The 60856-nt window shown below is 41.6% G+C and overlaps 1 protein-coding gene across 1 annotated transcript; it reads left to right on the top strand.

Moving 5' to 3' along the window:
* Window positions 1-19791: 19791 nt before the first annotated feature.
* Window positions 19792-30314, top strand: LOC139312739 (vomeronasal type-2 receptor 26-like; the record flags this gene model as incomplete). The annotated part of the gene is made up of 4 exons (XM_070937780.1): window positions 19792-19918; window positions 22608-22729; window positions 28457-28586; window positions 29452-30314. Coding segments are annotated over exons 1-4 (1242 nt in total), but the record flags the coding sequence as incomplete, so codon positions are not given.
* Window positions 30315-60856: the final 30542 nt, after the last annotated feature.

The following is a 60856-nucleotide window of genomic DNA, read 5'->3' as shown; positions in this document are numbered from 1 at the left end:
AGGAAAAAGGGGGGTTGGGTTTTCCAGACTTGAAATTGTATTTTGAGGCATGTTGTCTGGCCTGGTTAAAAGAGTATGTGAACCTCCAGAATAAGAGGCTACTTGGATTAGGGGGCCAGGAATTAAGATTTGGTTATTTATGGTATGATAAAGTTAAACTTAATGTTGATTTTAATAATTACTTTGCTAGATGTGCCATACTTAAAGTTTGAAATAAATATAAAACAAGGTTCTATATGAAGTTGCCTCTTTGGGTGTCCCCTCAAGAAGCTTTTTTAAGAAAATAAATGGTGGCGAAGCCAGATGGCTAGACGTATGGTAAAATATTATTTTTCAACTCTGGTGAACCTACCTTAAAGTTGAGGGAAGAATTTGAATTAGAAGGGTATGTTTGCCATTGGTTTACATATCAAGAACTGAAAGATTGGCTTAAATCAAATAAAAAGAGTTGTGGGTTTGATTTTGCTAAAGAATGAATTGGAAATATTACTGTGTGGTAGTGATGAACATATTATTGCTAAGATTTATAAAATGTTATTGAAATTGAATTTGGAAAGTGAACATGTAAAGCACTGTATGATTCACTGGTTAAGGAATTCTGGATATAATGTGATGCTTGAACAATTAGAATATATGTGGATGAAAGGTTTAAAATTTACACTAAAGTATAATTTAAAAGAAAATTTTTATAAGATGATGTATCGCTGGCATTTAACACCAGATAAGTTATCCAGAATGTATAATGGTATTTCAAATGAATGTTGGAAGTGTAAAAGAAAAAAGGAAGTTTTCCCATTTATGGTGGACATGTGATAAAGCAAAGAAATTTTGGAGTAAGGTTCATATTATAATACAGAATATTCTTCAAATGAAAGTAAAAATGGAACCAGAAACTTTTCCTTTCGGTTTAATGGAAAAAGACTTAGAGAAAAAATTTGATCTTATAGATATTGACGGCAGCAAGAGTATTATATGCACAAAAACGGAATGACACTTAGATTCCCACTATGGATGAATGGCTACAGAAGCTGATGGAGTTGGAAGAAGTGGCAAAATTGATCATTTTGGTTAAAGGAAAGAATATAAGTACCTTTATTTCCACATGGAAACCGCTTCTGAACTTTGTGCTTGAGGTGGAAAAAAATGAAACTTTGATTTTGGGTTTTACCGATTAGATTGATATGTTTTTATAGAAATGGATAGTTTATATTACTATGGAAAAACAAAAAGTTGTGGTTTGAAGTTAATGCTTTTAGAGAGTTAGAAGTCAATGTTTCTTCTTTTCTTTTCCCCAATTTCTCCTGGTGTAGGGTTTCTTGCCTGGGCAGGGGGTTGGACTAGAAGACCTCCAAGGTCCCTTCCAACTCTATTATTCTATTCTATTCCTCGCTTTTCTCTCCCTGTTTTCCCCTCACACACACTGTGTCTTCCTATTTACTTTTGTATTTTGTATTTTATCTAATAACCTAATAAAAAACATTAAACTGCAAAAAGATATGTTTATTGTTTCAAAGAGGATGCCATGGAGGACTTTCAATGTGATAACCCAAACCTTGAGTTGGAAACGGATGCAAAGCAGAAATAAATGCAGCTTGTAAAACAGGGCTATGACATGTGACATTCTAGGGATAGATAACATTGTCCACCCTGCTTCAATCAGCACCAGCTGTAGCTTCCAAATGCTCTTCAAAGGTAGCCCTATGTAGAGCCCATTGTGTGAATTCAAATGCAAGAGGACCAGGGCATGAGTGACTGAGCCCAGGGAATCACGATCCAGGAAAAGGTCCAACTGGCACACTTTAAGAAGTTATGCAACTAGAAAGAGTTGTGAGTCCAGGAGGGCAGGAAGGCCCCATCCCCAAGAAGCAGCTGGGACTCCCCTCCTCACTCTTCCGCACATGAGCAAAGCTCCAGAGCTGACCCACACACACTGCTTGTATCTTGGGGCCCCACAGCCAGGCCACCCCGGTTTCCTTCCTGCCTTGCCTTGCAGCAGTGGCACCACCAGCAGCAGCAGCCAGGATCAGGAGGCAAGCAGGCCTGGGCATCCCCTCAGGGAAGTGGGGCTGGGCAGTAGAGTCCCGGTGCCCTGGGAACTCAAGGGTCGGGTACCTGCTGCCCAGGGCCTGCCCACATGGCCTGAGAGGATCAGTGAGAGTCCTCCAGTGGATCAGGGCCTGGCACCCACCCTGGTCCCACCCCCAACACAAGGGACATTGAACTGGCCACACCCACACTGGCCATGCCCACCCAGGCAGCTGCAACCACCCAGTCACCACCACCCCGGCCCCCCAAGGGCAACAACAATCCTGATCTGACCCTCAATGAAATGGAATTTGACACCCCTGATCTAGCTCATGTTCAGTCAGTTTCATCCCTCATGTTCCTTCAGCAGAGCTCTGGATGTCTCTTGATCCTTCTGAGCTCCCTCAATTGAATGATGGGGCATGTTGGGAACAATGGACCAAGAGAGGTTGCATGTGATTGATCCTTTCCAAGGCCTCAGTAGCTTTCCTATTCCAGGGTAGTGGCCAAGGCCTCAGAAGGACCATGGAGCAGAGCCTGTGGAACCCCATCAGTCACTAAGATTGGACTAGTCAAATAGATGTGGCCTCCCTGCAGACAGAGGCAGCATAAAACAACCTCAAAGCCATCAGGCCATGATCTGGCCAGGACAAAGGGGACCAGGTTAGCTCCTCCTCAGAACCCGTTGGAAGTGGTCTGCTTTGAATTGAGCCAAAACTGATGGTGGCCATTTTGAGATGCCTGTAAGGCCTGCCCCAGAGGTGGCATATTGACATTTCTCAAGACCATAAGTCTGGAGAACCCTACAGTCAACTGTGAAATGCCTCCAGAAGGTCAGACACGGAGGTTGCCCTGCAGCAGGAAGGCTTGTACAATGGCAACAATTCCAACTGATCCTGTGAACAAATCTTCAAGAAAAGAATTTCAGACCTGGAAATTTGGGGAGCAGCACCCCAAAAGACCAAAAGAGACACCCGGATGACAATTGCTACCCTTCGGCTACAGCATTTGGCCTCTGGAGCTGCTCTCTTGGCTTGTATTTTTTTCCTCAAATGCTACATTATTCTGCTGAGGCCCGATTTGAATTGTAGAGAAAATATAGTCAGAAACAAGAATGTCTAACTAATGCCGGGATCTGCTTTTTATATTTATATTTCTGTTTGTGGCATATTTAGAATATGATGATTTCTAAAAAAAAAATAATGTCTTCAAAGAGGAATTTCTCCATTAAAAAGTTCCTTATCAAATGCCACAGTAGGTTAGAATTTACCTGTGGTCAACAGCAATCACCCAGCCTTTTGTTTATCATGCCTTCAAAATATCCTCGTGTTGTCCAGTGCGTGATGTTAATGCAAACCTAGTTATTAAAGATGTATTCATTATTTCAAGGAGGACATTTTCTCATTCCATTCTTTTTAATTTAATTATTTTTTAAAATAGTATTTTAGAGTTGTTATCAGAGCTTTTAGGCCTATATGGTTGTTTCCTTAGATTCCTGAGGCTTTATAGAGTTCTCTACCAGTATTCAGTTCTTCTTAATAACATCTCCCTTTCCATAAAATGACCTCTCGTATGAGAAATAGAAAGAGTGGAGGAATGTGTGCAAATTGTCCCATAAAATAGCAAACTCAAATTCTCTGATTTTCAATAAGCTTTATCAAAATTTCTATGACAACGTAACTGACATACTTTTTTTTATTAAGAGAATATTTCTCTGTTGAAGATTATAACAATAGAAGAGTGGCAACATAATTGATAGTTTGTTAATTATGAATAGGTATGCTTACATCATCTATTCCTTATGCATAAATCATTTTCTCCTTCTTTCTCAAATGTATAAATATGAGTGCAGTCTTTGGCCTTCAAGAATTCCTCCCACTATTCTCTGGAGAAAATGTATCCTGGGCACACTCTTAACAAGCAACACTGCTGTGAGAATTGATTATTGATTTTTGGTCCTGTATTTGGAGCCTGAAGGCTTAAGCAGTTGTAATAGCTACATAAACATTACAGATAGTGCTTGTTTAGCAACAATGATGAAATAGTAACTGCACCCCATCACATTGATGGGAATGGGACAATTGCATGCAGTCACCTTGCCCTGGCCACCTCACCCCAGCCTCCTAATTTCAGCTAACCCACCATAGCCACCCCTCCCAAACAGTCTCTCCCTGGTAGCTCTTCCCCATCAGCCCCCCCCCCGCTAATTCTCTCTAGCCACCCCTCCCCAGCCACCCTCCCCCACCGCCTCACCCTGGGTGATGCATTGTAGTACAAATTGCTCTGGCAGATTTGCAACGTGGGACAATTAGCCCTGTGTGTCTCAACTGTTCCCAGAAAAAAAACATTCCCAGAAGGTCCTTCCCACTGCACCAACCTCCTCTTCCTCTATTGACTCCTGGAATTGGGGCCCATTCCCCATTTTTTTCATCACCTCCCACATGAGAATCACTCTCAGCAAAGAGGGATCGGGGCCATGTGGGTTGCAGACAGTGACAGGCTCTAGGTCAGATCTGCCATAAAGGATGAGAGGAGGGAGATAGGGAAGGGGGGAATGACAGGTAACAGAAGAGGCAACCAGAGACAATGACTGAATGATCCAAGGACAGAGGCATGGGAACAGAATGCAAAGGGCCACCAAACAGGCTTCAAACTTTAGAAACCAAAACAGCTCTTTTTAATCTTATTGGACACGAACAGGATGACATATGGGGGAAGGTCCTGGGAGAAGGGAAAATCATATAGTTTATACAGGAATCTTCAGATCTGGTTTTGCTTACGCAGTAACCACTTGACTTTTAGTAAAAGTATACCCAACTCTACAAATAGAGTCAAGGATTTTTCTTTCCTAAATGTCTAAACTGGGACAGGCCTGACATTCTGTCCACCAGCAAAGCCAGCAAAGGCATTATGCAACCGGTGGTCCCAACTGGAGAGCCATAGATGATGCTTCCTAAATTAGAGGCTGTCATTCTAGGAGAGATTGAATTTTTTTTCCTCCCAGATAATTATACAGAGAACACAGTCCTGCCCTGCATTGACAGCAGGCTACAGCTTGTGGGCCCCTCTTTGCAAACTGGAGACCCCAGGCCATAGAATTGGTCATCAAACTGAAGCGCTGGATTGGCTGCTGCATGGTGGGGGCAGAGCTGTCCGGCCTACATGCTCATTTTATGCACTTCCACCAAAGTTGGGCAGCTCACAGAGAGTCAAAAGGCAAACATGATCACTCCTGCCATGGCCTGGCTGGGTTGTCCACTTTGCAAAGAGGGTTGCATGAACCATAGCAGCTAGGGAGGGGTGAATGCCATGGGTCAGCTGGGGCGAGGGGGCTGGGATGAAGTGGATGTAGCCAATTGTCCTAGACTACACATTGACCATGTTCACAGGTGTATAAAGCATAAAAAATGATGTAATTCCATAAGTGCTGGGACAGATTCACTTAGCAAGAACTTCCAGCATGATTTTGGTAGCAGCCACCAGTGGCCTCATTCAGTTGTGGTCCCTTGGAATATGGTGGCCGCTTCTGTCATTGCACCAGGTGGCCTTGTGACAAAGTGATTCGTTCTGCTTCCCTCTGGCTGTTTGTGCAGCATTGCAGAAAACTCTGGAGCTCCAGCGAAGGTGAAGTTTCAGGTGGGGGTCAACAACAGTGATTTCATTTATTTATTTTATTTTCCGAGTGCAGAACATCTTACATTAAAAGGAGAAAATATGCTATTTAAAATTGGCCTAATGATCTAAATAAACTAAAACCCAAAAACTATACAATCAATATAAAAATTAAACGCAGAAGGAATTTAAAAACCGTATGTGACATTATACAGGCCATCCTCGTTCAAAGTTACAAAGGCACTGAAAAATGTGACTTATGAATGTTTTTCACACTTACGACCATTGCAGCATTCCCATGGGCATGTGGTCAAAATTTGGGCCCTTGGCAACTGGCTCATATTTATGACGGTTGCAGTGTCCCAGGGTCCTCTTTTCTGACCTTCCAACAAACCAGGTCAATGGGGAAGCCAGATTCATTTAACAACCATGTCATTAACAGGCAGGCATGGATCCAGTTCACAGGTGGTCACAACTACATCCCATGGACTCTGTCGACATCCTTGGGATCAGCCGGATCAAACTGTTCCTAAATTAGTGCAAAAGTCCTTTCCCCAGCCTTCTCCATAGGATCCACATCATGCTTGGCCTCCAACTGGGAAGAGATCCAAGCAATTTTATCAACCAGAATTCCTCTGTGAGTGTGAGAAAAAAAAAATCCCTCACAGTTGCTGTGCCTATTAATTGGCTTTGGCTTAGATAATTGAATAGGCCAATCAGAGTGCAGCTCCTGGTTTTGAATCTCCCGGGCTTTTTCTATGCCTTCCCCAACTGTCACTAACTGTCACTAACTGTCAGTATATAAGGAGCTGCTTGCCAGCAGGCTAACCCAGTTCGGGATCAGAGGCAGAGCTGAAGTCCCTAAAGCCTCTCCCTTCTGAGGAAGAAAGGCCCAAACTCCAATCGTACAGGGCGACTGTAGAAAGAGCTGACAAGATACTTAAGGAAGAGACTGACAACGGATATTCTGTTGAATAGGCTTTGTTTATTTTCGTAAATAAAACAGTTTAGTTTAAAAATCTTCGTGAGGCTCATTTATTTAATAGATTGTAAACATATAAAGTTACGGTCCACCATCTTTATAACATCCTGTGAGGCCTGAAGGAAAACCTACACATGACCCTTACCCAGAAGGTTCCAGATCATCTTCGAAAAGGCCACGGGTGTCACTCAGTGTTATAAGAAGTGCAAAAAGAATGCAGAAATATTGACATTTTGAGGCTTGTAGTGCCATGAGGTAGGCCTTAATAGAAGCTCTAGCTCAGATATGTCAAACACAAGGCCCCTCCCACCCCAGTCCACACACAGGAGGGGACGAGTGCATAGGGTCCAACAGCGTCTGGCAGTAGTCACAGCCCATGCTGGGCAGGTGGGTCCAAGCACTGGGAATGCTAGGCCGGCCCTCCAAGCAAAAGGGGGAGGCAGAGCCGTGGGGGGCGGCACGTGATCAGGCCTGCTGAATGCACCAGGTGGCTGCCCACTCACTCACCCACTCTGTCCCACCATTTGTTTTTGCTTGCCCACGGCCATCCCAGCTGGAACAGGGCAGGCAGATGCATGGCCCCCTTGCAGAACAAACCTCGTGCCTTCCCCCAGGCATCTGCTTCCACCTGCTCCTGTTGCTTCCACCATGAGGCTCAGCCTGTGCTGTCCAAACCTCTTCCTCCAGCTCCACCAGAAATGTGGGATGAGCCTCCCACCCACTTCCCCACCCACAATGGCCCCAGTATATGGGAAAGGCAGGGAGTCCCATCTCCAAGAGGTAGCCAGGACTCCCCTTCCTACTCTGCCTTGCCTGAGCCCAGCCCCAGAGCTGACCTACATACCCTACACCAGCGTACATTGGGACCCCTCAGACATACCACACAGCCTCACCCCCTGCCTCGCCTTCAAGCAGTGGCACCAGCAGTAGCAGAGCCCTCCAGCAGGAGCCCCACTGTCCCTCAGCCCCTCCCCACAGTCCAGGAAGCCCAGACTGGGCAAGGAGAGAGAGCCTGGAGCAGGAGGCAAGTGAGCCCAGGCAGCCCCTCAGGGAAGTGGGGCAGGGCTGTGGAGTCCTGGTGCCCTGGGAGCTCAAAGGTCAGATGACTCATGCTGCCACATGTACCCCCACATGGCCCAAGAGGGTCAGTGAGTCTCCTCTGGTGGATCAGCCTGGTCCCACCCCCCAACATGAGGGACATCTAGCTCGCCATGTCCACCCTGTCCACACCCACCCATCCACCCACAACCACACAGCCATGCCGCACCCAGCTCCCCTAAGGGCAACAAAAATCCTGATCTGGCCCTCAATGAAATGAAGTTTGACACCCCTGCTCCAGCTCATGTTCAGTCAGCTTCATCTGTCATGTTCCTTCAGCAGAGCTCTGGGTGTCCTTGATCCTTTTCAGGTCCGTCAATTGAATCATGGGGCATGTTGGGGACAATGGTCCAAGAGAGGTTGCATGTGTTTGATCCCATCCAAGACCTCAGTAGCTTTCTTATTCCAGGCAGTGGCCAAGGCCTCAGAGGGATCACACAGCAGAGCCTGGGGTATAATCCTCAGTTCCCTTTGGAATCCCATTAGACACAAAGAGTGGACTGGTCGAAGAGATCCAGCCTCCCTGCAGAGAGGGGTAGCAGAAAAGAATCTCAAAGTTATCAGGCCATGATCTGGCCAGGACAAAGGGGACCAGGATAGCTCCTCCCCAGATCCCATTGGAAGTGGTCTGTTTTGAATTGAGCCAAGAAGGATGGTGGCCATATTGAAATGCCTCTAAGGATTGCTCTAGAGATGGCAAATTGACATATCTCAAGACCTTAAGTCTAGGGAACCCCACAGTCAACCATGAAATGCCCTCCAGAGCCCCAGATATTGAGGTTGCTCTGCAGCAGGAAGGTTGGTACAGTGGCAATGATCCCAACTGGTCCTGTGACTGAATCTTCTAGAAAAGAATTTCAGACCTGGTAATTTGGGGAGCAGCACCCCAAAAGACCAAAAGAGACACCCGGATGACAATTCCTACCCTTAGCATACAGCAACAGAAATTTTCAAATCTTGCCAAAAAATTGCAGTTAATATCCTGAGATTCTTCCTCAAATTCCATTTATGCCTTGTGCCACTATTCCCAAGTAGCATTCCTATTATCTTCTCTGCAGGGGTCACTTTCACATAGGTCAACAACACAACTTTTCCATGACTCCATCTGCTCTGTGAATTACAAGAGACACAAACATGTTTTCCATTCTCCTGCATGAAGAGCAGCTGTTGCTAAAAGGATAGGATAATGGCTCTTCCCTGCAATTATCAGAAGAACAGATACATGCTTCATCTATCCCCTGTGGATTTCTAGGCACAAAAATCTTCCAAGATAAAATTTGCTTTAAAAATATCTCTGAATTCACCAGATGGGGTGGGCAGATCGTGTCACCTTAGCCAGCCTTGCAAAGAGCTCACTCCTGGGTTGGAAGAGACTCACATGCCTTTGTTTCCTCTATGGTCACAGCCTAAACACAGGTAAGAGAAAGCATAGTTGCTATAAATTTGTCCTGGGGACATCCAGGAGGCACAGGTGGTGTCTGATCTGCTAAAAGTCCAGTGAGATTTCAGGAGAAACCTTCAAATCAGTTTCTGCATAAACCTTGATTTCTCTTCTAGGAGGGAAGGAGACGAGACTGACAGTCATGCTACTGCTGTTGCTGATGCTTTTCTGGCTCCTGGCTCCAACTACAGCAAAGAGTCTGAAAACCATCTGTGTTTTCAGGGGTTATATCGACTTAAAGGAAAGCTACTATAGGCCTGGTGATCTCATTATTGGTGGGAATTTGCCCTTGGGAACCATTGTAATGTCTGTTCTCCCAGCCTTTGATACAATGAATTTTCCTATAGATAGTGCGTAAGTTTCAACTGGAGGAGAAATATGCAGATAATTGTTTTCTTTGCTTTAAATTCAGGAAATTTTTTCAGAAATACTTCTAGAGTCTGTACTGTCTTGATGCAGTGCACATTTTATGCTTTTCTCAATAAAATAGCAAGCTGTTGAAATATGCTGGAATTCTCAATCTCTTCATCAAGAAGATGATAAACAACAAAAATGAAGAGGGAAGCTGTGCTGGCCTAGTGAAGAAGTTGAATTATAATATTAATCTCACCAGTAACTTCTGGTAGAAAATTCAAATAAAAGTTCAGCACTCTTCATGTGTCCAGGATACAAAAATCCCTCTCAGTGTTGGAATCAGCATTACTCATGAATAATAGCCTTCAGTAAACCTGTGAGGTGACCCCCACTGTAGTCCTGTGCTCAGCAATCCTTACCACACCTGAAGAAGCTGCTCCAAGAGAGACCTGAAAGAATTACATTGAAATGGGAGCAGTTGGAAAGGATTTCAGCTACCGAAGCAAAGTGAATATGGCAGGGATGATAGAGAGTATAAAACAGTCCATGATATTGATGGAAAGGCTTGTCTCCTTTTTCACAAAGTCATCCAAGTTTAGCCAAGGGAAATCCTTTGAAAAAACCCAAACCCAATGAAATTTGCGAATTGTTGCCCCCAAAAGTCCCCCCAAACAGTGAAGCAAGTTCTACAGCCAAGCACAAGCTTTCCTGTCATGTTCTCCAATGTTTTTCTTACTACAGTCTCCTACCCAGTAACTGTCTCCCAGATCAATAAGGATTTTCTTCTGCTCCCCAACATCACTCTTGGCTTCCACATCTATGGCCACTTCCAGAGGGAGAGGTCTATCTCCTTAAACAGCCTCTCCATGCTCTCCTCACGAGGCCAACTGGTTCCAGGGTACAATTGCGACATGAAGGACACTCTGTTCTCCATCATTGGTGGTCTCAGTGCCAAATCCTCGAGGCAGATGGCCTCCATCTTCAGCATCTTTAAGGTGCCACAGGTAAGGGAGCTCTCTTGGACACAGTATGGAGTAGACAAACTCTCAACTTTCCAATCCACATCTATGTGAACGCTGAAACAATCAAATCCAGTTCACTGTGTTTGGATGATCAGTGTTTGGTTTAATTCACTATACACGGGAATCAGGAAAAGACGAGAATGCTCCATACAAAGTCGGCGCTGAGAGCAAACACCTCTCAGCACAATTTAAACAAGCCGCGCCGCCTGCACCCCACCCTCGTAATGCGTCTCAGGTGTTTGGCAGCCACTTCCTGCTCACTCTAACCAGGATATGGGATCATGACGTTCCCGAAGCTACAATGATGTTGATTCATCGGCCACATATCCCCTCATCTCGCTTCCGTTCTACCATCCCCAGTAGTCCATTAGTGCCTCCACCACAACCGAAACCTAGCCACCCGGTGCACATCCCCTCCTGGAATCATTGCAGGAGCGTTGTGTGTGTGAACGTTCTTGTGACAAGCCATGGCTGGGCTTGACATAAACATCAGAAGCATACTCAGAAGTGAAAGAGGTAGTTTTTTCTGGGAGGGGGCATATAACAAAGATGTGACATCAAAATGTGTTGCTGGGAGATCTTCCTAAAAAGGGAAGGAGATTAAGCTTGCCACTCAAAATGAGACAACCTGACTGCTGGGGCCACAAACCACACAATGGTGACCCCTAAATATCTAACTTTACTTTGTTTTTGAAAAAAGAATCTCTTTTTCTCCAGCTCGGTGTTGGCTTTGAGTTCTCTCAGGGAGAGAGAAGAGTTTATCCTTCCTTCTTCCAGATTAATCCCAAGGAATCTCCTCAGTATGTGGGTTTAGTGCAGCTGCTCCTGTATTTCCAGTGGAACTGGGTTGGTCTTATGGCCCCTGAAGATGACAGGGGAGAACATTTCATTTCAATTCTGATGCCAATGCTCCAGGAGAAGGAGATCTGCCTGGCCTTCACTGAAAGGTTGAAATTAGATAATATTCAGATTATAATGGAAAAATTACTTCTCAATTTAAAGACTTGGTCAAAAACTGAAGTGATTATTCTGTTTGGAGACTTCGATTGTACTATTGGTGTACAGGCATTTTTGTCTGTCCAGGAAAAATTGATCAAGACAACATTGCAGAATGTTTGGATCTTAACCTCCCATTGGAAACTTAGTTTGCATGAATCTGAAGACACCTTGCTATTTCTAAAGCCTTTCCATGGAGTCTTGCATTTCAGGGACCACACCGGGGATATCTCAGAATTCAATCATTTTGTTCTGTCTTTAGACCCCTTGAACCCACAAGGGGATGTATTTCTCCCTCCGTGGTGGGAAATAGTCTTTGGCTGCAAGATTCACCAGCCAGGCAAGATCCTTCCAAAGAGGGAAAAACAATGTACAGGAAAGGAGAATCTGAAGAATCTGCCAAATTACATTTTTGAAACAAGCATGACAGGTGAAAGTTACAATATCTACAATGCCATTTTTGCTGTGGCACACACTTTACATGCAATGTATGGACCCAGAGCCCAACCAAACATTATGAGGCATGGAAAGAGGATCTCCAATGTCCAGTCATGGCAGGTAATTTCTGTGGCTTCCTTGGAAAGGAAAATGTATTAAAAGCAATTATTAGAAAGAGATGAAATAAGAATAATGTTTTGTTGGAAGAGTTTGCGGGGGTGGGGGAAGAAGAGAAGTAAACCAAATGAGCTGTCCATAAGATCCATAAAGTCCTGAAAGGCTTCAATGGTTGCCAGAGTTTTAGGAGGTAACCATGACAGGGAGTAGATGTCAGCTGAGAGCAAAAGAACAATCTGGCTGTGTTTGAGAAAGAAGCTTCCAGAAGTCAGTAGAAGTCCTACTTGAGACAGTTGCAGAACAACCTCCGTTTCCCTCAGCATATAACCCAAATCCAACTTGTAGAAAGACACTCAATTCCTCTTACCCCTGGTTTATGTTTCTATCATTTAACATCCTGTTTGACCCCACCCAATTTGTCCAGTTTTACATTTATCGTACTGCTCAGGTTGTAGTGTGAATGCAGCAAATCTTGGTTCACCTGAGCACATAAAGCAGGACTCAAAATAGTCTTAATGGGTTGTTTGTCTCAAACGCATCAGACTTTTCTGCATTAATGGATAGACGTTGAACTTCTCTGAACAGTGAAGAGAAAAACCAGGGCAAGCCTTTCCTTTTCCTTGATGTCCATTTCATCAGACATTGTTCTTGCTCTGTTCAATTCTCAGGCAGAGACAATCAGAGGAATTGTACTCTGTTCTCATACAAATTATTTAATTGTTGCTAAAGTGAATTTATCGGTTACAAGACCCCAGGACAAAGTAAATATTTAAAACTACATGTAATCAAGTATTACAGGAGGAAAACCATATACGACCTCGTAGACGACCCTCACTCTGTCAAGGATGTTGGAGTACTCATCTCAAATGATCTAAGTGCCAGAGCTCACTGCAACAACATTGCCACAAAAGCATTAAGAGTTATTAATCTAATCTTGCAAAGCTTCATTTCTGGTAATATTATATTGCAAACTAGGACATACAAAACCTTTGCTAGACCAATTCTTGAATACAGCTCATCTGCCTTGACTCTGCACTGTGTTTCAGACATTAATACAATTTAGCAAGTCCACAGATATTTCACGAGAAGAGTCCTCCACTCCTCTGCTCACAACAGAATACCTTATGCTACCAGGCTCGAAATCTTGGGATTAGACAATTTAGAACTACACCGCCTTCAGTCTGACCTAAGTGTAGTATACAAAATTATCTGCTACAATGTCTTACCTGTCAATGACTACTTCAGCTTCAACCACAATAATACACGAGGACACAATAGATACAAACTCAAGGTAAACCGCTCCAAACTCTATTGCAGAAAATACGACTTCAGCAACAGAGTGCTGACTCTGTGGTTACTTCCCCAAACCCCCAAAACTTTAACCTTAGATTTTCTACTGTTGACCTCACCCCATTCCCAAGACGTCTGTAAGTGGCGTGCATAAGCATACCAACAAGCCTAATGTCCCTGTCCTAATATTCCTTTTTTTTTAATCTTTTCATGTATCCAAATTCTGTTTATACTTTTACCTGTTATCTTATATATGATTGACAAATAAATAAATTTAATTAATTAATTAATTAAAAAATATGATTAATTTTGGAATGTGGCACTAAAATCTTTCAGTGTACTTATTCTGATAAAGCTGGATTTGAAGAAACCATGATACAAAGGACCAAAGAAAAACCATTTGTAGTTTCAGAGTTAAATATTTGGTGTTACTGCAGATTCCTCAGTTCTCCACCAAGAGAACTCCTCTAGCTTTTCAGACATGAACTCATCTTCTCAAGATGGTCACCATGTTCTGACAGAAGCCATAACCATAGCTCTAGCCCAAATACTCCTATTTCTGAAGGTCTCCTTTCTTTCAGATTCTTCCCTATTTGAGGAATGTGCAGTTCAACAACAGTGCTGGAGAGGAAGTCTCCTTCTCAGAAGATGGACTGGGATCTGCTCGTTATGATCTTCTTAACTGGGTTTTCCTCCCCAATCAATCTTTTCTCCCCAAGAAGGTTGGGCAAGTAAATCCTGAGGCTCCCCCAGGACAAGATTTCACATTAAATCTGATGGAATCGTCTGGGGCACAAAGGTGAGCTGCAAGGAAATGTTGTAAATTGAAGGAAAGATTCATTCTCTTCTTGAGATGTACAACATCTTTCTAACTGGAAAAATAATCAATTGAGTCAGAAATCTTGGCAGTCATTTGGTGTAAAATCAGCTTTGCATGTAACACATTTGATGCCTGATTTGTGTCATTCCACAAAGGGTTAGCCTTTGGAACAATGCTTGAAATGCTGCAGGATGCAATTACAGCAAGCAACAGTGATTTCCATGGACCATTGATGCTCAGTAGTATCCTCATGGTTCTTTTTTTAGAAATGCTGTAGTTCAGTCACAAGCCTTCCTCTACAGGCTGAGATCCCAGTTCCAATCTCCAACATCTGATGGTAGGTTGGGAGTGCCAATGGCCTGAATCCCCCAGCAGCTGTTCCTGGTTTTTGATAGATGGTGGCAATCTATTTCCTAAGAAGAGAATCTGAAAATAGAAGTAGGAATAAAAAAGGGAAATAGGAATGAGGGAAAGAATGAATGCAGCAAGTTCATTGCTTAGGTAATTTGAAATATTTCTCTTTCAGACCATCCCCTTTGCCAGATGTGGCAGAAAGAGGTGCCATGCAGGAGAGAGGAGAAGAGTTCCAGAGGGCAAGCCAGTTTGCTGCTACCAGTGTGACCCTTGTCCAGAAGGGACCATTTCTAATCAGACAGGTAGAGCAAACTTCAAAAGTAGATCTTCCAAGATCAAAGAAGACATTCACTAAATCTATTTTCTTTATTGTGATCATTTTTGATATGATTGGCATGCACTCATATTTTTCACTAGAACTTTTCAGTTGATGGATCTAAATTGCCCTGGCCACAGAAGTCGCCTTTCCCAATCCTCAGCAGTTCCATGCAGGATAGTTTTAGGGCAGAATTTATGAATCTCCAAAATGCATTTCAACTCCTCCTGTAATATCTGATTGTGAAACCCAAATTCTAATCGTTTCCTGAGGAAGTGGGGTTTTCAGTCCAAGCTTTAATTCTTATTACTTAGGGCATGCTTCATCCATCTATACTATCAAACTCTGAGGAAATAGACCTGCCAGAGAAAGAGGAGATATATCTATCAGTATCTCTTTGATAGAGTAGGAGCGATCAAGTAAGTTTGAATGAACACTTTTGAAGCACAAAGCAGAGAGGTTAAGGCAAGGATAATGTACACATAAACAAAACAGCAACATTCCCTGGATAACAGGTCTATCGATCTTCTGTGTGTTCCATTATAAAGAAGGGGAGAAAACAGGCAGCAATCTCAAACTGAAAGCCACATTACTCGTAGAATTGCATAGTGAATGGATAGCTAGAACTGAACTAATCCTCGTCACTGGCTAATCTATCCTAGAACCATTATAAATGCAGCATGATTTCCTTGAATGAATGAATTCTTAAACAAAGATTCTTGATTTCAGATGCTGCTCACTGTGAACCCTGCCCAGAAGACCAATATCCCAACAAGGACAAGGACCAATGCATTGCCAAGAAGATCCACTTTCTTGCCTATCAAGACACCCTGGGATACACTTTAGTTTCTCTCACTCTTTTTCTCTCTGTGAGCACATCTGCAGTCCTGGTGATTTTCTATAAACATCATGATACACCAATTGTTAAAGCCAACAACAGAGAACTCACCTACATCCTGCTGGTCTCCCTCCTACTCTGCTTTCTCTGCTCCTTCCTCTTCATTGGTCAACCAGGGAAGGTCACCTGTCTTTGCCATTCTCTTTTCCCTTGCAGTTTCCTCTGTGTTGGCAAAAACTGTTATGGTGGTTCTGGCCTTCATGGCCACCAAGCCAGGGAACAGGTCAAGGAAACTCTTAGGAAAACCACTGACTAACTCTATTGTCTTAGCTTGTCCCCTGGTCCAAACAGTACTTTGTGCCACCTGGCTTGGAACCTCTCCTCCATTTCTCAACTTGGACTTCCACTCCTTGTTTGGAGAGACCATCTTAGAATGTAAGGAAGGTTCAGCTTTAATGTTTTACATGGTCCTCATTTATCTAGCTTTTTTGGCCCTTGTCAGTTTCACAGTAGCATTTCTAGCTAGGAAATTGCCTGATAGTTTTAATGAAGCCAAGTTCATTACTTTTAGCATGCTGGTCTTTTGCAGTGTCTGGGTCTCCTTCCTCCCCACCTACCTGAGCACCAAAGGAAAATCCATGGTGGCTGTGGAGATCTTCTCCATTTTGGCCTCTGGGGCTGCTCTCTTGGCCTGTATTTTTTTCCCCAAATGCTACATTATTCTGCTGAGGCCCGATCTGAATTGTAGAGAAAATATAGTAAGAAACAAGAATGTCTAACTAATGCTGGGATCTGCTTTTTATATTTATATTTCTCTTTGTGGCATGTTTAGAATATGATGATTTCTAAAAAAAAAAATAATGTCTTCAAAGAGGAATTTCTCCATTAAAAAAATCCTTATCAAATGCCACAATTGGTTTGAATTTACCTGTGGTCAACAGCAATCACCCAGCCTTTTGTTTATCATGCCTTCAAAATATCCTCGTGTTGTCCAGTGCCTAATGTTGATGCAAAACTGGTTATTAAAGATGTATTCATTATTTCAAGGAGGACATTTTCTCATTCCATTCTTTTTAATTTAATTATTCTTTAAAATAGTGTTTTAAAGAGTTGGAATCAGTGCTTTTAGGCCTATATGGTTGTTTCCTTAGACATCTGAGGCTATATAGAGTTCTCTACCAGTATTCAGTTATTTTAAATAATAACTCCCTTTCCATAAAATGGCCTCTCATGTGGGAAATAGAAACAATGGAGGAATGTGTGCTAACTGGCCCATAAAATAGCAATTCTCTGGCTTTCAATAAGCTTTATCAACATTTCTATGGCAACGTAACTGATATCCTTTTTTATTAAGAGAATATTTCTCTGTTGAAGATAATAACAGTAGAAGAGTGGCAACATAATTGATAGTTTGTTAATTATGAATAGGTATGATTATACCACCTTATGCATAAATCATTTTCTCCTTCTTTCTCAAATGTATAAATATGAGTGCAATCTTTGGTCTTCAAGAGTTCCTCCCACTATTCTCTGGAGAAAATTTACCCTGGGCACACTCTTAGCAAGCAATACTGCTGTGAGAATTGATTATTGATTTTTGGTCCTGCATTTGGAGCCTGAAGGCTTAAGCAGTTGTAATAGCTACATAAACATGACAGATAGTGCTTGTTTAGTAACAATGATGAAATAGTAACTTTGCAACCAGAGGCAATGACTGAACGATCCAAGGACAGAGGCATGGGAATAGAAGGCAAAGGGCCACCAAATAAGCATCAAACTTTAGAACTATTACCAAAACAACTAATTTTAACCTCATTGGACACTAACAAGATGACATATGGGGGAAGGCCTGGGAGTAGGGGAAATTACATGGTTTATACAGAAATCTTCAGATCTGGCTTTGCTTACGCAGTAACACTTGACTTTTAGTAAAGGTATACCCAACTCTACAGATAGAGTCAAGGATTTTTCTTTCCTAAATGTCTAAGCTGGGACAGGCCTGACATTCCGTCCACCAGCAAGGCCAGCAAAGGCATTATGCAACCGGTGGTCCCAACTGGAGAGCCATAGATGATGTTTCCTAAATTAGAGGCTCTGTCACTCCAGGAGAGATTGAATTTTTTCCCCTCCCAGATAGTTGTACAGAGAGCAGAGTCCTGCCCTGCATTGACAGCAGGCTACAGCTTGTGGGCCCCTCTTTGCAAACTGCACACCTCAGGCCATGGAATTGATCAGCAAACCGAAGCACTGAATTGGCTGCTGCATGGTGAGAACAGAAGCTGTCTGGCCCATGTGCTCACCCTTTGCATTGAACCAAAGTGGGGCAGCTCAAAGGGAATCAAAAAGCCATCGTGATCACTCCTGCCACAGCCTGGGGTATCCAGTTGGCAAAGAGGGGAGCATCAACCATAGCAGCTAGGGAGGGGTGAATGCCAGGGGTCAGCTGGGGTGAGGGGGCTGGGATGAAGTGAATGTAGGCAATTGTCCTAGACTACACAGTGACCATGTTCACAGGTCTGTAAAGCATAAAAAAATGATGTTCTTCATCAATGTTGGGACAGATTCGCTTAGCAAGCACTTCCAGCATGATTTTGGTAGCAGCCACCAGTGGCCTCATTCAGTTGTGGTCCCTTGGAATATGGTGGCCGCTTCTGTCATTGCACCATGTGGCCTTGTGACAAAGTGATTCTTTCTGCTTCCCTCTGGCTGTTTGTGCAGCATTGCAGAAAACTCTGGAGCTCCCGTGAAGATGGAGTTCATGTGAGGATCAACAATAGTGATTTTATTTATTTATTTCATTTTCTGAGTGCAGAACATTTTATTTATTTATTTATTTATTACTCGAATTTCTATACCGCCCTTCTCCTTTCGGACTCAGGGCGGTGAACAGCCAAAATAAAAAACATTTATACATAAGTGCGATTAAAAAATAGATTTAAAATAATTAAATTTGGCCCATAGTTTAAAATTTATCAATTTAAAATCCATATCAAAATTTAAAACCAACCATAAAATCATAAAATCAAGAGAGACCGGCTAACTGAAAGAGATGAGTTTTTAGGGCCCGACGAATGGTCCGGAGGTCGGAGATCACTCGTATCTCTGGGGGTAGATTGTTCCAAAGGGTAGGTGCCACCACAGAGAAGGCTCTCCTCCTGGGGGTTCGCCAGCCGGCATTGTCTAGCCGACGGCACCCTGAGGAGGCCCTCTCTGTGGGAGCGAACTGGCCGGTGGGAGGCTATTGGTGGCAGAAGGCGGTCCCGTAAGTACCCTGGCCCTAAGCCATGGAGCGCTTTAAAGGTGATCACCAACACCTTGAAGCGCACCCGGAAGTCCACCGGAAGCCAATGCAGCTCGCGCAGGAGAGGAGTCACATGGGAGCGCCCCGTCGCTCCCATAATCCCCCACGCGGCCGCATTCTGCACCAGTTGGAGCCTCCGGGTGTACCCCAAGGGGAGCCCCATGTAGAGAGCGTTACAATAGTCCAGACGAGAGGTGACGAGTGCTTGAGTGACTGTGCGTAGGGAGTCCCGATCCAGAAAGGGGCGCAACTGGCGTATCAGGCGAACCTGATAAAAAGCCTCCCTGGCCACGGCCGTCATATGCCCTTCTAAAGACAGCCGTGCGTCCAGGAGGATGCCCAAGTTGCGGGCCCTTTCCGTGGGGGACAATGATTCGCCCCCATCTTACAATAAAAGGAGAAAATGTGCCATTTAAAATTGGCCTATTGATCTAAATAAACCAAAAACCAAAAACTATACAATCAATATAAAAATTAAACGCAGAAGGAGTTTAAAACCCTTATGTGACATTATACAGGCCATCCTCGTTCAAAATTATAAAGGCCCTGAAAAAAGTGACTTATGACTGTTTTTCACACTTATGACCATTGCAGCATTCCCATGGGCATGTGGTCAAAATTTGGGCCCTTGGCAACTGGCTCATATTTACGACGGCTGCAGTGTCCCAGGGTCCTCTTTTCTGACCTTCCAACAAGCCAGGTCAATGGGGAAGCCAGATTCATTTAACAACCATGTCATTAACAGGGGGGCATGGATCTAGTTCAGAGGTGGTCACAACTACATCCCATGGACTCTGTCGACATCCTTGGGATCAGCCAGATCAAACTGTTCCTAAATTCCTGCGTAAATCCTTTCCCCAGCCTTCTCCATAGGATCCACACCATGCTTGGCCTCCAACTGGGAAGAGATCCAAGTAATTTTATCAACCAGAATTCTTCTGTGAGTGTGAGAAAAAAAAATTCCCTCAGAGTTGCTGTGCCTATTAATGGCCTTTGGCTTAGATAATTGAATAGGCCAATCAGAGTGCAGCTCCTGGTTTTGAATCTCCGGGGCTTTTTCTATGCCTTCCCTAACTGTCACTAACTGTCACTAACTGTCACTAACTGTAAGCATATAAGGAGCTGCTTGCCAGCAGGCTAACCCAGTTCGGGATCAGAGGCAGAGCTGAAGTCCCTAAAGCCTCTCCCTTCTATTTATTTGTCTATCCTATCCAAGGCCTCAGTAGCTTTCCTATTCCAGGTAGTGGCCAAGACCTCAGAAGGACAAGACAGCAGAGCCTGGGGTATAATCCTCAGTTCCCTTTGGAACCCCATCAGTCACTAAGAGTGGACTGGTCAAAGAGATCCAGCCTCCCTGCAGAGAAGGGCAGCATAAAAGAATTTCAAAGTCATCAGGCCATGATCTGGCCAGGACAAAGATGACAAGGACAGCTCCTCCTCAGATCAGGTTGGAAGTGGTCAGTTTTGAGTTGAGCTAAGAATGATGGTGGCCATGGTGAGATGCCTCTAAGGCCTGCCCCTGGGATGGCAAATGGACATCTCTAAAGACCATAAGTCTGGGGAACCCCACAGTCAACTGAGAAATGCCCTATAGAAGGTCAGACATGGAAGTTGCTGTGCAGCAAGAAGGCTGGTACAGTAGTAATGATCCCAACTGGTCCTGTGAATGAATCTTCTAGAAAAGAATTTCAGACCTGGCAATTTGGGGAGCAGCACCCCCAAAGACCAAAAGAAACACCCGAATGACAATTCTACCCTTAGGATACAGCAAGAGAAATTTTCAAGTCTTGCAAAAAAAATTGAAGTTAATATAAATGGAATTCCTCAAATTCCATTTATGCCTTGTGCCACTATTCCCAAGTAGCCCTCCTATTATCTGACCAAAGTAGGGCATAAGCCAAAATCCATCTTGTGTGCAGGGATCACTTTCATGTAGGTTAACAACACAATTTCCCCATGACTCCATCTGCTCTGGGAATTTCAAGAGACACAAAGATGTTTTCCATTCTGCTGCATGAAGAGAAGCTGTTGCTAAGGGGACAGGTCAATGGCTTTTCCCTGCAATTATCACAAGAACAGTCATTCTTCATTTATCCCCTGTGGATTTCCAGACACAAAGAACTTCCAGGATAAAATCTGCTTTAAAAATTATCTCTGAGTTCACCAGATGGAGGGTACAACGTGTCACCTTAGGCTGTGTTGCAAAGAGCTCACTCCTGGGTTTGAAGAGACTCACATGCCTTTGTTCTCTCTATGGTCACAGCCCAAAGACAGGTAAGAGGAAGCATAGTTGCTATAAATTTGTCCTGGTGCCATCCAGGTGGCACAGGTGGTGCCTGATCTGCTAAAGATCCAGTGAGATTTCAGGAGAAACCTTCAAATCAGTTTCTGCATAAACCTTGATTTCTTTTCTAGGAGGGAAGGTGATAAGAATGACCAGGCAGGAGTTATGCTACTTCTGATGCTGATGCTCTTCTGGCTCCTGGCTCCAACTACAGCAAAGAGGCTGCAAACCCTGTGTGTGTTAAGAGATTATATTGATTTAGATGGAAGCTACTACAGGCCTGGTGATCTCATTATTGGTGGGAATTTGCCCTTGGGAATCATTAACAAGTCTCCTGTCCTGGAGTTTAATACAGTGAAGCTTGTTTTTAAAAAGGGGTAAGTTTCAGCTGAAGGGGAAACATGGAGATAAATTGTTTCTTTGCTTTACATTCAGGGACTTTTTTCAAAAAATACTTCTAGTGTTTTGAACTGTTCTGGTGTAGTGCATATTTTGTGCTTTTCTCGATAAATTAGGAAGCTCTTCAAATAGGCTGGAATTCTCAATCTATTCATCAGGAAGATGATAAACAGCAAAAAATGAAGAGGGAAGCTGTGCTGGCCTAGTGAAGAAGTCAAATTATATTAATCTGAACTGTAATTTCTGGCAGAAAATTCGAATAAAAGCTCAACACGCTTAAACTGTTCAGGAATTACAAAAATCCCTCTCAACATTGGAATCATTATTGATGATGAATAATGGCCTTCAGTAAATCTCTGAGGTGACTCCCACTGCAGTCCTGTGTTCAGCAACCTTTATCACACCTGAAGAAGCTGCTCCAAGAGAGACTTTAAATAATTACATTGAAAGTGGAGCAGTTGGAAAGGATTACAGCCACTGCAAGAAAGTGAATATGGCAGAGATGATAGAGAGTATAAAACAGTCCATGATATCTGTAGAAAGGCTTGGCTCCTTTCTCACAAAGTCACCCAAGTTTAGCCAAGGGAAATCATTTAAAAAAAAACCCTGAGTCCCTAGGGGGAGAAGGGCGGTATATAAATTCAAATATAAATAAAATAAATAAATAAATGTCCCCCCAAACAGTGAAGTAAATTGTACAGCCATGCACAAGCTTTCCTGTAATGTTCTCCAATATTTTTCTCACTACAGTCTCATACCCAGTAACTACCAGCAGTTCCTTGCATTGATGTTTGCTGTCTCCGAGGTCAATAAGGATTTTCTTCTGCTCCCCAACATCACTCTTGGCTTCCACATCTACCGCCATTTCCAGAGGGAGATTGAGATTTCCTTAAACAGCCTCTCCATGCTCTCCTCACGAGGCCAAGTGGTTCCAGGGTACAAATGTGACTATCCGGACACTCTGCTGTCCGTCATTGGTGATCTCAGTGCAACGTTCTCAAGGCTGATGGCCTCCATCTTCAGCATCTTTAAGCTCCCACAGGTAAGAGAGCTCCCTTGGATACAGTATGGAATAGATAAAGATCAAAAGCACACACAGAAGCCAAAGATTAAACTAAAGATAGTTTTTTTTGTTGGGGGGCATATAATGAGCTTGTGATTCTTAGATTATCCTTTATTAAAGGGTAGCCATCATTTTAGTGCCATTTATTCTCTGTATCAGGTTGTTGATTTTTCTCTTGTCTTCTGACATGCCACAGCCAATAAAAATGGCTAAGGAGATTAAGTTTGCCAATCAAAGTGAGTGAGCCTGACTGGAAGTCCATCAATCACACAGTGGTCACTACTAAAGTCAGCATGAAACTTTTACTTTGTCTTTGAAAAAAGAATCTCATTTTCTCCAGCTCGGTGTTGGCTTTGAGTTCTCCCAGGGAGAGAGAAGAGTTTATCCTTCCTTCTTCTGGATTAATCCCAGGGAATCTCCTCAGTATGTGGGTTTAGTCCAGCTGCTCCTGCATTTCCAGTGGAACTGGGTTGGTCTTTTTGCCCCTGAAGATGACAGAGGAGAACGTTTCTTCTCAATGTTGATGCCAATGCTCCAGGAGAAGGAGATCTGCCTGGCCTTCGCTCTAATGCTGAAATTGGATAATATTCAAATAGCTCTGAACAAGATGGTTGTCAATTTCCATTCCTGGTCTAAAGCAGAAGTGTTTATTTTCTTTGCAGACTTAGCTGTTATTGGTACTGTAATAGGGGCAGTACGTTATTTTGAAAAATACAGGAAAGTATCATTTAGGAAAGTTTATATCTTAACTTCGCATTGGAATCTTGGCATGAAGAAAGCTGAACAAACATTGCAATTTATAAAAGCTTTGCATGGGGCCTTGCATTTTAGGGACCACTCCAGGGATGTCTCTGAATTCAGCCACTTCCTCCTGTCTTTAGACCCCTTGAACCCCCAAGGAGATGTCTTTCTCCCTCCATGGTGGGAATTTGTCTATGACTGCAAGTTCCATAAATCAGGAGAGATCCCTCCAAAGGGAGAAAAACAATGTACAGGAAAGGAGAATCTGCAGAATCTGCCCAATTACACTTTTGAAAAAAGAATGAACGGAGAAAGTTACAATATCTACAATGCCGTTTATGCTCTGGCACACGCTTTACATGCAATGGATGGATCCAGAATTCAACCGACCATAATGAGGCTTGGAAAGAGGATCTCAGATGTCCAGTCATGGCAGGTAATTTCTGGGGCTTTTGATTCAGTCCGCAGACACTTTAATTGGAAGCTCCCCATATGAATTTCTTCAGTTCCTGATTCAATGTCTGCATATCAACTTATTTGAGACCCTACCCTTCTTTTTAGTTTACCATTTCTTGTGCTACTCAGTTTGCTGTGTGAAAACAGCTTCTCACTAAGAATGGATGGAAACTAACCAAGGAGAGAAGCAACCTAGAACTTAGGAGAAATTTCTTAAGGAAGGGTTTACCTTTAGAGGTCATGGGTGCCCCATTGAAGAAGAGAGAGGATAGCCACTTGTCTGAAACTGTAGAGGGTCTGTTGCTTGAGCAGGGGGTTGGACTAGACGACCTCCAATGTCCCTTCCAATACTGTGATTCTGTTTCTATGACAACCACAGCACAGAGCAAGATTCAAAGTGGTCCTAATGGACTCCTGGTCTGAAATTCACCAGAATTTTCTGCATCAAAGGCTAAAATGTTGGACCTCTCTGGATAGTGAAGTGTCCAACCAGGTCTGTTGAGGGTAAAACTGCCCTCTGCAAAGTAGTGCAACGGACTAGACAGCGAATAGATACGATGCTTAGCAAAACACACAGATAGTCACAGACTCTGAACGTTTAAAGAAAAATAAACAGTCTTTACTTGTAGTAAGAAACAACCTTGGCTTCTCAAAACAACTTCTTCAAACAATCACGGTTCAACACAAAAACATAGTTTGCTTACAATTCCAGTTCTCTTCAAACACAGACACAGTTCCTTCAAGCAGTTCAACCTTCTAATAGCAGGAGCAGGAGCAGGAACAGGAATGAACGAACTTCCTGCCTTCCTTTATATGTCTGCTTAGCACAGCCAATTAGTCATATTTGGAGCAGTTAAAGTTACAGAACATAGTTTTCTATATATTATCTACCCAACTGTAGGATAAGGATCCAACATTCTCCCCTTTGGGTAGACTAATATATTTACAATCTTAAACCATACTGTTCACATGTATCTATATGTTTCCTACTTCCCTGTGCTTTTGTGAAATGATCAGCCACATTGTCCTCTGATGCACAATATACAAGTTCTATCATCTTGTTCATTATACATCCTCTTACATTGAGATATTGAAGATCTGTTTGTTTTGTTCTAGTCTTTACAACTATATTTGTTGCCATTTTTATCGCTGCCTGATTATCTTCATGTACTATTATAGGATCTTGTATATCTATTCCTAAATCTAGCATCAGCTGCTTAATACTGATCAAATCCGTACATAACAAAGATAAATAAGAAAACTCTGCTTCCATTTTAGACATACTTAAATGCTGCTGTCTTATTGAACGCCACCATATCAAAGCTTTCCCCAGAAATACAGCGATTCCTGAGGTTGATTTTCTTGTATTCACATCTGTTGCAAAACTAGCATCTGCATAAGCGGTTACATGCAATTCTTCTGATGGTTGTAGATACAATGCATGATGCATGGTATATTTCAGATATCTAAGAATACGTTTTGCTCCTTGCCAGTGTCTTTCTGTAAGTTCCGTGTTGAATCTAGCTAATTGGTTCACGCTATAAGAAATATCGGGTCTAGACCAATTGCTAATGTATGATAAACTGCCAATCAATGATTGGTATATCCCTTTATCAGACAATGGACTTTGCACATCAGTGTTGCAATAATCTTGAACCATAGGTGTCTTTGATGGTTTATACAATTCCATTCTGAACTGTTTTAATAGATTATTAATTTTATCAGTTTGGGATAATTTAAATCCTCCCCTAGTTTTCAGCCTTCTGCAAAACCTGGCTATATGATCCTTCTTGCCACAATTAAAACAATGTTTTACAGCATATACATGGTTATTTGCCTTTACATTTACATTAATCAACTCAGGTTCTTCCCTTAATTGTTTTCTTTCTTCTCTCCTTCTGGCCTCTTCTAGTAGTCGTGAGGTTACATTGGCCAAAGTTAGTTCCTGCTGTGTGAGAACTTCAAATGATGTTACTACGTCATCGTAGCTTTCATCTAGCAATGATAACAGTATATAAACCTGTTGTTGCTCGGAAACTACCTCCTTCTGTTGTAGCTCTTGAAAAATGCTTTTTATGCAATTCAGGTGTGTTAACATGTCACCACCCTTAAGGAGTCGTGTGCGAAACAACTTTCGTGTAATGTTAATTTGCGCCCCTACAGTGTCACAAACATAAAGATGTTTCAAATTTCCCCAGCATTTTGCAGCAGACTGTTCACCCTCAATATGAACAAGCTGGGTATCGTCTAGAGACAAACCAATAATACATAATGCACTCTCATTCCTCCTCTGGAACTCGGCTATCTTCCTGGCATCCTCGGCATCGTCAGCATTCCAGGAGGTCACATCTGGTGGATTCTGCACTACATCCCATAGCCCTTCTTTGTGCAACAGGAGACTGCACTTGGTGGACCAGGATTTGTAGTTGGTGCCATCCAGCCAGGTAACCAGCGATAAGTTGGGAGCGTGACCTTGTGCCATCCTCACCAGGATATTTAATAAGTATCAGAACATCTGGAGCAATAATGTGTGTCGCAACTCTCTTATTGCTGTAACTGGTACACACACTCTGGCACTGGGCCCATAACCAGTGTTGAAGGTAAAACTGCCCTCTGCAAATTAGTGCAATGGACCAGACAGCGAATAGATACGATGCTTAGCAAAATACACAGATAATCAAAGACTCTGAACGTTTAAAGAAAAATAAACAGTCTTTACTTGTAGTAAAAACAAACTTGGCTTCTCAAAACAACTTCTTCAAACAATCACGGTTCAACACAAAAACATAGTTTGCTTACAATTCCAGTTCTCTTCAAATGCAGTTCAACCTTCTAATAGCAGGAGCAGGAGCAGGAATGAATAAACTTCCTGCCTTCCTTTATATGTCTGCTTAGCACAGCCAATTAGTCATCTTTGTAGCAGTTAAAGTTACAGAACATAGTTTTCTATATATTATCTACTCAACTGTAGGATAAGGATCCAACAAGGTCAGATGCTTCCTTCCACATGGCCCATTAGATCAAACCTGGTTCCTGCATTCTGCTGCCTTTGACAATGAGCCAGAGAAAATCAGTGTAATTTTCCATGGTTCCGATAGAAATAATTTATTCACTCCAAACATTCATTTATCAGTCAACAAGACCTTGGAACTATTTCAAAGTGCATGTAGCCAAGTATCACAAGAGGAAAATCCTAAAATTAAATTTAGATTGTGGAACTAAATTCTTGTGTTTTGGTGAAATTGGAGTTGGAAATCATGCCCAGTGATAAAGAGAAAACATTTAGTTTCAGAGTTAAATACACCTGATTCTACAGATCGCCAAGAGATGGAAATAGCTTCTCAAATATAAACCCATTGTCTCAAGATGGCCATTATGTGATGAAAGAAGCCATGATGTCCCATTTGTAGCTCTAGCCCAAATTCTCCGATTTCTGAAGCTCTCCTTTCTTTCAGATCCTTGCCTATTTGAGGAATGTGCAGTTCAACAACAGTGCTGGAGAGGAAGTCTCCTTCTCAGAAGATGGACTGGGATCTGCTCGTTATGATCTTCTCAACTGGGTTCTCTTCCCCAATCAATCTTTTGTCCCCATGAAAGTTGGGCAAGTAAATCCTGAGGCTCCCCCAGGCCAGGATTTCACCATTAACTCTGATGGAATCATCTGGGCCACAAAGGTGAGCTGCAAGGAAATATTGTAAGTTCAGAGAAAGATTCATCCTATTTTATTTATTTATTTATTTCATCAAGCATGCATTTTATGACAGATACAAGTGTAAACATAATTATAAATACATGAAAAGGATACAAATAAAAGAAAACATTAGGATGGTAGGCATGCTGGTGCACTTATGCATGCTCCTTATAGCCCTTTTAGGAATGGGGTGAGGTCTACAGTAGACAATCTAAGGTTAAAGTTTTGGGGATTTGGGGAAGAAACCACAGAGTCAGGTAGTGCATTCCAGGAGTTGACAACTCTGTTACTGAAGTCGTATTTTCTGCAATCTCTTCTCTTCTCTTCCTGAGATGCAGAACATCATCCTATCTTGAAAAATAATCAACTGAGTCAGAAATCATGGCAATCATTTGGTGAAAAATCTGCTTTGCGTGTAACACGTTTAAGGTCTGATTAGTGTCTGATTCCACAAAGGGTTAGACTTGGGAACAACATCTGCTTGAAACGCAGGATGCAATTACGGCAACCAACAGTGATTTCTATGGACCATTTCCATTCAGTTGTATCCTCATTAAAAATGCTCTCATCCCATCATAAACCTTCCTCTGCAGGCTGAGATTCCAGATCCAATCTCCCACATCCATGGGTGTGTCAGGAATGCCACTGGCCTGATTACCTCAGGGCTGTTCTTGATTTTTGATAGACAGTGGCAAATTATTTCATTAGAAGAGAATCTGAACGTAGAAGTAAGAATAAGAAAGGGAAATAGGAATGGGGAAAGAATGAATGCAGTTTATTGCTTAGCTCATCCCAAGTATTTCTCTTTTCTCTTTCAGAAGGTGCCCTTTGCCAGGTGTGGCATGAAGAGGTGCCATGCAGGAGAGAGGAGAAGAGTTCCAGGGGGCAAGCAGGTTTGCTGCTACCAGTGTGATGCTTGTCCAGAAGGAACCTTTTCTAATCAGACAGGTAGACAAGACTTCAAATGTTAATCTTCCAGTAGCAAAGAAGACATTCATTAAGTCATTTCTTTTGTTCTCGTTGTCATTTTATATGAGATTGAGATGAAATCATATCTCTCAGCAAAACCTTTCAGTTCACATATCTAAACTGCCCTGGCCACAGAGGCCACTTTTCCTGATATTCAGCAGTTCCATGCAGGATAGCTTTAGGGCAGAATTTATGAATGTCCAACTAGGATTTCCACTCCTACTCCAACCTCCAATTGCAAAAACTGCCTTCCGATCTATCCTAAGGAAGTGGGCTGTGCGGTCAAAGCTTCAATTTGTATCATTCAGAATATGCTCATTCTTTCAGCTGTATCAGCCTCTGACGAAATAGACCTGTCAGGGAAAGCAGACATTCATCTATCTATGTCTCTTTGATAGAATAGGAGGGAGCAAAAAACATCTGAATGAACAAATTGAGATACAAAGCAGAAAGGTTAAGGCAGGGATAATATACACACAAGCAAAACAGGAACATTCCTGGATATCAGATCTATCAGTCTCCTGTCGGTTCCATTATAAAATGGGAGAAAAAAAACAGGCAGTAATCTCAGACTGGAAGCCCCATTACTCATAGAAGTGCACAGTGAATGGATATCTGGAACTGAACAAAACCTTGTCTCTGGATAACCTGTCCCCAGGATCATCATAAATGAAGGATGATTTGCTCTTTTTGATGCCCCATAAATAGCACAGGGAGGTTATTTTATTACTCCCTTTGTAGGTAGGTCAGGAGCAGAAAGACAACACTCCTATGATTTATGCAGGAGGGAAAATGTGCATGATAATTGCTCAAGAAATGCTTAGACAAAGACTTTTGATTTCAGATGCAGCTCACTGTGAACCCTGCCCAGAAGACCAATTTCCCAACAAGGACAAGGACCAATGCATTGCCAAGAAGATCCACTTCCTTGCCTTTCAAGACACCCTGGGATACACTTTAGTTTTTCTTGCTCTTTTCCTCTCTCTGATCACTTCTGTAGTCCTGGTGGTTTTCTATAAACATCATGACACACCGATTGTCAAGGCCAACAACCGAGATCTCACTTACATCCTCCTGGTCTCCCTCCTTCTCTGCTTCCTCTGCTCCTTCCTCTTCATTGGTCAACCTGGGAAGATCACCTGTCTCTTCCGACAATCTGCCTTTGCCATTCTCTTTGCCCTTGCAGTTTCCTCTGTATTGGCAAAAACTGTCATGGTAGTTTTGGCTTTCATGGCCACCAAGCCAGGGAACAGGACAAGGAAACTCTTAGGAAAACCACTGACCAACTCTATTGTCTTAGCGTGTCCCCTGATCCAAGCACTTCTTTGCGCCACCTGGCTGGGAACCTCTCCTCCATTTCCCAGCTGTGACTTTCACTCCTTGTTTGGAGAAATCATCTTGGAATGCAAGGAAGGCTCAGCTTTAATGTTTTACATTGTCCTTGCTTACCTGGGTTTTTTGGCCTTCATAAGTTTCACAGTGGCATTTCTAGCTAGGAAATTGCCTGATAGTTTTAATGAAGCCAAGTTCATTACTTTTAGCATGCTGGTCTTTTGCAGTGTTTGGATCACTTTCCTCCCCACTTATCTGAGCACCAAGGGGAAGTCCATGGTGGCTGTGGAGATCTTCTCCATTTTGGCCTCTGGGTCTGGTCTCTTGGCTTGTATCTTTTTCCCCAAATGCTACATTATTCTACTGAGGCCAGATTTGAATTGTAGAGAAAACATAGTAAGGAACAAGAATTTCTAACTAATGCAAGGATCGGCCTCATTTATATTTGTCTTTGAAGCATCTTTAGAATGTGACATTTTTTTTAAAAAAAATGTTGACAAGAAGGAGGAACTTATACGTTAAAGAATTCCTTACCAAGTGTTGCACTTTACTTGATGAATGCAGGTTGGCTGCATCTCAACTGTGAGGTTGTTCCCAATAATAGAAGACTTTCTGCCTCCACTCTTCCACCACTCTTGCCTCTGTCCTCTCTGTTACTCTCATAGATATTCAGATTCTCCAGAGCTCAATTTCATTCTATTTAACAAACTGAAGCTGTAGGAGGATTGACAAAACCTGGGCATGGAGTCAAAAGAGGAATCAGCCTAAACTCTCTATGTAACCACAAATGAATTCCATTGACCTGTCAGTCCTGGAAGCCATCTTTTCTTTTGGAGCTTCAGGGCTGCCACATTTTTTGTGCCTGGGAAATTGGGAGGGGGATTTGCAAGGAGCGGTGGAAGATTAGCCATAACAACATTCCTTTCTCTGGGAGTCAAGGACAACTGCCCTGCACCTTGATGGGAGTGACTGGCGACTGTCTCCAATTGCGTTGAACAAATGATTGGACCATGTGATGTACTTGTGGGTGCAGGGGATGGATCTTTGAGTTTATTTTGGGTGGGGAAAACCCAGAATTTTCAGATGCAGGTTTTCCCAGATGTTCCAACATGACATTTCTAATAAAATGGGCCTTTGAGGAAATGTTAGTCTCAGAGTCTTTTGTTGGGGGCGTTTTCTGGAACCCTGACATGACCCTTATCTAACACCAAGATGTTACTAACCATTACTTTATTAGCTTCCTATGGATAGGGATGACTAGTACTAAATCAGCCTAATTGGAACTTCACAGGTGGTCTAAATGTTTTGCACCTGATACAATATTTAGAAAGACTTTTTTTGAGATAGCCACCATACTGCTCCTTCAGCAAAAATTAATAGTCCAGAAAAACTGTAGATTGCACAAGAGTCTTAAGGACAGTGAACTGTCATTCAGAACCAAAGATGAAAAATTCCACTTCTGGGAGGACCAATCATCCACGCCTGCTTGGTTTTAATACAATCTTGCCATTCTGAAAATACTTTCCTTTTCCTCATGTTATAACAGAATACCAGAGTTGGAAGGGATCTTGGAGGTCTTCTAGTCCAACCCCCTGCTGAAGCAGGAGATCCCATACCATTTTAGAGTGAATGGTTGTCCAGTCCCTTCTGAAAAGGTTCCAGTGTTGGAGCACCTACAACTTCTGAAGGCAACTCTTTCCACTGATTAATTGTCCTCCCTGTCAAGAAATTTCTCCTTAGTTCTGGTTGGATCACTCCTTGATAAATTTCCATCCGTTACTTCTTGTCCTGCCATCAAGTGCTTTGGAGAATAGTTAACCCCCTTTTTTTTCTGTGTCAGCCCCTCAAATATTGGAAGACTGCTTTCATGTCACCTCTCTTAGACTAGATATACAAAGTTCCTGATATCATTCATCGTAGGTGTAAGAGGAGGTGCCTCTCCTCTCCATTCAAGAAAGTAGAACTCTTGAAACAATTAGCATTTCAAAAGGAAGCTTTTATCAAAAGGAAAGTGATAGCAAGACAAAGAAAGCACGATCTGAGGAGTCCCACGCAATTCGGTTAGGTTAAAGCAGTTAGAAACCCCTCCCGTCAGTCCGGTGTTGAATAGGCCAATTCATAGGTGAAGTTGTTTTGAGAATTGCAGGCTGAGAAGGTGATAAGAAGTTGTTCTCATGTATCACTTACTGGAGGCTCCAGAGCTGAGATAAAACAGATGGCCCTCCCCCTTTATATTCCCAAGAAGGTAAATCAAAGTACAGGATAGATAGGCACCAGGAAAAAGGCTATAAACTAAAGAATGCACTCAGGTCCCCTCTCCACGGGAATGGCAGTGTCTTGATTGGGATCTATGGGACCTGACTGTAGGTTTCAGCTTCCAGCTGCCTAATCATCTTTGTTGTTGTTCTCTGCACTGTTTCTAGAGTCTAAGCATTTTTTTTATATCATAGCGACCAAAACTGGATGCAGAATTCTACATGTTGACTTCCCAAGGGATTATAAAGTGGCATTAACACTTCACGTGATCTTGATTCTATCCCTCTGTTAATGCAGCCTAGGATTTAAACCGTGGCTGTTCCTCCCCATCCAACAGCCTTCGTGCACTAGGGCAATAAAACCTGGTCAGTATTGCTTGGTCAGTATTGCTTGGTCAGTCTGGGGTTATAGAAGTGAATATAATCATCTTACAAATGATACCTGACCTTAAACTGAGAAGGCCTTACAGTGGATTGGACTCAGTCTCTTCTCACCAACCAACATTTAAATGGCAACCACCTTAAGATGAAGGAAAGAACCACAAAACAGTATGGCTACCAAACCAGGGAACAAGGCAAGGAAACTCTTAGGAAAACCACTGACTAACTCCATTGTCATAGCCTGTCCCCTGATCCAAGCAGTCTTTTGTGCCACCTGGCTGGGAACCTCTCCTCCGTTTCTTAACTTGGACTTCCACTCCTTGTTTGGAGAGATCATCTTGGAATGCAAGGAAGGCTCAACTATAATGTTTTACATTGTCCTTTCCTACCTAGGTTTTTTGGCCTTCATCAGTTTCACAGTGGTGTTTTTAGCTAGGAAATTGCCTGATAGTTTTAATGAAGCCAAGTTCATTACTTTTAGCATACTGGATCTTCTTCCTCCCTACCTACCTAAGAACCAAAAGGAAGTCCATGGTGGCCATGGAGATTTTCTCCATTTTGGCCTCTGTAGCTGCTCTCTTGGGTTGTATCTTTTTTCCCAAATGCTACATTATTCTACTGAGGCCCGATGTGAATTGCAGAGAAAATACAGTAAGAAACAAGAATATCTAACTAAAGCAAGGAGTTGCCTCAATTTTATTTGTTTTTGTGGCATGTTTAGAATGTGGTAAGATTTCTAATAAATGACAATGTGAAGGAGGAATTTGTCCATGAAAGCATTCCTTATGAAGTTCTGCAGCTGCTTACAATATTCCAGTGGTCAGTTTTTTGTATTTCATGTTTTCAAAGTGTCATTAGTGAGGTCCAGTGCCCTGTATGGAAGGAAAACCTGTTGTCAAAGATGTGTTTATTATTTTGGATATTTCTAAGTTTATATGGCAAAGGAAAAAACCTAAAATTAGATACAAACTACTGCAAGATGCTAAGGAAAGAGGAGGTTTGGGTTTACCAGACCTGAAATTGTATTTTGAGTCATGTTGTCTGGTCTGGTTAAAAGAGTGTTCATGTTCAGTCAGTTTCATCCCTCATGTTCCTTCAGGAGAGCTCTAGATGTCTCTTGATCCTTTTCAGCTCCCTCAATTGAATCATGGGGCATGTTGGGAACAATGGACCAAGAGAGGTTTCATGCGAGTGATCCTTTCCAAGGCCTCAGTAGCTTTCCTATTCCAGGCAGTGGCCAAGGCCTCAGAAGGACAACGCAGCAGAGCCTGGGGTATAATCCTCAATTCCATTTGGAACCCCATCAGTCACTAAGAGTGGACTGGTCAAAGAGATCCAGCCTCCCTGCAGAGAGGAGCAGCATAAAAGAATCTCAAAGTCATCAGGCCATTATCTGGCCAGGGCAAAGGGGACAAGTATAGCAACTCCTCAGATCATGTTGGAAGTGATCTGTTTTGAGTTGAGCCAAGAAGGATGGTGGCCATGTTGAAATGCCTCCAAGACCAGCCCCGGGGATGGCAAATGGACATCTCTCAAGACCATAAATCTGGGGAACCCCACAGTCAGCTGTGAAATGCCCTCTAGAGGCCCAGATACGGAGGTTGCTATCTAGCAGGAAGGTTAGTACAGTAGTAATGATCCCAACTTGTCCTGTGAATGAATCCAATGAAGGAAAGATTTTCATATCTGGCAATTTGGGGAATTACACCCCAAAAAACCAAAAGGGACACATGGATGACAATTGCTACCCTTCGGCTACAGCAACAGAAATTTACAAGTTTTGCCAAAAAAATGCAGTTAATATCCTGAGATTGTTCCTCAAATTACATCTCTGCCTTGTGCCACTATTCCCAAGTAGCCCTCCTATTATCTGACCAAACTAGGGCATAAGACAAAATCCATTTTCTGTGCAGGGTTCACTTTCACATAGGTCAACTAGACAGTTTCCCCATGACTCCATCTGCTATGTGAATTACAAGAAGAGACACAAACATGTTTTCCATTCTGCTGTATGAAGAGAAGCTGTTGCTAAGGGGATAGGACAATGGCATTTCCCTGCAATTATCAGAAGAACAGTCATTCTTCAGGTATCCCCTGTGGATTTCCAGACACAAAGATCTTCCAGGATGAAACTTGCTTTAAAAAATATCTCTGAGTTCACCAGATTGGGGGCAGAATGTGTCACCTTAGCCTGTCTTGCAAAGAGCTCACTCCTGGGTTTGAAGAGACTCACATGCCTTTGTTTCTTCTATGGTCATAGCCCAAAGACAGGTAAGAAGGAGCATTGTTTCCTCAAATTTGTCCTGGTGCCATCCAGGTGGCACAGGTGGTGTCTGATCTGCTAAAGTTCCAGTGAGATTTCAAGAACTTCAAATCCGTTTCTGCATAAACCTTGATTTCTCTCCTAGGAGGGAAGGTGGAAAGAATGACCAGACAGGAGTCATGCTACTTCTGATGCTTCTGATGCTCTTCTGGCTCCTGGCTCCAACTACAGCAAAGAAGCTGCAAACCATCTGTGTGCTCAGGGATTATATCCAGTTAGAGGAAAGTATCTACAGGCCTGGTGATCTCATTATTGGTGGGAATTTGCCCTTGCGAATCATTTTCAAGTCTTCTGGCCTAGATTTTAATACAGTGAATCTTCCATTACGAAATGTGTAAGTTTCAGCTGAAGGAGAAATATGCAGATTAATGTTCTCTTTGCTTTACATTCAGGGACTTTTTTCAAAAAATACTTCTAGTGTTTTGAACGGTCCTGGTGTAGTGCGCATTTTGTGCTTCTCTCAGTAAATTAGGAAGCTCTTCAAATAGGCTGGAATTCTCAATCCCTTCATCAGGAAGATGATAAACAATAAAATGAAGAGGGAAGCTATGTTGGCCTAGTAAAGAAGTCAAATTATAATATTAATCAGAATAGAAGCTTCTGGTAGAAAATTCAAATAAAAGCTCCACACTCTTCAAGTGTTCAGGGGTTACAAAAATCCCTCTCAGTTTTGGAATCAGCATTGCTGATGAATAATGGCCTTCAGTAAAGCTATGAGGTGACTCCCACTGTAGTCCTGTGCTCAGCAATCCTTACCACACCTGAAGAAGCTGCTCCAAGAGGGACCTTAAATAATGATGGTGAAAGGGGAGCAGTTGGAAAGGATTACAACCACTAAAGCAAAGTGAATATGGAAGGAATCGATAGAGAGTATAAAACAGTCCATGGTATCTATTGAAAGGCTTGTCTCCTTTCTCACAAAGTCATCCAAGTTTAGTCAAGGGAAATCCTTTGAAAAAAAAGCCCAACACAACGAAATTTGGAAGTTTCTCCCACCATAAGTCCCCCCAAACAGTGAAGCAAATTCTACAGCCAAGCACAAACTTTCCTGTCATGTTCACCAATGTTTTTTTTTACTACAGTCTCGTATCTAGTAACTACCAGCAGTTCCTTGCATTGATGTTTGCTATCTCTGAGGTCAATAAGGATTTTCTTCTGCTATCCAACATCACCCTTGGCTTCCACATCTACCGTCATTTCCAGAGGGAGGAGATTATTTCCTCAAACAGCCTCTCCATGCTCTCCTCACGAGGCCAAGTGGTTCCAGGTTACAAATGTCACCTGCAGGACACTCTGCTGTCTGTCATTGGTGGTCTCAGTGCCAAGACTTCAATGGAGATGGCCTCCATCTTCAGCATCTTTAAGGTCCCACAGGTAAGAGAGCTCTCTTGGATAGAGTATGGAACAGAGAAAGATCAGAAGCACAGACAGAAGCCAAAAATAAAACTAAAAGTATTTTTTGTTGGGATGGGGAACATAATGACCTTGTGACTCTTAGTTTACTTTTTATTAAACAGTAGCCATCATTTTAGTGCCATTTATTCTCTGTATCAGGTTGTTGGTTTCTTCTCTTGTCTTCTGATGTACCACAACTAATAAAAATGGCTAAGAAGGGAAGAAGATGAAGCTTGCCAGTCAAAGTGAGTCAGCCTGTCTGTGAGGGCCATCAACCAGACAATGGTAACTACTAAAGTCAACATAAGACTTACTATGTCTTTGAAAAAATAATCTCACTTTCTCCAGCTCGGTGTTGGCTTTGAGTTCTCCCAGGGAGAGAGAAGAGTTTATCCTTCCTTCTTCCGGATTAATCCCAAGGAATCTCCTCAATATGTGGGTTTAGTCCAGCTGCTCCTGCATTTCCAGTGGAACTGGGTTGGGCTTCTGGCCCCTGAAGATGAGAGGGGAGAACATTTCATCTCAACTCTGGTGCCAATGCTTTGGGAGAAGGAGATCTGCCTGGCCTTCACTCTAATGCTGGAATTGGATGATGTTCAAATCAATAACAAGAAGTTTTTTCTTAATTTCCTTACCTTGTCTAAAACAGAAGTGTTTATTCTGTTTGCAGACTCACTTGTTACTCTCACTGTAATAGGGGTGATGTATTCTTTTGAAAACCAGAGGAAAGTATCATTTAGGAAAGTTTATATCTTCACTTCCCATTGGAAACTTGGCATGGAAGAATCTGAATACACATTGCAATATGTAAAGCTTCATCATGGGGTCTTGCATTTTAGGGACCACTCCGGGGATGTCTCTGAATTCAGCCACTTCCTCCTGTCTTTAGACCCCTTGAACCCCCAAGGAGATGTATTTCTCCCTCAATGGTGGGAAAAGGTCTTTGGCTGCAAGATCCATAAATCGGGAAAGATCCCTCCAAAGGGGGAAAAACAATGTACAGGAAAGGAGAATCTGCAGAATCTGCAAAATTACATTTTTGAAACGAGAATGACAGATGACAGTTACCATATCTACAATGCTGTTTATGCTCTGGCACACGCTTTACATGCAATGTATGGATCCAGAGTTGGACCATCCATGATGAGGCTTGGAAAGAGGATCTCAAATGTCCAGTCATGGCAGGTAATTTCTCTGGCTTTTGACTCAGTCCACAGATGCTTTAATTGGAAGCTCAGCATATGCATTTCTTCAGTTACTGATTAAATGACTGCTTACTTCAATACCAACTCATCTGAGACCATGCCCTTTTTTTAGTTTACCCTTTGTTGTGCCACTCAGTTTGCTGTGTGAAAAGAGCTTCTGATTAACAATGGATGGAAACTAACCAAGGAGAAAAGCAACCAAGAACTAAGGAGAAATTTCTTAAGGGAGTGTTTATCTTTAGAAGTCATGGGTGCCCCATTGCTGGAGCCATTTAAGGAGAGACAGGATATCCACTTCTCTGAAACTGTAGAGGGTCTGTTGCTTGAGCAGGGGGTTGGATTAGAAGACCTCCAATGTCCCTCCCAATACTGTGATTCTGTTTCTATGACAACCACAGCACAGAGCAAGATTCAAAGTGGTCCTAATGGGTTCCTGGTCTGAAATTCATCAGAATTCCGTACATTAAAGGCTAAAATGTTGGACCTCTCTGACTAGTGAAGTGACCAACCAGGTCAGATGCTTCCTTCCACATGGCCCAGTAGATCAAACCTGGTTCCTGCCTTCTGCTGCCTTTGTCAATTAGCCAGAGAAAATCAATGGAATTTTCCATAGTTCTGATAGAAATAATTTATTCACTCCAAACATTCATTTATCAGTCAACAAGACTTTGGAACTATTTCAAAGTGCACATAGCAAAGTATCACAAAAGGAAAATCCTAAAATTAAATTTAGATTGTGGAACTAAAATTATTGTGTTTTAGTGAAATTGGAGTTGGAAACCATGCCCAGTGATAAAGGGAAAACTTAGTTTCAGAGTAAAATACACCTGATTCTTCAGATCGCCACCAAGAGATGGAACTATGATGTTCCATTTGTAGCTCTAACCCCAATACTCCTATTTCTGAAGGTCTCCTTTTTTGCAGATTCTTCCCTATTTGAGGAATGTGCAGTTCAACAACAGTGCTGGAGATGAAGTCTCCTTCTCAGAAGATGGACTGGGATCTGCTCGTTATGATCTTCTCAACTGGCTTTTCCTCCCCAATCAATCTTTTGTCCCCATGAAGGTTGGGCAAGTAAATCCTGAGGCTCCCCCAGGCCAGGATTTCACCATTAACTCTGGTGGAATTGTCTGGGTGACAAAGGTGAGCTGCAAGGAAATGTTGTAAGTTCACAGAAAGATTCATTCTCTTCTTGCGATGCAGAACATCTTTCTAAGTTGGAAAATATTCAGTTGAGTCAGAAATCATGGCAGTCATTTGGTGAAAAATCTGCTTTGAGGTCTGATTTGTGTCATTCCACAAAGGGTTAGGCTTGGGATCAACATCTGCTTGAAATGCAGGAAGCAAGTACAGCAAGGAAAAATGATTTCCAAGGAACTCAGTTGTATCCTCATGGTTCTTTCTTTTAGAAATGCTGCGGTTCAGTCACAAGCCTTCCTCCTCATGATGAAACCCCAGTTCCAATCTCCGGCATCTATTGATGTCTCAGGAATGCCTGAATCCCTCTGGAGCTGTTCCATATTTCTGATAGATGGTGGCACTGTATCTCCTTAGAAGAGTATCTGAACATAGAAGTAGGAATGGGGAAAAGAATGAATACAGCAGGTTCATTCCTTAAGTAATTACAAATACTTATCTTTCAGACCATCCCCATTGCCAGGTGTGGAAGGAAGAGGTGCCATGCAGGAGAGAGGAGAAGAGTTCCAGAGGGCGAGCAGGTTTGCTGCTACCAATGTGACCCTTGTCCAGAAGGGACCATTTCTAATCAGACAGGTAGACCATACTTCAAATTTAAATCTTCCAGAATCAAGGAAGAAATTCATAAAATCAGTATATTTTTATTATTGTGACCATTTTTGATCAAATTGACATGCACTGATACTTTTCAATAAACCTTTCTATTGATCTAAACTGTCCTGGCCACAGAGGCCACCTTTCTCGATCCTCAGCAAGGATAGTTTGAGCGCACAATTTATCAATCCCGAACTTCCATTTCTGCTTCTACTTATACATCCAATTGGGAAACCACTTTTCGGTCTTTTCCTGAGAAAGTGGGGAATGCAGTCCAAGGTTTAATTTGATCATTTAGAGCAGCGGTTCTCAACCTGGGGGTCGCAACCCCTTTGGGGGTCGAACGGCCATTTCACAGGGGTTGCCAAAGCCCTCTCTCCCCCCCCCACGCCTTCACTCACCCTCACCCTCTGCCTCTTGGCTCGCCCGGTCGCCGTTCGCTTACCCCGCCCACTCCCAATCTATTGCTGCCTCCGGAGTCCCAGCTGATGGCTAGAGGGAAAAAAAACTTTAAATTCTTGCCGCGGGGCTTCAAACAGCTAGCTGCAAAGAGGTAAATTCCTGGAGCAATTTTTTTTCCCCCTAGCTCTGCTGAAAAAGCGAAATTGAAAGTAAGCAGGCTGCAACGTGACAAAATGAGGCAGAGAGATTTCTTTTTCTTTTTCCTCACCAAAAAAGGTAGGTGCAAAACTGCAAACAATGGGAAATTTAGGGCAAAAGAGGAGAGTTCCAAGATTTTAAAACACAAAAGAAAAAAAGCTCTATTTAACTAGGGAATTGTAATAATTGAGATACTATTAATTGGTTAAGTTGTGGTTTGGAGGAATATATGGGGGAAATTATTTGGTTTATTATTATTGGTAAATATAATTAATTGATTTGTAAGAAATTGGATTGCGTGGAAATAATTGGAATATTCATGTTCATATTGATTAATATACAAAAAAGATAGTTATATAACTAATTGATTTATATTAAAATGTTGAATTTGTATTAAACAACTGTATTACATAATTAACCAATGTGAGGATGGATATAAAAATAGATGACAATGCAAAGGGGTATAATATAGAATAGAAGGGAAAAATTGAATTTGATTAAGATTAGAGATGAGGATGAAGGGTAATATTGTTTTTTTTAAAAAATAGATGAGGAATAAATATGGCAAAAAGGAAATGTAGAAATTGTAAATTTAATTGAAATGACTAAATACTGTGTTGGAAGAAATATCCTTCTGGGTTCTGCTCCAAGTGGGGAAAAAGACACTGGAAACATGGAGACTGCTTGGAAAGATGGTTTAATGGTGGACAGGATCACATGGCTTGATGGGGCCCATTGTGTTAGTTTCTGTTGCTATTGTGTTTCAAATGTCCTTTGACAAAGGATTGACTTTCTGCCTCTGGCCCATTAACAAAGGGTGGGGGGCAGGAAGGTGGGAGCTGCTTTGTCTGTAAAATATGCTTCTCCATTTCTCATCCAGGTAGGGAAATATAATATTCTGCCTTTTTAATATTTCCCAAAATATTTCATTCTTCTAGGAAAGGGGTGGGTGCTAACCTCCTACAACTGTTTAAATTTGTGAACCGGCCAAATACTTTGTTCAAAGAAAATACGTTGTATGTTTGTATGTGTGTTTCTAATTATTGCTGTTTATTGTTATTTGTTCTCTTTTATTCTTTAAAGTTTAACAATTCATTCTTTATCTTAATATCTTACTATTTGTTTGGGGTTGGCTTTCTTCCCTTTCATCTTTTTATTGTACAGCAGTCTTTCTCCTCAAACCTACTACCTCTGTCTTTTCTTTCTTACTTACTTTTTCTTCCCCCCCCTCTTCTTCTTCTCCCTACTTCTTCTTTCTTTCTCTTTCTCCTCCTCTCTTGCTCCCTCTCTTACCTTCACTCCTACTCTAATTTCCCTTCCCTTCCTTCATCCCTCTCTATTGCTGTATCCTTTTATGCATATGGACTACTCAGAGGGCTGAAAAAGTTATTTTTCACTGGTCCTCGCACTTTTGACCAGTCCTCGAATTTACGACTGTCCTCACAATTTACGTATTTGCGCTATCTTGTCACCATGGTGAAGAGAAGCAGTTGTGAAATGAGTGACATGGTTGTTAAGAATGCTGCACAGGCATAAATGTGAGGATGGTCATAAGTGTGAGGACCAGTCAAAAGTGCGAGGACCTGTCAGAAATGACTTTTTTCAGCCCTCTGAGTAGTCCCTATGCATATAGCCATGGCCACCCAGTCACATGACCAGCTAGCCACGCCCACCCAGTCACATGACCTCCAAGCCACACCCACAAAATAAGCCACGCCCACAGAACCGGTAGTAAAAAAAATTAGAACCCACCCTTGGTTGGGGGTCACCACAACATGAGGAACTGTATTAAAGGGTCGCGGCATTAGGAAGGTTGAGAACCACTGATTTAGAGGATGCTTCTTCCAGCATCTCTATCAACCTCTGAGGAAATAGACCTGCCAGAGAAAGAGGAAATCCATCTATTTATGTCTATTCGATAGGGCAGAAAGGGAGAAATGAACAGATTTTTAAAAAGATTTTTATTTTATACATCTCATTCCATGAATGGTTTGATTCCTGGGTTTCATGTATTTCAATATAAATAATCATAACAATATTATTCTTAATAATTACAGCCCATTTTCATTTTTAATTTTACAAACATATAGTTTCTATTGTTATCTTTCAACTCTAAACCTTCTCATAATTCTATCATACTTCATATCATCTTAATATCTGTTTTTACTATTTCCCCCCTCATATTTCTACTTCTATTTTAGCCCTCTTTTTTCCCCCTTTCCCCATCAATCTAATAATCAAAGATTTTCCGTTTTTCATTATTCAATATTCCAGTATATCAATCATGATCTTTCTCTGGCTTTTCGTTAATAATCACATTTTTTAATATACATATTATCTCCAATCATTCATTTCTTATATTCATTATGTTACTACCAGTAGTGGGTTGCTCCCGGTTCACACCGGTTCTACGGAACTGGTAGTAAAACCGGCGGGAGGCTCTGCCCACTGACCCCGATGTCATCAAAATGCTTCTGCGCCTGAAGCTTCATTTTCTTACGTTGTTCTTTTATAAAATCCTTAATGTCTTGGTATGTCAGCTCCATATCATTATATCCACTTATTTCCATTTTACAGTCAGTCCAATTTTAAAAAACATCCAGGGGGTTATCCACGTCCCTTCCAATCACTTTTATTTCTTCAAAAATTTTGTATTTTGAAGTTTAAAGTAAGTTTGAACTAACTCCTTATAATCCAACAAAGATAAAAATTCCCATAGATGCACAGTTCTCCTCTTAGCAGCAGATGGCGATCATGATTCAGATTGGTATTGCCTCTCTGCATAGTGCTGATAATCCAATTTTAATTATTTTAGATTGTAAATCCAATAGGTGGGTGAACAAATAGTCATAAAATTTGATAGTCATAAAATATAAACAATTTCCAGATCAAATTCCAGTATATATATTTTTTTAAAAATACCTTTTCAATGTCATGTCTTCACTTTGAGAGTTCAATTTTTAAATTTAATTTTCTTTAAAAAGTTTCTCTTCTTAAATATTATAGCTTTTATTTATAAAAATAAGTGTGCTTATTCCGCAGCTAGCAAATAGTTCCACTATTCTTCCCCCTCATATTTCTTGGGGATATTTTCAAAGAAAATTATTCTTTTGCCCAGTTCACAAGCCACTCACTTTCTCTGCTCCTGCTCAGTCTTGGGTATTCTGGTTGTCTTCGGCTTCAGGGCAGCCATGTTTGCTGCCACTGATCCCTGTCGTTGGCGGAGTGGGCTTTCCTAGTCAGCGAAGGGAGAGGCGACTCCCCTCTACCTGCTAGGCTGTCCCCCTTTGCTTCACCACCCCTCCAGGGTGGCTATGGTCCCGATTTGACCCCTCAAATAACGAGAGGTTGGAGCTGACCACGGAGCTGGCAGATCAGGCTTCCGAAGGCACTGGAAGTAAACTGGAAGTCAGGAATGAGCAGATTTGAAGTACAAAGCAGGGATGTTGAGGCAGGAATAATGTACTCAAAACAAAACAACAACATTTCTGGATAACGGATCTGCTGTTCTTCTTTGTGTTCAATTATAAAATGGCAGAAAAAACAAGCAGGAATCTCAGACTGAAAGCCACATGACTCATGGAAGTGCACAGTGAATGGACAGCTGGAACTGAATAAATCCTTGTCTCTGGTTAATCTGTCCCCAGGATCATGATAAATGAAGGATGATTTGCTCTTTTTGAAGCCCCATAAATAACACAGGGGATTATCTCATCACTGCCTTGGTGGGTAGGTCACCAGCAGGAAGGCAACACACGTCTCACTTTTGCAGGAGGGAAAATGTGTATGGTAGTTGCACAAGAAATCCTTAGACAAAGCCTTTTGATTTCAGATGCAGCTCACTGTGAACCCTGCCAGAAGACCAATTTCCCAACAAGGACAAGGACCACTGCATTGCCAAGAAGATTCATTTCCTTTCCTATCAAGACACCCTGGGATACATTTTAGTTTTTCTTGTTTTTTTCCTGTCTGTGATCACTTCTGTAGTCCTGGTGATTTTCTATAAACATCATGACACACCAATTGTCAAGGCCAACAACCGAGATCTCACCTACATCCTCTTGTCCTCCCTCCTGCTCTGCTTCCTCTGCTCCTTCCTTTTCATTGGTCAGCCAGGGAAGATCACCTGTCTCTTCCAACAATTTGCCTTTGCCATTCTCTTTTCCCTGGCAGTTTCCTCTGTTTTGGCAAAAACTGTCATGGTGGTTCTGGCCTTCATGGCCACCAAGCCTGGAAACAAGTCAAGGAAACTCTTAGGAAAACCACTGACCAACTCCATTGTCATAGCCTGTCCCCTGGTCCAAACAGTCCTTTGTGCCACCTGGCTGGGAACCTCTCCCCCGTTTCTTAACTTGGACTTCCACTCCTTGTTTGGAGAGATCATCTTGGAATGTAAGGAAGGTTCAGCTCTAATGTTTTACGGTGTCCTCTCTTACCTAGGACTTTTGGCCCTTGTCAGTTTCACAGTGGCATTTCTAGCTCGGAAATTGCCTGATAGTTTTAATGAAGCGAAGTTCATTACTTTTAGCATGCTGGTCTTTTGCAGTGTTTGGATATCCTTCTTCCCCACTTACCTGAGCACCAAAGGGAAGTCCATGGTGGCCGTGGAGATCTTCTCCATCTTGGCCTCTGGAGCTGCTCTCTTGGCTTGTATCTTTTTCCCCAAATGCTTCATTATTCTATTGAGGCCAGATCTGAATTGTAGAGAAAATATAGTAAGGAATAAGAATATCTAACTAATGCAATGGGCGGTCTCATTTATTTTTCTTTTTGTGGCATGTTTAGAATATGATTCTTTTTTTATTAAAAAAAAGTGTTGAGAAGAAGGAAGAATCTGTCCATTAAAGAATTCCTTCTCAAGTGTTGTAATTGGTTACCTGTCAGGTTCCATAGATCTCTATTGGGACGCTGCCATTCTGATGGGAGGGGGAGGCTTTGGGGAGGTTTTTTGTGCAGGGTTTCGTTTGCTTTGCTTTGCTGTACCTTGTGTGAAATAGGTTTCATCTCGGTGTCATCACCTTAGGAGGGGGAAAGGAATGTGCTTTGAGCCATGTGCTTTTTCTCACCACCAGAGAAAGTGAAATTGAAGCGCCTGGGAGTTGACAGTTATCACCATCTCTACCCGACGTTCTCAAAACATCTTCAGACCTTGGGATTGGCTCAATGTTGAACTGGACATTGGGAGGGGCTTTGCTTGTAGCAGTTTAGCCTAATGCTTTGAGTGGGAAACTTCAGATCCTGCCTACATTTCCTTTGCTATCACTGTCTTTCAATAAAAGTTCCTTTTGAAATGATAATTGTTTCAAGAGTTCTGCTTTCTTGAGAAGACTGGCAAGGCAGGACCTTACATTACAATTTACCTGTGGTCAGAAACTATCATCCTGTCTTTGTTTATCATGTTTTCAAAGTGTCCTCAGTGATGTCCAGTGCCCTGATTTGATGGGAAGCTTGTTCATAAAGATATGTTTATTATTACAAGGAGGAAATTTTCTTGTTTATTCCTTTTAATTTAGTTCATTTTTTAAGTTAGTTTTTTAAAGGGATGGGTTCAGTGTTTTTAAGGAAATATGGTTGTTTCCTTAGATATCTGAGTCTTTATAGAATTGCCTACCACTATTCAATGATTTTTGAAATGGTGGCATTTAAAATCCCTTCACATCCAGATCTGCTATACTTCCTTATCAATGTCAGGCATAATTTTCCTCAGATGGATGAGCAAAGTATGTCATAACTGTATGCAGTATGTTATCATCTCTTGTGACATTTCATCTCTTGGGCTTCCTTGTTAAGCCATGATGCTCTACAAGATCTTTCTGTAGAGAGAATCTGCCAAGGAATAATTCAACCCAGGATCACAATCTAATTTCCTTAATGAGTATATGTTACTAGCAACGTAATCCAGGGCATGAGAGTCATTCCAGCTTCCTAACTCATGTCAGGAGGCATGTGCAAATTACCCAGGCCTGTGACATGTAGTTAATTAAAGGTGATAAATAGCACCTTAGAGGAACCTGGGAGGAACCTGGGAGGAACCTTGGAGCCACTGCAACTCATGCAACAGATGTCTAACATGGGTGAACCTAGAAGGGCCCAATATTGTGAGCACCTCTTCATTTTGAACCAGCTGCAATTTTCAAGGGGTCTTTAAGAGTAGCCCCAGTGCAAGAACATTGCAACATGAAACAGTCGAGAATATGCATAGCTCAGGTTTAGATTGTGGCAGTGGTTTGTTCTTCGAGCTGACCACATAACTCCTGGACATTTCATTACCCGACTATGTTACATCTTCAGCAGAAAATTGGGTGAAGTGTCTTGTTCAGTTTCTCTTCTGTTTATATAGCCTTTATGTGGTGTTGTGATTAGTTGGTCACATGACTGGTTGTTTGTGTGGCACAAAATTCAACTGGTGAGGAGGCAGTCAGTTCTGTCGTTCAGATGATTTGGATCATCTAGTTTCTTATAGGTACCTACGTTTGTTCTAAGTCAATGTCTTTATTGATGAACCCATGCGTAGAGTGTCAGGATTCAACGAATTCAGTTTTCATGTTGGGTTTTTGCACGGCCAATAATTTTGGCTTTGGGCCAGTCAAACCAATGTTGTTCATTTTCAATGGGGCTCAAGACCAGGGACTTCTGGTTATGCCCCTTGACTGCCAGATGGTGTTCAGGAATTCTAGTTTTCAAGTTTCGTTCTATTTGTCTAATGTAGAACTGTTGCAGTTGTTGCAATTGCTTTTGTATATTATGTTGGTGCTGTCTTCATTCTGCATTTTGTTTTTGAGCTTTGTTAGTTCTTGTCTGAGTAAACGAGGGTTTCTGAGCTATTGTTACTCCCAGGGGTTGCAGTAGCCTGGCAGTTACTTCTGTGGGGAAGAAGCTCAGAGAACAAACCACTGCCAAAGAAAACCACATTGCAGGTGTCCAAATGGGAAGTCACCAACTGACTTTGAGCAGAACCACCAGTCCTGGGTAGTGCACAATTGCTATGATTAGGATAACATCTCCATTTCCACCAGAAATGGCTTCTCATGTGAGAACTAGAAAGATAGGAGGAATGTGTGTGAATTGGCCCTTAAAATAGCAAACTCGAATTCTCTGCTTTTCAATAAACTTTAACAAAATGTCCATGGCAACGTAATTGATGTGTTCTTTTATTAAGAGAAACCTTCATTGCTGAAGATAGTAACAATAGAAGGGTGGGGAAAGAACTGGAGTTTTCCTAATTATGAATAGGTTTGCTTACGTCATCTATTACTTATGCATATATGATTTTCTCCTCTTTTCTGAAATGGATAAATATGAGTACATCTTTTTGTCTTCAAGAGCTTCTCCCACTAATTTCTGGACAGGATATATACCAGTTGCACTGTTGACAATAAAAACTGCCATGAGATTTGATTATTGGTTTTCGGTCCTGCATTTCATTCCACAGTGGTTTTGGGAGGGAGGGGGCCTGAAGCATTAAGCAGTTGTAATCCCCACACAAATATTACACATAGTCCTTGTTGAGCAATGATGATGAAAAAGTAACTTTGCAACCTATACAAGCTGACAACATTTGCAGGTTTCAAAAGCATACAAAAACTGAAGTCCTTCCATCATTGTTGCAACATTTTCACCTAGCAAACACTTCCAATATTATTTTTGAAAGCAGCCACCAGTGACATCTTATTGAGATTTAAAATGGAAGAAGAAATAGTAAAGGAAACTATGATAACCTGGGCAAAAAAACTCGGCTATACTATAGAACTTGATAATTGGGAAAAATAGTGTGTGTGTGGGGGGGGGCAGAATTATAAATTGACAATGTCGGCAGCATATAGTGAAAACCTATAAAAAATGTTTTACAGAAGGCATCTACCTCCAGCAAGACTAGCAAAAATGTTTCCAAACAGATCACCGGAATGTTGGAAATGTAAACAGACACAGGGAACATACTAGCACGTGTGGTGGACTTGTCCAGTAGCAAAAAAATACTGGACAAGAATAAGAAAGTGGCTAGAGTAAATAGTAAAACAACAAATAGAGTTAACACCGGAGATATTCTCACTAAGCATATTAACAGGGAGCTATAATAATTAAACAAAAAAAACCAATATCTAATACTACATGTAATAACAGCGGCTAGAATTGTTTACATGCAAAATTGGAAAAATAGAAATATACCAGATGAGGAAATGGTGATAAAGAAAATATTAGATTTCACAGAGATGGACAAGCTGACAATGGAAATAACAGATAAAGGAGGAACGGAATACTATTTGATTTGGAATGTATGGTATAATTGGTTAGATAGTAGATGCAAAGATTTAGAAATCAACAAGAAAAGAGGTTTAGAAATAGAATAGAAATAGAATAACAGAGTTGGAAGGGACCTTGCAAGTCTTCTAGTCCAACGCCCTGCCCAGGCAGGAAACCCTGCACCACTTCAAACAAATGGTTATCCAACATCTTCTTAAAAACTTCCAGTTTTGGAGCATTCACAACTTCTGGAGGCAAGTTGTTCCACTGATTAATTGTTCTAACTGTCAGGAAATTTCTCCTTAGTTCTAAGTTGTTGTTCTCCTTGATTAGTTTCCATCCATTGCTTCTTATCCTGCCCTCAGGTGCTTTGGAGAATAGCTTGACTCCCTCTTCTTTGTGGCAGCTCCTGAGATATTGAAACACTGCTTTCATGTCTTCCCTAGTGCTTCTCTTCATTAAACTAGACATACCCAGTTCCTGCAGCCGTTCTTTATATGTTTTAGCCTCCAGTCCCCTAATCATCCTGGTTGCTCTTCTCTGCACTCTTTCTAGTGTCTCCACATCTTTTTTACATTGTGGTGATCAAAACTGAATGCAATATTCAAAGTGTGGCATTACCAAGGCTTTATAAAGTGGTATTAACACCTCACGTGATCTTGATTCTATCCCTCTGTTGATGCAGCCTAGAACTGTGTTGGCTTTTTTGGCAGCTGCTGCACACCGCCGGCTCATATTTAAATGGTTGTCCACTAGGACTCCAAGATCCCTCTCACGGTTACTACTGTTGAGTGAGGTACTACATATACTGTACCTGTGCATTTTGTTTTTCTTGCCTAAATGTAGAACCTTACTTTTTTCACCATTCAATTTCATTTTGTTAGATAGCACCCAATATTCAAGTCTGTCAAGATCCTTCTGTATCTTAAGCTTATGTTCTGGAGTGTTGGCTATTCCTGCTAGCTTGGTGTCATCTGCAAATTTTATGAGTTCCCAATCATCCAAGTCATTGATGCAGATGTTGAAGAATACTGGGCCTAAAACAGAGCCTTGAGGCACTCCACCACATACTTCCCTCCATATAGATGCAGTTCCATTGAGGACTACACGTTGAGTGCGGTTGGCCAGCCAGTTATGAATCCATCTGGTGGTGATGCTGTCTAACCCACATTTTTCTACTTCATCTAGTAGTAGGTTATGGTCTACTTTATCAAATGCCTTACTGAAGCCCAAGTAAATTACATCGACAGTATTCCTCTGGTCCACTAATTTTGCCACTTTGTCATTTGTTTAACGAACTAGAAAATAGTAATAAAGATAAAGAAAAGGAGAGATGAAGAATATATAATATTATAGTATGATAAGATGTTATAAAACATAAAATGTAAAAAATATTCAGACTAACAATTACATATTGTATACATAATATGTTTTCTCAAATATATGTCTTCTCAAAAGAGGCCGCAGAATATGAATAGATGAGATTGCCTAGAGACGAGACGCCTCTAGGCAACCAGTGGTGCTGTGATGCCTATTAGAATTCTTACCTCTTTGTGGTTGACAGTTAGTAATAGGGAACCAGAGAAAGCTGGGCCGTTAACATGCAATCAGGCTGCAGCTAGGATAATAAAGCAGGACCCACAGCTTCTATACTGATAGTAAAGGCCCGAAGATGACAAGGTAGAGAGCTTGTCGAAACGTTGCCAAACCTTTAAAGTGTTGGTTAGGATTTTAGCCAGAGTTTTAAAAGACCTTACAAAGTGTTGGGATTTTAGAGGATTTTGAGCTGGGATCTTAGCCAGGATTTTAAGCATTTTAACTAACAGACTTTTAATGACGTGGGAAAACACCCGAGATTTTAACTTTTTACATGTATGTATGTATGTATGTATGTATGTATGTATGTATGTATGTATGTATTTCTCTTTAGCCAGGTTCTTCCTACGTAAACCAAGATTTTTCTTCAGCCCTAGTTCAGTGAAATCACAATCCACTAGTTTCTAGGCTTTTTTCTGGCAGCCAGCAAGCATCCTGCTGCCTCTCCTTAGTTTCCCAATGGGCAGCAGGGTGTTTGCTGGCTGCCAGAAAAAAGCCTAGAGAAATACATACTGTTGTGACCCTGACTCCTGAGCCTGTCCTAACAGAGGAAGAGGACTCAGAAGGTGATGGGGAGGAACTGATAAGGCCTCCCTCTCCAGGACCCTCCTCTCTGGCAATGCCTCAGGTTCCATCTGAAGGCCAAGAGGAACAGCCTGGGATATGCCAGGAGGAAAGCATATTGGAACAAAAACAGATAGGGAGTGAGGATGATGAATCCTGGCTTGATCCCAGGCAGAGTCAGAGGGAGAAGCGTGCGCAGCAATGAAAGAGGCGTGGGAGGGCCAGAGATTGAGCTGAGTCACTGAGCCACACCCCACAAGGAATAAAAGTGGGTGTGATTGCTCTTCAGGCTTTGTGACGGTCAAAGTTAAAAACCTGAGAGTCACATCGCGTTACCTGAAATCTGGCTTGTGCATATTTGGATTGGACCTTGGTTAATTTTTGCTTCATGGATTACTTTTTGCTACTGAACCGGACTGAGGAGAAACTCTCTCTTGCTGACTGTGAGTGAAAACTGACTTGGCAGGCATTTCGCAGTTTACTGCCAAATACTCTTATCTGCAAGGGTTTCTAGTCTGATTGCTTAATAAAATCTTGGCAGGCGTGCCTGGTTGTGTGTTTGCCTGTGTGGGGAAGTGGGACAGAACACACACAAACACACACACACACACACACACACACACACACACACATTTGTTTTCTTTTCTTTTCATAGGTTTTTATTTGTATTTCTCTTTAGCCAGGTTCTTCCTACATAAACCAAGATTTTTCTGCAGCCCTAGTTCAGTGAAATCTCAATCCACTAGTTTATAGGCATTTTTTTCTCCAGCAGCCAGCAAGCTCCCTGCTGCCCATTGGGAGACTAAGGAGACTAAAGTAGATCTATTTCGGACTTATAAGCCCTCATCAGTTAGCCACACCTTCATCCCATGTATCCTCCCTGTAAAGGTACAGTATTTGTTTTCTTTTCTTTTCATAGGCCTTTATGCGTATTTCTCTTTAGCCAGGTTCTTCCTACATAAACCAAGATTTTTCTGCAGCCCTAGTTAAGTGAAATCCCAATCCACTAGTTTCTAGGTTTTCCCCCCCCCGGCAGCCAGCAAGCACCCTGCTGCCCATTGGGAGACTAAGATAGATCTATTTTGGACTTATAAGCCTTCATCAGTTAGCCACACCTTCATCCCATGTATCTTAGTCTCCTTGGTCTCCCAATGGGCAGCAGGGTGCTTGCTGGCTGCTGGGGGGGGGGAAAGCATACATACATACATACATACATACACACACACACACAGACACACACACACACACACACACACACACACACACACACACACACACACACTGTGGCTATATACCAGTACAGCAGTGTTGTAAAGATGGAAATTGTGATGTAAAATGAAGAAAATTGTGTAATAAAAATATTATTATTATTATTATTATTATTATTATTATTATTATTATTATTATTATTAATAATAATAATAATAATAATAATAATAATAATAATAATAATAATAATAATAATAATACATTTCTGCCTTCTACCCCATTAGCACTCATATTAGCTGATCCAACTATGGCATAAGCCAAAATCCATCTTGTGTGCAGGGGCTCAGTTTCATGGAGGTCAAATTCACAACTTTCCCATGACTCCATCTGCTCTGTGAATTAGAAGAAGAGGCACAAACATATTTTCCATTCTGCTGCATGAAGAGAAGCTGTTGCTAAGGGGATAGGACAATGGCTTTTCCTGCAATTATCAGAAGAACAGTCATTCTTCTTGTGTCCCCTGTGGATTTCCAGACACAAAGATCTTCCAGGATAAAACCTGCTTTAAATATATCTCTGGGGCAGAACGTGTCACCTTAGCCCATGTTGCAAAGAGCTCACTCCTGGGTTTGAAGAGACTCACATGCCTTTGTTCTCTCTATGGTCACAGCCCAAAGACAGGTAAGAGGAAGGATTATTGATATAAATTTGTCCTGGTGCCATCCAGGTGGCACAGCTGGTGTCTGATCTGCTAAAGCTACAGTGAGATTTCAGGAGCAACTTTCAATTCAGTTTCTGCATGAACCTTGATTTCTGTCCTAGGAGGGAAGGTGATAAGAATGACTGGCCAGGAGTCATGCTGCTTCTGATGCTTCTGCTGCTCTTCTGGCTCCCGGCTCCAACTACAGCAAAGAGGCTGCAAACCCTCTGTGTGTTCAAGGAGTATATCCCATTAAAGGAAAGCTACTATAGGCCTGGAGATGTCATTATTGGTGGGAATTTGCCCTTGGGAACCATTTTTAAGCCTGTAGCCCCAGACTTTAATACACTGGAGCTTCTTGTACAGAATGTGTAAGTTTTGATTGGAAGAAACATGGAAATAAAGGTTCTCTTCATTTTCAATCCTTTTAGAAATCCTTTTGGTATTTTGCAGTGTCCTAGCGTAGTGCACATATTGTGCTTCTTTCAGTAAAGTACTAGGGTTTTAACAGAGGCTGGAATTCTCAATCTCTTCTTAAGTAGATAATAAAAAACAAACACAAAGTGTGCCACTACATTAGAAGCTGTGCTGGCCCAGTGAAGAAGTCGAATTATAATATTAATCTGAACAGTAATTTGTGGTAGAAAACTCCAAGAGCATCTTAGCAATCTTCAAGTGTTTAGGAGTTAGAGAAATCCCTCTCAGTGTTGGAATCAGCATGGCTAATGCATAATGGCCTTCAGTAAATCTAGGAGGTGACTCCCACTGTAGTCCTGTGCTCAGCAGTCCTTACCACACCTGAAGAACATTCTCCCAGAGAGACCCCAAAACATTAGCCTGAAAGAGGAGCAGATGGGAAGGATTGCAACCATTGGAGCAAAGTGAAGATGGGAGAGAGGATAGAGGGCTATAAAACTGTCTATGATATGTAGAGAAAGGCTTGTTTCCTTTCTCACAAAGTCATCCACATTTAGCTAAGGGAGATCCTTTGAGAAAATCCAAACCCAATGAAATTTCCTGCCTCCAAAATATCCCCCCCCAACAGTTAATAAAATTCTACCAGCATATACTAGCTTTCATGCAGTGTTCTCCAATGTTTTTCTCACTACAGACTCTTCAACAGTAAGTACCAGCAGTTTCTTGCATTGATGTTTGCTCTCTCTGAGGTCAATAAGGATTTTCTTCTGCTCCCCAACATCACCCTTGGCTTCCACATCCATGGCCATTTCCAGAGTGAGATATTTATTTCCTTAAACAGCCTCTCCATGCTCTCCTCACGAGGCCAAGTGGTTCCAGGATACAAATGTGACCTGCAGGACACTCTACTGTCCATCATTGGTGGTCTCAGTGCCAAGTCCTCAAAGCTGATGGCCTCCATCTTCAGTATTTTTAAGGTCCCACAGGTAAGAGAGCTCTCTTGGATAGAGTATGGAACAGACAAAAATCAGAAATCTACACAAAAGACAAAGATAGGGGGATTTCTTTTGAGGGAGTATATCATGAGCTTCTGACTCTTAGTTTATATTTGATAAAAGGATAGCCATTGTTTTCATGCTGTTTATTTTCTGCATCAGTCTGGTGGTTTCTTCTCTTGTCTTCTGATGTGCCACAACCAAGCAAAATGTGTATCTGGTGGCTCTTACTAAGATTGGCAGGAGATTAAGCTGCCACTCAAGGAGAGTCAGCCTGACTGCTGGGTGACAAACCACACAATGGTGACCCCTAAAGTCACCATAAAAGTTTACTTTGTCTTTGAAATGCTTTACTTTGTCCCTTTTTCCAGCTCGGTGTTAGTTTTGAGTTCTCTCAGGGAGAGAGAAGAGTTTATCCTTCCTTCTTCTGGATTAATCCCACGGAATCTCCTCAGTATGTGGGATTAGTCCATCTGCTCCTGTATTTCCAGTGGAACTGGGTAGGGCTGGTGGCCCCTGAAGATGACAATGGAGAACGTTTCATTTCAACTCTGACACCAATGCTCCAGGAGAAGGAGATCTGCCTGGCCTTCACTGAAAGGTTGAAAATGGATGATATTAACATCACACTCAAAAAATTAATTCACTCTTTCATAACCTGGTCTAAAATTGAAGTGTTTATTCTGTTTGGAGAGTCCACTGTTCCAGCCAGTATACAAGGGGCTGTGTTTTTTTTTGAAAATAACAAAAAGATATCATTTAGGAAAATTTGGATATTAACTTCCCATTGGAAACTTAGTATGACTGCATTTCAAGACCCATTGAAATTAATAAAGCTTTTCCATGGGGTTTTGCATTTCAGAGACCACTCCGGGGATGTCTCAGAATTCAGTCATTTCCTCCTGTCTTTAGACCCCTTGAACCCCCAAGGAGATGTTTTTCTCCCTCTGTGGTGGGAAAGGGTCTTTGGCTGCAAAATCCATAAATCAGGAAAGATTCCTCCAAAGGGGGAAAAACAATGTACAGGAAAGGAGAATCTGCAGAATCTGCCCAATTACACTTTTGAAAGAAGCATGACAGGTGAAAGTTACAATATCTACAATGCTGTTTATGCTCTGGCACATGCTTTACATGCAATGTATGGATCCAAAGCCCGACCCACCATGATGAGGCTTGGAAAGAGGATCTCCAATGTCCAGTCATGGCAGGTAATTTCTCATACTTTTTCTCTAGTCCACCGATGCTTAGAGAGGAAGCTCCTCATATGAACTTCTTTAGTTACTGATTCAATGTTGCAACCTATCCAGAACAATCTCAGTTTTGCTTGGAATGTGCCCCGAATCCAACTTGAAAAAATACACTCAATTTGTTTTAATCTTAGTTGATGTTTCTATGGCTTAGTACTGTGTGTGATCCTGCCCATTTTGTTTAGTTTTCCTTTGTTGCACTGCTCAGATTGCTGTGCGAAAACATCTTCTGTTTAATAAGGGGTGGAAACTAACCAAGCAGAGAAGAAAGCTAGAACTAAGGAGAAATTTCATAATGCAAACCATCAGGGCAACCGCTTGTCTTTAGAAGTCGTGGCTGCCCCATCGCTGGAGGCATTTAAGAAGAGATAGGGCAGCCTTTGCCTGAAATGGTAGAGGGTCTCCTGCTTGAGCAGGGATTTGGACCAGAAGACCTCTAAATTCCCTTCCAACTCTGTTATTCTGTTTCTATGTCAACCACAGAACACAACAGGATTCAAAGTGGTTGTAATGGGCTCCTGGACTTAAACTCATCAGAATCTTCTGCATCAAAGACTAAAATGTTGGACCTCTCTGAATAGCGAAGTGACCAACCAGGACAGGGGCTTCCTTCTACATGCGCAGTTGGTCAGACCTTCTTCCTGCGTTCTGCTGCCTTTGACTATGAACTAGACAAAGTCAGTGGAATTTTCCATGGTTGTGATAGAAACCATTTATTCATTTCTAAAATTAATTTGTCAGTTAACAAGATCTTGAGCCAAAGTAACTATTTGAAACTGCAGGTAGCCAAGTATCACAAAAGGGAAAACACTACAATTAAATTTGGAATGTGGAACTACAATTTTTGTATGTCTTGTATTTTGATGAAACTGGAGTTGGAAACCACGCCCAGCAATAACAGGAAATTTTTATAGTTTCGGAGTTCAATATTTGGCATTACTCTTGTTTTTTCAAATCTCCACCAAGAGAACCCCTCTAACTTTTCAGACATAAATTCATCTTCTCAAGATGGCCATTATGTGATGATAAAAGCCATGTTGTCTCATTTGTAGCTCTAGCCCATATACTCATTTCTGAAACTCTCCTTTCTTTCAGATTCTTGCCTATTTGAACAACATACAGTTCAACAACAGTGCTGGAGAGGAAGTCTCCTTCTCAAAAGATGGACTGGGATCTGCTCATTATGATCTTCTCAACTGGGTTCTCTTCCCCAATCAATCTTTTCTCCCCATGAAGGTTGGGCAAGTAAATCCTGAGGCTCCCCCAGGCCAAGATTTCACCATTAAATCTGATGGAATTGTCTGGGCCACAAAGGTGAGCTACAAGGAAATGTAAGTCCAGGGAAAGATTAATTCTCTTCCTGGGATGCAGAACACCTTCCTAACTTGAAAAATAATAAATCAACTCAGAAATTAACCCAATAATTTGGTGAAAAATCTGCTTTGTATGTAACACCTTTGAGGTCTTATATGTGTCACTCCACAAAGGGTTAGGCTTCGGAACAATGCCTGCTTGAAATGCACGATGCTATTAGAGCAGGCATCAGTGATTTCCATGGACCATTGATGCTCAGTTGTATCCTGATGGTTCTTTCTTTTAGAAATGCTGTAGTTCAGTCACAAGCCTTCCTCTGCAGGCTGAGACCCCAGTTCCAATCTCCAGTATCTGCTGGTAGGTTGCGAGTGCCACTGGCCTGAATCCCACAGGAGATGTTCCTGGTTCCTGATAGACGGTAGCAAACTTTTATAAGAGAGTCTGAATGTAGAACTCAGAATAAGGAAGGGAACTTGGAATGGGGAAAGAATGAATGCAACAGGTTCATTGCTTAAGTAGTTTCAAATATTTCTCTTTTAGACGATTCTTTTTGCCAGGTTCAACACTATGGTGAATCGGTTCTTTTGAAGATGGAAATGTCAATGTGTAGATTTCAGGATACATGATCACTGAATAGACCTTCTCAAGTATTTGTCTTTTCTCTTTCAGAAGGTGCCCTTTGCCAGGTGTGGCATGAAGAGGTGCCATGCAGGAGAGAAGAGAAGAGTTCCAGAGGGCAAGCAGGTTTGCTGCTACCAGTGTGATCCTTGTCCAGAAGGGACCATTTCTAATCAGACAGGTAGAGCAGACTTCAAATATAAATCTTCCAATATCAAGGAAGACATTAATTAATTTATTTTTTGTTATTCTTCCCATTTTTGATAAGATTGACATGCACTTATACTTTTCAATGGAACCCTTCAGTTTACAGATCTAAACTGTCCTGGCCACTAAGGTCACAGAGATCGTCAACAATTCCATGCAGGGTATGTTTAGGGCAGAATTTATGAATCTCCAACTTATATTTCCACTTCTACTCTAACATCCAATTGGGAAAACCAACTCCCAAACTTTTCTGAGGAGGTCCAAGCTTTAATTTTTATCATTTGGAGTGTGCTTCTTGAGTGGTTATGGTTAGGGTTAGGCTCCCCCATGGATTTAGCTTGTCAGAAGGTCGCAAAAGGGGATCATGTGACCCTGGGAAAAACTGCAATGGTCATAAATGTGAGTCAATTGCCAAGGGGTTGAATTTTGATCACTCAATCCTGGAGAGGCTGCGACGGTTGTTAAGTGTAAAAAAGTGTCACTTTTTTCAGTGCCATTGTAATGAATGTAATGAATGTTTGTTAGTGGTAGCGTGGCCTACAGGTGGAGCTCTCACCTCACAATAAGGAGGTTGTGAGTTCAATCCTAGGTAGTGGCAGATATTTCTCGCTGGGCACAGTGAGTAAATATCAGCTGCGAACGCTGCATTGGTGACAGGAAGGGCATCCAGCCAGTAAATACTCAACTCCATTCATTGCCCTAACTCTACTGACTCCATGATACAAGGGATTACGGGGTCATTAAAAGACACACGTACACAAAAAAATCAGAGTGTGCTTCTTCTGTCAGCAGTATTAAACTCTGAGGAAACAGACCTGCCAGAGAAGGAGGAGATCCATCTATCTATGTTTCTTTGATAGAGCAGGAGGGAGCAAAAGAAGTCTGAATGAAAAGATATGAAGTACAAAGCAGAGAGGTCAAGGCAGGGATAATGTACATGTAAACAAAACAGCAGCTTTGCTGGATAACATATCTATTTTGCGGGTTCCATTATAAAGTTGGGAGAAAAGCAGGTAGCAATCTCAGACTGAAAGCCACATTATACAAAAAGTGCACAGTGAATGGATAGCTGGAATTGAACAAATGCTTATCTCTGGCTATTCTATCCTCAGGATTATCATAAATGAAAGATGATTTGCTCTTTTTGACACCCCATAAATAGCACAGGGGATTATTTCATTACTCCCTTTGTAGGTAAGTCAACAGCAGAAAGGCAACATTCCTATCATCTATGCCAGAGGGATAATGTGCATGGAAGATGCTCAAGAAATCCTTAGACAAAGACTTTTGATTTCAGATGCAGCTCACTGTGAACCCTGCCCAGGAGACCAATATCCCAACAAGGACAAGGACCACTGCATTGCCAAGAAGATCCACTTCCTTTCCTATCAAGACACCCTTGGATACATCTTAGTTTTTCTTGCTATTTTTCTCTCAGGGATCACATCTGCAGTCCTGGTGATTTTCCATAAACATCATGACACACCAGTTGTCAAGGCCAACAACAGAGATCTCACCTACATCCTCCTGGTCTCCCTCCTGCTTTGCTTCCTCTGCTCCTTCCTCTTCATTGGCCAACCTGGGAAGATCACCTGTCTCTTCCAACAATCTGCCTTTGCCATTCTCTTTTCCTTTGCAGTTTCCTCTGTCTTGGCAAAGACTGTCATGGTTGTTCTGGCCTTTATGGCCACCAAGCCAGGGAGCAAGACAAGGAAACTCTTAGGAAAACCACTGACCAACTCCATTGTCATAGCCTGTCCCCTGATCCAAGCAGTCCTTTGTGCCACTTGGCTGATAACCTCTCCCCCGTTTCTTAACTTGGACTGCCAGTCCTTGTTTGGAGAGACCATCTTGGAATGTAAGCAAGGCTCAGTTGTAATGTTTTACGGTGTCCTCTCTTACCTAGGACTTTTGGCCCTTGTCAGTTTCACAGTGGCATTCCTAGCTAGGAAATTGCCTGATAGTTTTAATGAAGCCAAGTTCATTACTTTTAGCATGCTGGTCTTTTGCAGTGTTTGGATCTCCTTCCTCCCTACCTATCTGAGCACCAAAGGGAAGTCCATGGTGGCTGTGGAGATTTTCTCCATTTTAGCCTCTGGAGCTGCTCTCTTGGCTTGTATCTTTTTTCCCAAATGCTACATTATTCTGCTGAGGCCCAATCTGAATTGCAGAGAAAATATAGTACGAAGCAAGAATTTCTAATTATTTCAAGGATTGGCCTCATTTTTATTTGTCTTTGTGGCATGTTTAGAATGTGATAAGATTTCTAATAAATGATGACCTGAAGGAGGAATTTGTCCATAAAAGAATTCCTTATGAAGTTCTGCAATTTACAATATTCCTGTGGTCAGCTTTTTTTTAATGTTTTCAAAGTGTCCTTAATGAGATCCAATGCCCTGTATGGAAGGAAAACTTGTTATTAAATATGTGTTTATTCTTTCTGATATTATATGGCAAGGGGAAAAAAACAAGAATTAGATACAAGCAACTGCAAGATGCTAAGGAAATAGGAGGTTTGGGTTTACCAGACCTGAAATTGTATTTTGAGTCATGTTGTCTGGCCTGGTTAAAAGAGTGGGTGAACTTTCATAATAAGAGGCTATTTGAATTAGAGGGCCACGAATTAAGGTTTGGATGGCACCATTATTTATTTTATGATAAAGTTCAAGTTAATGTTGATTTTAATCACTTTGCTAGACGTCCCATACTAAGAGTTTGGAATAAATATAAAACAAGGTTCTATATGAAGTTGTCTCTTTGGGTGTCCCCCCAAGAAGCTTTTTTTAGAAAAAAAATTGTGGCAAAGCCAGACTGCTGGACGTGTGCTAAAATATTATCTTTCAACTCTGGTGAACCTACATTAAAGTTGAGGGAAGAACTTAAATTATGTTTATCATTGGTTTACATATCGAGAACTGAAAGAATGGTTTAAATCAAATAAAAAGAGTTGTGAGTTTGATTTTGCTAAGAATGAATTGGAAATATTACTGTGTGGGAGTGATGAGCATATTATTGCTAAGTTTTATAAAATGTTATTGAAATTGAATTTGAAAAGTGAACATGTAAAACATTGTATGATTCAATGGGTAAGGAATTTTGGCTATAATGTGATGCCTGAACAATGGGAAAATATGTGGATGAAAGGTTTAAAATAAACTATAATTTAAAATATTTTTTTATAAGATGATGTATCGCTGGTATTTAACACCGGATAAATTATCCAGAATGTATAAAGGTATTTCAAATGAATGTTGAAAGTGTAAAAGCAAAGAAGGAATATTTTTCCCATTTATGGTGGACATGTGATAAAGAAAAGAAATTTTGGAGTAAGATTCATATTATAATACAGAATATTCTTAAAATGAAAATAAAAATGAAAGCAGAATCTTTTCTTTTGGGTTTATGGAAGAGGACTTGGAGAAAAAAACTTGGAACTTGGATCTTATATATGTTGACCACAGCAAGATTATTATACACACAAAAGTGGAAGGACTCTTAGATTCCCACTATGGATGAATGGCTACAGAAGCTGATGGAGTTGGCAGAAATGGCTAAATTGATCATTTTGGTTAAAGGAAAGAATATAAGTACCTTTGTTTCCACATGGAGACTGCTTCTGAACTTTGTGCCTGAAGTAGGGAAAAAAATTAAACTTTGATTTTGGGTTTTACCGATTAGATTGATATGTTTTTATAGAAATGGATAGTTTATATTACGATGGGAAAACAAAAACTTGTGGTTTGATGTTAATGCTTTTTTTTTTACTGCAACAGAGGGAGTCGGAAGGCAATGTTTCTCCTTTTCTTTTCCCCAATTTCTTCTCACTTTTCTCTTCCTGTTTCCCCCTCAACACACTGTG

Source organism: Pituophis catenifer, unplaced genomic scaffold, assembly GCF_029215685.1.
Source record: "Pituophis catenifer annectens isolate HBS135680 unplaced genomic scaffold, rPitCat1.0.hap2 SCAF_1, whole genome shotgun sequence".
Lineage (NCBI taxonomy): Eukaryota > Metazoa > Chordata > Lepidosauria > Squamata > Colubridae > Pituophis > Pituophis catenifer.
The sequence above is the reverse complement of the archived record's forward strand: the minus strand, read 5'-3'. Positions and strand labels throughout refer to the sequence as shown.